The 72,089-nt window shown below is 41.9% G+C and overlaps 1 protein-coding gene and 1 pseudogene across 4 annotated transcripts; one reads left to right on the top strand and one right to left on the bottom strand.

Moving 5' to 3' along the window:
• Positions 1–12,805: 12,805 nt before the first annotated feature.
• Positions 12,806–44,739, top strand: ZNF131 (zinc finger protein 131). 3 transcript variants are annotated; one of them, XM_082835916.1, is made up of 8 exons: positions 12,806–12,902; positions 13,796–13,934; positions 14,918–15,019; positions 22,487–22,631; positions 33,631–33,991; positions 34,094–34,316; positions 43,022–43,152; positions 43,799–44,739. In XM_082835916.1, exons 2-8 carry the CDS (start codon positions 13,805–13,807, stop codon positions 44,483–44,485), a joined length of 1,779 nt encoding a protein of 592 aa, XP_082692042.1. In that variant the 5' UTR covers positions 12,806–12,902; positions 13,796–13,804; the 3' UTR covers positions 44,486–44,739. The 3 variants fall into 3 exon arrangements, with proteins under 3 accessions (XP_082692042.1, XP_082692041.1, XP_082692043.1); XM_082835915.1 differs by having other exon boundaries at positions 33,631–34,316; XM_082835917.1 differs by lacking the exons at positions 12,806–12,902; positions 13,796–13,934; positions 14,918–15,019; positions 22,487–22,631 and having other exon boundaries at positions 33,953–33,998.
• Positions 39,658–41,177, bottom strand: LOC309960613 (actin-related protein 2/3 complex subunit 1A-like; annotated as a pseudogene). The gene has a single exon. The product of its transcript is annotated as an actin-related protein 2/3 complex subunit 1A-like (transcript).
• Positions 44,740–72,089: the final 27,350 nt, after the last annotated feature.

Raw genomic sequence — 72,089 nt, 5'->3', positions numbered from 1 at the left:
TAATCCCAAATATATTAGAATTACAATAAAATTAATGAGGGGGCACATGAACATTGAGAAGTTAAGGAAAACAGGAATATCCAGAGAGACCAAGGAGAGTTCAGTGAGTTTCATGCTTGCAATAAAAATTTAACAATAAAAGCACAGTGCATGGATCCTAAAGGACCCTTTGACAATATCTGCATTCATGAGTTTCTCCAACTTCCAGGAGAATAGTAACCACTTCCACACCTGGGTGTTATTACATTTCATATTGTTGTTATGCCAAGATGGGACCAGAGCTGAACTTGAACACTCAAGATTTAGCAGCCACTTCGGGCAACAATGCTGCAAAGAAACTTCTAGGTCTGGTGTGTCATCCCCTGCTTAACTTGCTGTCTTCTGTGATTTTTGCTATCCGGCTGCTGTCCTGCCTTCCTCAGCTCCACAGTAATGATTGAGTACTCTCCTAATTTGGAGTTTCCAAGCCAACATTAAAGTTTGACTAGTATAAGAATAAAGGTCACCATCTACAAGTTGGGAAGCAATTAAGTAACTGTCCTCAAGCACATACTGACATCCTGGTTCCAGCATGTTGCCTGAAGGAAGAAAAGGAGGAAATAACCCTAATAATTTGATCAGTTTCTTATTTGTGGCATATGTAAAATATTATGTGCCACTCTGAAAAATCTGGACTTGTTATGATCCTTTTATCAGCTTGCTGTATCTGTGGGCTCACTGGGGACATCCTGGATTTTTAGTTCCTTTGGGCAACCACAAGAAGATATTTTTCTTTTTCTTTCCTTTTTTTTTTTTTTTTTCCCATGCCACACAGCTTGTGGGATCTTAGTTCCCCGATCAGGGATTGAACCCAGGCCCCAGCAGTGAAAGCACTGAGTCCTAACCACTGGACCACCAGGGAATTCCCAAAGATTTCGTTTTTTGACCCATAAATAACTTTTTAAAAATTTTAGCAGATAGCAAACAGAATATAAACCTTATACTGGGGCATAACAATGAAGACCATGTAATGAAAGCTTACTACGTACCAGGTACTAATGTAGGTGCTCCCCATGTATTATCTCATTTGCTTCCCCTAACAACACTATTTTAAAGATGATGAAATGGAAGGTAAATGAAATTAAACCATTTGCCCAAAGTCACCCCACTATTAAGTTGAACTAAGACTTCAGCCCAGGCTATCTTTCAAACCAAACTCTTAACCACAAGGCTATCTCCTTCCCAATGTTGCCTTAAAACATATACAGGATGGGGCTTCCCTGGTGGCGCAGTGGTTGAGAGTCCGCCTGCCGATGCAGGGGACACGGGTTCCTGCCCCGGTCCGGGAGGATCCTACATGCCGTGGAGCGGCTGGGCCCGTGAGCCATGGCCACTGAGCCTGCGCATCCGGAGCCTGTGCTCCGCAACGGGAGAGGCCACAACAGTGAGAGGCCCGCGTACCGCAAAAAAAACAAAAACAAAAACAAAACAAAACAACAACAACAAAAACATATACAGGAATATGGTAGCCAGAAGTACCCTTTGTTTGTCAACTCTCCTCAAGTTTGAAGAATCCATTTTAACTCCAGAGAACATCTATAAACCTGGTTATTATTAACTGACACAAAATCTGCACCACAGAGAACTGTGTTTTAACACTAACTTCATTCTTATGTCCTCATCCTTATTATTCTTCTAGGTGCCTGATTACTAAATGCTTCTGGAGGAAATCACGATGTCTGACAGACTGCTATCACAGAAATTCGAGGTCACCAACTTCTACCAGATCCTGTTGATGCTACTGTGATATTATTATGTTCAAGATCCATTTGAACCCTTTCCATTCTGTGGTAGGCAGCTTCTAAGATTTCTCCCAAAGATCATGCCAAAGATCATGCTAGGACAAGCATACTGCACTTTTTAAAAATTTATTTATTTATTTTTGGCTGCGTTGGGTCTTTGTGGCAGTGCGCAGGCTTCTCACTGTGGTGACTTCTCTTGTTGTGGAGCACAGGCTCTAGGCGTGCAGGCTTCAGTAGCTGTGGCATGCGGGCTCAGTAGTTGTGGCTCATGGGCTTAGTTGCTCCATGGCATGTGGGATCTTCCCAGACCAGGGCTCGAACTCATGTCCCCTGCATTGGCAGGCGGATTCTTAACCACTGTGCCACCGGGGAAGCCCTGCACTTTGTTTTACTGCACTTCGCAGATACTGTGTTTTTTAAATAACTTGAGGGTTTGTGGCAACCCTGTGTTGTCAGATGATGGTTAGTAGTTTTAAAGCAATAAAGTTATTTTAAAATTAAGGTATGTACATTGTTTTCTTAGACATAATGCTATTGCGCACTTAGTAGACTACAGTATACTGTAAACATAACTTTTGTTTGCATTGGGAAAGCAAAAAATTCATGTGACTCACTTTACTGTGATATTCACTTAATTGCGGTAGTCTAGAACTGAATCTGCAATATCTCCGAGGTGTGCCTGTAGTTCCACCACTGTATGATTACTTTCCTTTGACTGTGGGCTGCACCTGGTGACTTGCTTCTAACAAATAAGATACAGAAAAGTGATGGAATGTCACTTCTGAGATTAGGTTACAAAAAGACTTTGGCTTCAGGCTTCCCTGGTGGCACAGTGGTTAAGAATCCACCTGCCAATGCAGGGGACGTGGGTTCGAGCCTTGGTCCGGGAAGATCCCACATGCCACAGAGCAACTAAGCCTGTGCACCACAACTACTGAGCCTGCACTCTAGAGCCTGCAAGCCACAACTACTGAGCCCGCGTGCCACAACTACTGAAGCCTGCGTGCCTAGAGCCCGTGCTCCACAACAAGAAAAGCCACTGCAATGAGAAGCCCGCACAGCACCATGAAGAGTAGACCCTGCTCGGCGCTACTAGAGAAAGCCCGCCTGCAGCAATGAAGACCTAATGCAGCCAAAAATAAATAAATAAATATTTTTTTAATCTATTAAAAAAAAAAAGACTTTGGCTTCTGTCTTGCTTGTTCTCTCTTGCTCTGATGGAATCTAGCTGTCAGTCCCTATTGTGAGACCCAAATGCAGGGAGGTGGTATAAAGAAAATTGAAGTCCTCTGTCTAATAGCCCAGGGGAAACTGACCACTATCAACAACCACTTAAGAGAACTTGGAAGCAGATTCTGCCCTAGCCAAGCGTTGAGATGAGAGCAGCCCCAGCAAACATCTTGATTAGAAATTTGTGAGAGACCCTGAAAATCCAGCTAAGTGATATCCTCAGACCCACAGAAATTGTGAAATAACAATATTGTTTTAAGCCACTACATTTTGGGGCAATTTGTTACACAGCCTTAAATAACTAATACATCTCCCAATCTCAAACTTTTCCTCCCCAACACACACACACACACACACACACACACCCCTTTCTTCTCCTAATCTTGGCTTTTAGCAGATGACCTGGCCACCTATTTCATAGAGAAAATAGAGGTTTTCAGTTAGACGGGAATTTTCTCAACCTCCTGGAAGCAAATCTACACTCCTAAGAACACCAAATCTATTAATCCTTCCAGTGTTAACAGATGTTCTTCTTCTTATCTAAAGCTGATTCATTCACCTATCCTCTCAACTTCATCTTCTTCAGTCTCTTCCTCTCTTGCACAATTATCCCCTTTTCCTCCTGTATTTTTATCATCTTCCACTGCTGGATTCTTCTCTATCAGCATTTAAGTTGTTTAAGTCTCTCCCATACCAAAACACAAAAACTAAAACTGGCTTGACCTATCACCCTCTACAAGTACTCCTTTCTTTCCTCCCTTATTTTTTAATGAGAGTTCTGTCATTGTCAACTCAACTTATTTTCCTAATTATTCCTTAACCTACTTATTTATTCCTAGACTCCCCCACCCCCCATGGAACATTCCTAATCCTTATTTAACTTGAGCACTTTGGAGCATTTCGCACTGCTGATCATACCCTGTCTTTTGAAACATTGACCTCCGTGAAGTCATACTCCTCTGGTTTTCCTCCTTTCTCCAGCTGCCATACTGTCCTTTCAGGTTCTTTTTTTCCTACTAAACCCATAAACGTTGATACTTCTCAGGGATAAAGTTCTACACCTTCTTCCATTCTGACCCTGTAAGGCCAAGAGAGTCCAAATTCAAATGCTTTCAGAAAAAGGCAAGTAAAAATGTATGATATGTACTGGGTCTAAGACACTAAAAAGTGATGGTGGCTATGGTGAACTAGATAGTTCAAATCCCATTTAGAGACGGCAATCTCTATTTGGCTTAATCCAATTGTTATTTTATAGGCAAGTAGCTGTATAGACTGGAATTTCCAAAATGCCTATTTCTAGGTGCAATTTCTTAGTCTTAAAAACACTCTGTGAATAATAATGATAATATTAAACCACCAGCAGTCCAATTTAACCTACAAGCTGCTAGTCTCTCATCCCTGCAGATTCTCCTAAAACAATCTCATCTATTTCCATGGCTTCAATATCCACTTTATGCTAAATTTTTCCAAATCTCTAAGGTTGACTCTCTCCTCCATGCTCTATACGGATCCATATATAGTTGCCTTTTTTTTTTTTTTTTTTTGACTGCACCACACGGCTTGTAGGATCTTAATTCCCTGGACCAGGGACTGAACCCCTGCAGCGGAAGCGCAGAGTCCTAACCACTGGACCACCAGGCAATTCCCTCTATCAGTTTTCTAATCCCATTCGCCACCATGGTTTCATCTAGATTACTAACAGCCTCCCAACTGGTCTCTACTTCTATTTTGTCCCATTTAATCTATTATCCGTAGAATTCTCTTTAAAAAGTAAAATTTACTATGTCACTATCCTGTTCAACCTCCAAGACTTTCCTTTGTGATAAGAAAATCTAACATCTTTAACACTGTTTCCAAGGCCCCTGTGGGTCTGCCCAGCAACATTCCTTCAGTTCTCGGAATGCTATAATCTTGGTGTCTCTGCAGGTTCTTGGCTAAGAACACTCAGACTTCATATTGCTTCTTATAGGTCACTAGTTTTCCTTGACCTCCAGATTGTCCTGTTCTTCACATCTCATAACACTCAGCAGTCAGCACCGAGTCAATTCACTGTTCAGAATGTCTATTTACTCCATCATACTAAGATTGGGAAGGCAGAAACCACATAGGCCTTGTTCACCATCGGAATTCCCAGTCCCTTAAACAGCGCCTAGCACAACGCTGGCTCTCAATAAATGTCGGTTGAAATAATGATTACATTTACTCTTGCAGACAGCTATTTAAATCCTTCCCTAATCCCTAATCCTGGGATTCCGGGAAGATGGCGGAAGAGTAAGACGCGGAGATGACCTTCCTTCCCACAGATAGACCAGAAATACATCTACACGTGGAACAACTCCTACAGAACACCTACTGAACGCTGGCAGAAAACCTCAGACCTCCCAAAAGGCAAGAACCACCCCCCCCCCCAACGTACCTGGGTAGGGCAAAAGAAAAAAGAATAAACAGAGACAAAAGGATAGGGACGGGACCTGCACCAGTGGGAGGGAGCTGTGAAGGAGGAAAGGTTTCCACACACTAGGAAGCCCCTTCGCGGGCGGAGACTGCGGGTGGCGGAGGGGGGAGATTCGAAGCCGCGGAGGAGAGCACAGCAACAGGGTGCGGAGGGCAAAGCGGAAAGATTCCCGCACAGAGGATCGGTGCCGACCAGCACTCACCAGCCCGAGAGGCTTGTCTGCTCACCCGCCGGGGTGGGCGGGGCTGGGCGCTGAGGCTCGGGCTTCGGTCAGAGCGCAGGGAGAGGACTGGGGTTGGTGGAGTGAACACAGCCTGCAGGGTGTTAGTGCGCCACGGCTAGCCAGGATGGAGTCCGGGGAAAAGTCTGGACCTGCTGAAGAGGCAGGAGACTTCTTCCCTCTTTGTTTCCTGGCGCGCGAGGAGAGGGGATTAAGAGCGCTGCTTAAAGGAGCTCCAGAGACGGGCGCGAGCCACGGCTAACAGCGCAGACCCCAGAAACGGACATGAGACGCTAAGGCTGCTGCTGCCGCCACCAAGAAGCCTGTGTGCGAGCACAGGTCACTATCCACACCCCGCTTCCGGGGAGCCTGTGCAGCCCGCCACTGCCAGGGTCCCTGGATCCAGGGACAACTCCCCCGGGAGAACGCACGGCGTGCCTCAGGCTGGTGCAATGTCATGCTGGCCTCTGCTGCCGCAGGCTCGTCCTGCGTGAGCCAGAGTCCCCGAATCAGCGGCTCCTTTAACCCCTTCCTGTCTGAGGGAAGAACAGACGCCCTCCGGGGACCTACACGCAGAGGCGGGGCCAAATCCAAAGCTGAGCGCCTGGGAGCTGTGCGAACAAAGAAGAGAAAGGGAAATCTCTCCCAGCAGCCTCAGAAGCAGTGGATTAAAGCTCCACAATCAACTTGATGTACCCTGCATCTGTGGAACACCTGAATAGACAACGAATCATCCCAAATTAAGGAGGTGGACTTTGAGAGCAAAATTTGTGATTTTTTTCCCCTTTTCCTCTTTTTGTGAGTGTGTATGTGTATGCTTCTGTGTGAGATTTTGTCTGTATAGCTTTGCTTCCACCATTGGTCCTAGGGTTCTATCCGTCCGTTTTTGTTTTTTTTAAAATTTTTTTCTTAATAATTATTTTTTATTTTAATAACTTTATTATATTTTATCTTACTTTATTTTATTTTACTTTATTTTCTTTTTTCCTTCCTTCTTTCCTTCCTCCCTCCCTTATTTCTTTCTTTCTTCTTCTACTGATTCTTTCTTTCTACTTTTTCTCCCTTTTATTCTGAGCCATGTGGATGAAAGGCTCTTGGTGCTGCAGCCAGGAGTCACTGCTGTGCCTCTGAGGTGGGAGAGCCAACTTCAGGACACTGGTCCACAAGAGACCTCCCAGCTCCACATAATATCAAACGGCGAAAATCTCTCAGAGATCTCCATCTCAACACCAGCACCCAGATTCACTCAACGACAAGCAAGCTACAGTGCTGGACATCCTATGCCAAACAACTAGCAAGACAGGAACACAACATCACCCATTAGCAGAGAGGCTGCCTAAAATCATAATAAGTCCACATACACCCCAAAACACACCAGCAGACATGGACCTGCCCACCAGAAAGACAAGATCCAGCCTCATCCACCAGAACACAGGCACTAGTCCCCTCCACCAGGAAGCCTACACAACCCACTGAACCAAACTTAGCCACTGGGGACAGACACCAAAAACAACGGGAAGTACGAACCTGCAGCCTGCAAAAAGGAGACCCCAAACACAGTAAGATAAGAAAAATGAGAAGACAGAAAAACACACAGCAGATGAAGGAGCAAGATAAAAACCCACCAGACCTAACAAATGAAGAGGAAATAGGCAGTCTAACTGAAAGAGAATTCATAACAATGATAGTAAATATGATCCAAAATCTTGGAAATAGAGAAAATGCAAGAAACATTTAACAAGGACCTAGAAGAACTAAAGATGAAACAAACAATGATGAACAACACAATAAATGAAATTAAAAATACTCTAGATGGGATCAATAGCAGAATAACTGAGGCAGAAGAACGGATAAGTGACCTGGAAGATAAAATAGTGGAAATAACTACTGCAGAGCAGAATAAAGAAAAAAGAATGAAAAGAACTGAGGACAGTCTCAGGGACCTCTGGGACAACATCAAACACATCAACATTCAAATTATAGAGGTTCCAGAAGAAGAAGAGAAAAAGAAAGGGACTGAGAAAATATTTGAAGAGATTATAGTTGAAAACTTCCCTAATATGGAAAAGGAAATAGTTAATCAAGTCCAGGAAGCACAGAGAGTCCCATACAGGATAAATCCAAGGAGAAATACGCCAAGACACATATTAATCAAACTGTCAAAAATTAAATACAAAGAAAACATTAAAAGCAGCAAGGGAAAAACAACAAATAACACACAAGGGAATCCCCATAAGGTTAACCGCTGATCTTTCAGCAGAAACTCTGCAAGCCAGAAGGGACTGGCAGGACATATTTAAAGTGATGAAGGAGAAAAACCTGCAACCAAGATTACTCCACCCAGCAAGGATCTCATTCAGATTTGATGGAGAAATTAAAACCTTTACAGACAAGTAAAAGCTGAGAGAGTTCAGCACCACCAAACCAGCTCTACAACAACTGCTAAAGGAACTTCTCTAGGCAAGAAACACAAAAGAAGGAAAAGACCTACAATAACAAACCCAAAACAATTAAGAAAATGGGAATAGGAATATACATATCGATAATTACCTTAAATGTAAATGGACTAAATGCTCCCACCAAAAGACACAGATTGGCTGAATGGATACAAAAACAAGACCCATATATTTGCTGTCTACAAGAGACCCACTTCAGACCTACAGACACATACAGACTGAAAGTAAGGGGATGGAAAAAGATATTTCATGCAAATGGAAACCAAAAGAAAGCTGGAGTAGCAATTCTCATATCAGACAAAATAGACTTTAAAATAAAGACTATTACAAGAGACAAAGAAGGACACTACAAAATGATCAAGGGACCGATCCAAGAAGAAGATATAACAATTGTAAATATTTATGCACCCAACATAGGAGCACCTCAATACAGAAGGCAAATACTAACAGCCATAAAAGGGAAAATCGACAGTAACACATTCATAGTAGGGGACTTTAACACACCACTTTCACCAATGGACAGATCATCCAAAATGAAACTAAATAAGGAAACACAAGCTTTAAATGATACATTAAACAAGATAGACTTAATTGATATTTATAGGACATTCCATCCAAAAACAGCAGAATACACATTTTTCTCAAGTGCTCATGGAACATTCTCCAGGATAGATCATATCTTGGGTCACAAATCAAGCCTTGGTAAATTTAAGAAAATTGAAATTGTATCAAGTATATTTTCTGAGCACAACGCTATTAGACTAGATATCAATTACAGGAAAAGATCTGTAAAAAATATAAACACATGGAGGCTAAACAATACACTACTTAATAACGAAGTGATCACTGAAGAAATCAAAGAGGAAATCAAAACATACCTAGAAATAAATGACAATGGAGAAATGATGACCCAAAATCTATGGGATGCAGCAAAAGCAGTTCTAAGAGGGAAGTTTATAGCAATACAATCCTACCTTAAGAAACATGGAACATCTCAAATAAACAACCTAACCTTGCACCTAAAGCAATTAGAGAAAGAAGAACAAAAAAACCCTAAAGTTAGCAGAAGGAAAGAAATCATAAACATCAGATCAGAAATAAATGAAAAAGAAATGAAGCAAACGATAGCAAAGATCAATAAAACTAAAAGCTGGTTCTTTGAGAAGAGAAACAAAATTGATAAACCATTAGCCAGACTCATCAAGAAAAAAAGGGAGAAGACTCAAATCAACAGAATTAAAAACGAAAAAGGAGAAGTAACAGCTGACACTGCAGAAATACAAAAGATTATGAGAGATTACTACAAGCAACTCTATGCCAATAAAATGGACAACCTGGAAGAAATGGACAAATTCTTAGAAATGCACAACCTGCCAAGACTGAATCAGGAAGAAATAGAAAATATGAACAGACCAATCACAAGCACTGAAATTGAAACCGTGATTAAAAATCTTCCAACAAACAAAAGCCCAGGACCAGATGGCTTCACAGGCGAATTCTATCAAACATTTAGAGAAGAGCTAACACCTATCCTTCTCAAACTCTTCCAAAATATAGCAGAGGGAGGAACACACCCAAACTCATTCTACGAGGCCACCCTCACCCTGATACCAAAACCAGACAAGGATGTCACAAAGAAAGAAAACTACAGGCCAATATCACTGATGAACATAGATGCAAAAATCCTCAACAAAATACTACGAAACAGAAGCCAACAGCACATTAAACGGATCATATACCATGATCAAGTGGGGTTTATTCCAGGAATGCAAGGATTTGTCAATATACGCAAATCAGTCAACGTGATACACCATATTAACAAATTGAAGGAGAAAAACCAAATGATCATCTCAATATGCAGAGGAAGCTTTTGACAAAATTCAACACCCATTTATGATAAAAACCCTGCAGAAAGTAGGCATAGAGGGAACTTTCCTCAACATGATAAAGGCCATATATGACAAACCCACAGCCAATATCCTCCTCAATGGTGAAAAACTGAAAGCATTTCCACTAAGATCAGGAACAAGACAAGGTTGCCCACTCTCACCACTATTATTCAACATAGTTTTGGAAGTTTTAGCCACAGCAATCAGAGAAGAAAAGGAAATAAAAGGAATCCAAATCGGAAAAGAAGAAGTAAAGCTGTCACTGTTTGCAGATGACATGATACTATACATAGAGAATCCTAAAGATGCTACCAGAAAACTACTAGAGATAATCAATGAATTTGGTAAAGTAGCAGGATACAAAATTAATGCACAGAAATCTCTGGCATTCCTATACACTAATGATGAAAAATCTGAAAGTGAAATCAAGAAAACACTCCCATTTACCATTGCAACAAAAAGAATAAAATATCTAGGAATAAATCTACCTAAGGAGACAAAAGACCTGTATGCAGAAAATTATAAGACACTGATGAAAGAAATTAAAGATGATACAAATAGATGGAGAGATATACCATGTTCTTGGATTGGAAGAATCAACATTGTGAAAATGACTCTACTACCCAAAGCAATCTACAGATTCAATGCAATCCCTATCAAACTACCACTGGCATTTTTCACAGAACTAGAACAAAAAATTTCACAATTTGTATGGAAACACAAAAGACCCCGAATAGCCAAAGCAATCTTGAGAAAGAAAAACGGAGCTGGAGGAATCAGGCCTCCAACTTCAGACTATACTACAAAGCTACAGTAATCAAGACAGTATGGTACTGGCACAAAAACAGAAATATAGATCAATGGAACAGGATAGAAAGCCCAGAGATAAACCCACGCACATATGGTCACCTTATCTTTGATAAAGGAGGCAGGAATGTACAGTGGGAAAGGACAGCCTCTTCAATAAGTGGTGCTGGGAAAACTGGACAGGTACATGTAAAAGTATGAGATTAGATCACTCCCTAACACCATACACAAAAATAAGCTCAAAATGGATTAAAGACCTAAATGTAAGGCCAGAAACTATCAAACTCTTAGAGGAAAACATAGGCAGAACACTCTATGACATAAATCACAGCAAGATCCTTTTTGACCCACCTCCTACAGAAATGGAAATAAAAACAAAAATAAACAAATGGGACCTAATGAAACTTCAAAGCTTTTGTGCAGCAAAGGAAACCATAAACAAGACCAAAAGACAACCCTCAGAATGGGAGAAAATATTTGTAAATGAAGCAACTGACAAAGGATTAATCTCCAAAATTTATAAGCAGCTCATGCAGCTCAATAACAAACAACCCAGTCCAAAAATGGGCAGAAGGCCTAAATAGACATTTCTCCAAAGAAGGTATGCAGACTGCCAACAAACACATGGAAGAATGCTCAACATCATTAATCATTAGAGAAATGCAAATCAAAACTACAATGAGATGTCATCTCACACCAGTCAGAATGGCCATCATCCAAAAATGTAGCAACAATAAATGCTGGAGAGGGTGTGGAGAAAAGGGAACACTCTTGCACTGCTGGTGGGAATGTGAATTGGTTCAGCCACTATGGAGAACAGTATGGAGGTTCCTTTAAAAACTACAAATAGAACTACCATATGACCCAGCAATCCCACTACTGGGCATATACCCTGAGAAAAACAAAATTCAAAAAGAGTCATGTACCAAAATGTTCATTGCAGCTCTATTTACAATAGCCTGGAGATGGAAACAACCTAAGTGCCCATCATCGGATGAATGGATAAAGAAGATGTGGCACATATATACAATGGAATATTACTCAGCCATAAAAAGAAACGAAATTGAGCTATTTGTAATGAGGTGGATAGACCTAGAGTCTGTCATACAGAGTGAAGTAAGTCATAAAGAGAAAGACAAATACCGTATGCTAACACATGTATATGGAATTTAAGGAAAAAAAATGTCATGAAGAACCTAGGGGTAAGACAGGAATAAAGACGCAGTCCTACTGGAGAACGGACTTGAGGATATGGGGAGGGGGAAGGGTGAGCTGTGACAGGGCGAGAGAGAGTCATGGACATATACACACTAACAAACGTAAGGTAGATAGCTAGTAGGAAGCAGCCGCATGGCACAGGGATATTGGCTCGGTGCTTTGTGACTGCCTGGAGGGGTGGGATAGGGAGGGTGGGAGGGAGGAAGACGCAAGAGGGAAGAGATATGGGAACATATGTATACATATAGCTGATTCACTTTGCTATACAGCAGAAACTAACACACCATTGTAAAGCAATTATACTCCAATAAAGATGTAAAAAAAAATTCCCTAATCCTAATGTTTCTTTTGAGAGAATAGAATAAGTAAGTCTTGACTATCTCATTCTCACAAAGCCAATTTCAGAGGAATGAATGAATGACCCAGTCACGTGAGGCTGATTATGGGTCACTGGCCATTCTAAGCGCGGGGGTTGGGGAATGGAGAGCTGCGGTAATAGCACCATGCGTAAATAATCTTGCAGCTACAGGTCCTAAGCCCAGAAAACACGTGCTGCCCGCCGAGCACGGAGAGGGCGGGCACCCGGGAGGAAGATCCTAGGCAGCCGGAACGTGCTCGCGCCCGTGGCCGCCGCCGCCCGCGCCGCGGCCGTTTGGGTCTCGGAGCGAGCCCACGTGCGCCAGCCGGACCCAAGCAGAGGGAGCGCCCGGGCACTCGCGAGGAAATGGCGGGCGAGGCGCTGTTCAGGGTTAGGGAAAAGTGTGGGGCGAGTTACGCCCCGAGAGGGGAGAGTAGAGAAGGTAAGGCTTTCGGGACGGAAAGGAGAGAGGAAGGATCGTGAGCTAGGTAAGGCGTCCCGACCTAGGCTTTGGGAGGAAAGGGGGCGGGGGGGGCAGCGGTATAAAGGTACACCTGAAACTGGCTGCGAGTTTATTCTAAGGTCCAGGTCGGAAGTGCTCACACCTGGAGTCTGGCGCGGGTGGGTGGAAGGTGGAGCCCCACCCAGACAAAGGCAGGCCCGCAACCGGCCCAACCCCACCACAGCTCGACTTCCTCCTCCCAGCGCGGGCGGCCTGCTCTTCTCGAGCGCCAAATCCCCTCAGCTAGCTCCGCCCCGCCACTAGAGGAGGGCGGGTGGGGGCGTGTCCCGCCCTCTCCCTCGTCTGCGTTCAGTCGGCGTCCGCGTCAGCCGGACCCCGACGCGTTGACGCGGCACGTCGACGTAAGTGACGCGCAGGCCCGGGCCGCTCCTCCTTCCTTGAGTGAGTGCCGGCCCGGTCTGGGCGGGGGAGAAGAGGGCGGGCGGGGGAGGGAGAGGCGACCCGGGAGTCGTAGTGGGCCGCGGGCCGGACCGGGTCCCGGGGCGGCGGGAGCCAGGGCCGGGCCGAAGGGCTTGGCGGGCCGTTAGAGGGCCGCGGCGGCTGTCGGGTCTCCTCCCTTGCCGGACTTACGCGCCCCGGAGCCCGGAGCCTCCGGCGCTGTGCCCACTCCGCTCCAGCTCGCGTCTCCCGACTCCAATTAGGTCAGGCTCGGAGTCCCGCGGCCGCGGCTCCGGCCCCCAAGGCGCGGCGGCCGCCCGGCTCGCCTTTCTTTCTTCCCTCGCCTTCCTCTCCTCTTGTCTCACCCTCCCCCCTTCTTTTCGCGTTGCTGGGGTTTTGTTTTTTGTTGTTTTATGCTTTAGGGGTTTTGTTCCTCAGCCCGAGCTCATGGGTGTACATTATCATGCTCCTCTTTTGTAGAAAAACCCGATGGCCATGGAGGCCGAAGAGACGATGGAATGCCTTCAGGAGTTCCCTGAACATCATAAAATGATCCTGGACCGATTGAATGAACAGCGAGAGCAGGACCGGTTTACTGACATCACCCTGATTGTCGACGGTGGGTAGCGTGGTGGGCCGAGGAGCGAATTTGTGGCTGCAGATCTTCTCTCCCCTTCCCCCATCCGCCTTTTTTATCCATCTTCTGTGGACTCCCTATCGAAAGTCTGCGGACGGTGTGCTCTGGAACCCGAGGACACTTATCAGTGTCCCTTCACGTAGACCATGCTGCAGAAGGATAGTCACGCTTTCAACATAATCATGGCATTTTAACTTCTTGCAGCCTTTTCAAGTGTTCGCATTGTACACTTGAGTGCAAGGTGGCGGGGATAGGGAGGATGTCTCTAAATGTTTGGTTAGTAGACTTCTGCTGCTAAGCTGCTTTGAGCAGTCTTTCACAGGAGTCATTTAGGAAGTGTTCTTTCTAGTTTCCCAAATGGTCTTGGAGGGAAAATGTGAGAGATTCCTTTGCAGCACTGGTACCCCCTTTGGTAACCCCCAAAATATAATGCGGTCTTTACCAGTCTTAGGAGTAGTCATTATAATGGATGCAAACCCAGCTTGGGTATCTTTTCTGTTTAGTGAAAATAGACTTCTTGAGGCAAGCTATACTTTATTATAGCCTACAGCTGGTCTGCTGTAGGTTGAGTTTCCAAATATTAGGCATACTAAAATGTTTTCCATAGCAAACACATCCAGCTTGGTGCTTATTCTGTGGCTTTTTCTTCTCTTTTCAAATGATGTATAACCTTTTGGGTTGTGTTTATATTTAGCAGTTTCAACTGAATAGGATATGCCTTTGACTTAAGTGGTACCTCCTGAAATATTGTAAGGTGGCCTTTATAAAGCTGACTTAATAAGGCCCTTGAGGTAAAGATCCTGCTTCATGTCAAATTGAGATTTAAATTTGTCAAGATAGCTGTCCAGAATATAGTTTTATAATTATATTACGAAAGACCTATTTTACTTTAATTTCTTAACTTGTTTTATAGTTTTATATTTGATTTTTGTGAATATGATGATTTTATTTTGTTTTTTCTCTAGGACACCATTTTAAGGCCCACAAGGCTGTTTTGGCTGCTTGCAGCAAGTTCTTTTACAAATTCTTTCAGGAGTTTACTCAGGAACCTTTGGTGGAGATAGAAGGTAAATGCTTGTTTTAAATACAATATTTAGCAAGCATTATAATTTGATGAAGAAGTTTTAGGCAGTTAATTTAGCAAGATACCATGGGAAACAGGCATCAATGGTTTCTATTCGGTGACTGGATAAATTGTTCTTTTGACACCTGAGAATTCTTACTTTTAGTAACATGCTTCGTAAAATGATCTTCCAGGAAAAACTCTTACGTTAAATGGTTGGTCTCTTAAAGGAGTCTTTTTCATTGCTAATACCAGTGATCACTGTCTTTTGAAAACATGTATTAAAAGTGAATTTCCATCTTATTTAGTGGGCTTATGTTTCAGACTGGTCCAGATGCTGCAGGCCTCTGTATTAGCAGCATGACACGCACAGTGTGAAATGGGCTGTCATAATATGGAAAAGGCTAGGAAAGATTAACTGAAGTAGCATTCAGAAGAAGTTCTAGTGGCTATAGAAAGTCTAGGATGGAAGGGGGTCATCTACTAGATACTGTCTTAAAATAGAAATTTTTATACTTGTTTGACTTTTTGTAATAATAGCCCACCAAGTGCCAGGTATTATGCTGTGTAGTTTGTGTGCATTTTCTGAGGTTCACAGCAGTGCTTTGAAGTAAGTGGTTTTACTTCCAATTTACGTATCAGGGAGTAGGCTCTAAAAGGTTACTTGTCTGAGGTTGCCCAGCTAGCAGGGGATTCAGTTTGTTCTATTAATTCTGCTGCTACAATACCTAACCCTCTACCCCTCAATCCAAAACTGTGGGAAATAAGTCAGTTTACCTACATGAATACAGGGTTTTTGAGTTTGGGTTTTGTATCTCTCTCAGTGTGTATATATTCTCTGTTATGAATGGGTTGCCTAGAAACAGTATTCCCTTGGAAAAATTTGGTGTCTAGGGGAGTAAAGAAAACGTAGAGTTAAGAGTATTCTCTTATTTTGATAGTTCCAGCTTACGTAGCATTCTGGCTGATATCCATAGATAGATTATCTTTGATTATCTGTGATGGACAGAGCACAGGCATGATGGAAATCCTCAAAGCTTACTAAAGTGAGAATCCATCAGCCTAGATGGTGTTTCGGTTACAGGCCAAAGTTTTGTGCATTTATTCACCTGAGGTACTGAGACCCCAGGCAGGTTACTTTATCTCAATTGCATATTTGCCTCTTCATCTGAAAAGTGGGTTAATAGGCTTGTGCTGTTGTGCTAATGATTAATTGAAATGGCATCTGCAGAGTGCCTGGCGTAGTGTTTGGTGCACTGTCAAAGCTTAATAGATTGGGGCTGTTTATCAGATTTAATACCTATTATAATATACCATGCCAGACCCAGGAAATGAGAAATTGATTAATAAGACAGCCCTTAGAGAATTTGCAAATTTAATCATGGATAAGCAACAGTTATGGAGTGCAAAAAATGTTGCAGAGAATTTTGTTGCAGCATGGTGTCACTAAGGAGGGAGGATGAGTGGTTTAGTTTACTTTAGAGAGAAGGAGGATTTCAAAGATGAGTCAACTTCTGGGCAGAATCTTAAGTCAAAAAATAAGTGGCCCAGGCTAGAATATGCATTGCTGGTGGAGTGTGGAGTACTGACCTACCTGGAGAAGTAGGGTCTTTTCTTCTAAAGACTAATCACCTTGGGATTATCTCTTGTACTTCTGATGTGCTCTGTCCATTATAGTACAGGACACACAACTTTCAGTATTTAAACTGTAGAAAGTAAGAAAGAAAAATGTAAAAACATTCTTTCTGTTTTTGTTATTTGCCAGATTCAGGTTTAAAGAATCAATTTGGCTCAATGTCTCCTTAAGCCCTTAACTTTGGAATTGCTGTACTATCTGGCTAGGTCACCTGGCTGTAGAGAAAGCCCTGGGCATGCATTTAGAAAACCTGACTTGTAGTCCCAGCTTTACTGTTTGTCAGTTGTGTAACGTTGGACATCTTAGCTTCCTTTTTTCTCTTTTAATCTGCAGAAAATGTCAAGTAATTTTGGATTATGTCATGGGCATTATTTTTTTCCTTTTTTTTTTTTGGTCTGTGTCAGGTTGTTGAGGCATGCGGGATCTTTCGTTACGGTGCAAGGTTTCTTTGTTGCGTGTTTGGGCTTCTCTCTAGTTGTGGCGTGTGGGTTTTTCTCTGTCTAGTTGTGGCACATGGGCTCTGTAGCTTGCGGCACGTGGGCTTAGTTGCCCCGCAGCATGTGGGATCTTAGTTCCCCAACCAGGGATCGAACAGGCATCCCCTGCATTGGAAGGTGGGTTCTTTACCACTGGACCACCAGGGAAGTCCCTGTCATGGGCATTTTGAATATTATGTTTTGACCCTCTGTGTGCTGTTAGAATCATCTGGAGAATGCTTTTGGTTTTTGTTGTTGTTTTGATTTTGTTTTGTTTTAGCAGACAATCAACCTGATTAGGTTCAGACTGCCTTGTGTAGACTGTGGATCCAATTCCAATTTAGTTTTCAAAACCTTTGTTGTTCTGTTCAGGTCCCAGGTGTGCCGACCTGGGTGGTAGTCCGCACCACAGTGTAATTCTCAAAGCCTTTGCTGTGCTGCCTCACGTCATTTTTGCACACGTGCAGCTGGGTGGTGAGCTCAAGACTGCATACACAGATTTAAAGGACCTCTCTCCAGCTCCCTCCTGATGGCCTCTGTACTTAGCTCCCCTGAGCTCCCTTTCCTGGTCCTCTGGCTGGAAGACTAGGAGGTTAGCCTCCCTGTGCTGTCGTACATTTTCTGCAGTGGAATCCATTTCCTGGATAATAACATGGTGAGAGAAGAAAATAACAAGAATTCTCTCCATGCTCTTCAGATGATAATCTCTTTCCTAGTTCTCAGCCAGAGAGAACTTTTTCTTAGGGTTGAGTTGCCTGCTTGGTGGCAACTAGCCATAGATGTGCAGCGTCAGACTGGGGCTTGTCTTGAGGGAGGGCTGAGAGAGAAATAAAAACCAGCTATTTTTCCCCACCCCCACACACTCTCCATCCCCTTTGCTGGTTCTCTAGCCGGAAAGAGTTTCTGCTGGAGCTTTTTCTGTCTGCACCTGCTACCCAGTTACGGGAGTTGGGCTGTCCTCAAGCTGGGTTATGTGGGAGGAAAAATATAAAACCAGGAAACTTACTGCTGTTCTTTGAGTTTTGATTTCTCTCCCCAGTCTCTTTGCTTCTGTTTTTTCTTCGGAGTCCTTGTATATTTGCTTTATGTATTCTTTTCAGAATTTTTAGTTATAATCAATGGGCAAGATAGGATGGCATACGCATTCTTCATCTTAGCTAGAACTAGAACTCCCATCTGTAAAATAGGGATGGTTCTTGTCTTTTAGCCGCTCACTAGAAACACCAGGGGAGCTTTTGCAAGTACTAATACCCAGGCTTTTTCTCCAGATCAATTAAATCGGTCTTTGAGGGGTGAGATCCAAGCATCTGTATTTAAAAGTTCTCTAGGTCCTTGTTATTCAAGGTGTGGTCTGAGGATCAGTAATGCGTGGGCATCACCTGTGAGCTTGTTAGAACTGTAGACTCTCAGGCTCCACCCTAGACCTACTGAATCAGAACAGAATCCTCAGATGATTCCTTTGTACAGCAAAGTTAGGGCAGCACTGCCCTAAGACAAGTCCAGTATGCAGCCAGTGTTGAGAACCACTGCCTTATAGGGTTTTCTAAAAGCAAATGTATGTAAAGAGAATTTAAATTGAAATATGCTCTATGAGTATAAACTGTCATTAGATGCAAGCTGAGCCAGCTCTCTCCCTGTTTTCTGGGTCCCTGGTGAAGTAAGTTATCTTTGATTAGGACTGCAGGTTCACCTTTGATTTAAGTCAAAATTGTTGTCCTTGAAGCCAGTTGCATCCCACCTCAGCTTTGTGACTTGGATTCACACCATATAAAATCTTCAGCAGACATTCACTCCCTTGTTCAGAACACAACAGCCTTCTCCTAACCCGAGCCTCCAATTTTCCAAATCCATTCTTTACTTCTCCTGAAACCACAGATCCATAAGCACCTAGTTTCTCTCAAACAGCAACTCTACCATTGCGTCCAAAATCTTAGCCCCTAATATCAAAGACAAAGCATCCAAGCACATATTCATACATCCTATTTGAGTAGGAGTTTTCCACCAGTTGAGGAATTCTGTAAGACTAGAGAAATTACAGAATGCCCACCCCCCACTTTTGCCTCTTCCTAAGGGGAAAAATGACTCAGGTCAAGGTGTTTATATTAACATTTTTCTTAGATACTTCCTTAGAAAAATTGTATATTATGAAAGGAGTAAGGAATTGAGAAAATGGGCTGAAATTTGAAAGTTACTAAACTAGTCCTAATAGAGTATAAAATATTTTTGCAGCTGTACATCATCTACCAACCCTTCACTTACCTGGGCAGGTGTTATAAGTTTGGTTCCTGTTAGCTAATTAAGTCAGTGGCTTATTCCTAGGACCAGTGTTGGACTGGCCACATAAGAAGCGCTTAGGGTGGGCTTCCCTGGTAGCTCAGCGGTTAAGAATCCGCCTGCCAATGCAGGGGACAAGGGATTGATCCCTGATCTGGGAAGATCCCCAATGCCGCGGAGCAACTAAGCCTGTGCGCTACAACTACTGAGCATGCGCTCTAGAGCCTGCGAGCCACAACTACTGAGCCCGTGCGCCTAGAGCTTGTGCTCTGCAACGAGAAGCCACCGCAATGAGAAGCCCGTGCACTGCCACGGAGAGTAGCCCCCGTCCGCCGCAATTAGAGAAAGCCTGTGCGCAGCAATGAAGACCCAGCGCAGCCAAAAATAAAACAAACAAATAAATAAATTTATTTAAAAAAAGAAGCACTCAGGGTGCTTATAAAAAGGAGTTCCCTATCCCAGTTTTGATTCTGGAGATCAGGGACCCATGCTAAGTCTACAGGTGATTCTGATTAACCAAGATTGGGAACAGTCCACAAATTCTTGGAGGCCAGCTGCTTCTTGAAATTACTAATTTTTAGAATTTTCTATGGTAATCCACTGTGTGTATTATATAATACTCCCATTGGGGTCTGGGGCAATATCCTATAAGCAAATAATAATCCAGTGTATTATTAATAAGCAGCATAGCTTAGTAATATTTACTCTAAGTGGGATAAAGATTATAAATAGCCTCATGTCAGTTCAGATCAAATTTTGCTGCCAAATTTATGGGAAAACTTCTGGTTTTAAGAGATTTGGGGGACTTTGGAAATATGAGTAAAAGATTGCAGTCTTGTAGTGAATGAGACATGGGTATTCAGACGCTTCCAAGCAGGAATGTTTCCTACCATCATCCTATTTAAAAATCTTTATCATGGACTTTGGAGTCAGGCCATCTGGGTTTGCTTCTAGTATTATCACTTAATAACTATGTGACTTTCGCAAGTTACTTCTCTGTGCCTCAATTTCCTCATCTGTAAAATGGGGATTATAATAGTACTTCATAGGGTTGTCAGGAGGATTAAGTCAGTTGATGATTTGTAAAGTGTTTAGAGTCCTGCCTGATATGTATAGTAGGCATACATATGTGTGTTTGATTAAAAATCAAAATCTCATTCTGCTTCAGGAAAAATTTACACATTGTTTTTAGGAAAGATTTCTGTTGCACTTTTAAATATTTGGTCAAAACACCTTAAAAAAAAAAACACAGCAAAATCTAGTTGTCTTTTTCTCAGGCTACTCTCATATAATAAAGAACATGGTTAAAAGACAACCAGGAGGGGCTTCCCTGGTGGCGCAGTGGTTGAGAGTCCGCCTGCCGATTCAGGGGACATGGGTTCGTGCCCCGGTCCGGGAAGATCCCACATGCCGCGGAGCGGCTGGGCCCGTGAGCCATGGCCGCTGAACCTGCGCATCCAGAACCTGTGCTCCGCAACGGGAGAGGCCACAGCAGTGAGAGGCCCGCGTACCGCAAAAAACTAAATAAATAAATAAAAAAGACAACCAGGAGAAAAAAGATTAGGGGACCCAATAAATTAGCCATTAATGAATCCAGTCATTTTTAGTTTGCTTATTTGGTAGCATGTAACTTGGTCATATTACATTATATTTTATGGTGCTTCTCAATATTCAGATTGTTTTCAGGCATTTTGAAGATGAGTTTTCTGAGGCTCAGAGGTTCTGACTTGCCCCAGATTGCACAAGTCATGGAGAGACTGAACTGAAACTTGAAAGTTGGCTTCCTGAACGATATTTTTTCCTAACACATATAGAAGATGGTGGATATTCCACCAGTATTCTTACTGTTGTCCTGAAGGCCACATTCAAGTGTATAAAGTACATGGGAAGAACATAAAAATATTTTTTCTTTTCCTATTTTTTTTTCTTTTTTGGCCACCCAGGGCGGCTTGTGGAATCTTAGTTCCCCAACCAGGGATTGAGCCAGCGCCCTTGGCAGTGAAAGCGTGGGGTCCTAACCACTGGACTGCCAGGAAATTCCTGTTTTGTATTTGTAATTGTGCATATTGTGTGCAGCTTGGTCTTGGGCATTTTTTTAGCATAAAAAAAATCTATAAAAACGAGTTTTCTCTTTGTTCCTGTCAATAGCTTTCCATAGCCTTGCATTAGCACACTGCAACAATATTATATAGCATTGAAGAGCACAAAGAAGTAGAGTATCATTTTGGGCCAAAATTTAAACAAACTTTCAAAGAAAGCTTGGAATTGTGGAAGCTTAATTCTGAAAGTGACTTTGGCCTTTATCCATTTATACCTACTTTGTGTGCCTGCATTTTAGGAAGCATTTGTGTTAGGTACTGTGAGGTGGGTGTAGAGGCAAATTTCCGTAAAGTAGCTTACAGTCAAGAGTTGTCCATGAATTTTAACTATAAGACCAGGTACAGAGTTCAGCCTGAGGGAACTATTAAAGAGGTTCATTAAAGATGTGGCATTAAAATTGGTCCTTCAAGGGTGGTAGGATTTGTCGAGGTAAGGTGATAAAGCATTCAGCATGGAGGGTGTTAAGGAAGGCAAGGAAATTCTTAGAAAGTGAAGGGTTTGTTTGAGGATCAGTATATAGTGTAGGTTTGATATAGTTTAAAATTTGGAAGGAAAAATAGTGGTAAGTAGAAAGATAATGTGAAGGACCTTGAAATAAAGGCAGAATGGTACTGAACTTTATTTGCTAAGCTTTTGAAAGCTATTGATGATTTTGGAGCTGAGTTGACACAGAGCTCCCTGGCAGGCAACATAGCATGTCTGATGTAATAGCCCATTCGTGTATTTGAGTGATAGATTTTACTGTTCTGTAAGAGCCTTAGGAAGTCTTTGGGAAAGATCTTAAAGTAGTTTGCTAGTTAGTGCTGAACTTGGCTACAAAATTATTATACTGTAAATGAGAATTCTGCCAGGAAATTATCTTCCAAAGTGACAAATACTAATCATTTTCCAAACACTGGGCTTCTATTTTTTTCTTTACTAAATGTTACAAGATTTGAATCAATGTGAATACATGTTAATGCATGTCTTTTTTTTTTTTTTACAGGTGTTAGTAAAATGGCCTTTCGTCATTTGATTGAGTTCACATATACAGCAAAATTAATGATACAAGGAGAAGAAGAAGCCAACGATGTATGGAAAGCAGCAGAGTTTCTACAAATGCTAGAAGCTATCAAAGCCCTTGAAGTCAGGTAATTACTTATTTCCTTAATAGGGAACGAATAGTTATATTCAGTCACGTTCACCCTGTTAGTCAAGAATGTATTGTATGTATCATGCTGTAAAGAACTGATGTTTTGAAATTAAGAATATGTATTTAAGGATCTATAAAGTTCTGCTGGTTATGATTGTTCTTTCCTTCACGCTTGATTTCTTGTCCTTATGTAAAAACTGTGCTAATATTAACTCAAGTAGCATCTTTTGTTTCTAATAAAATAAGGAGGACTAGGCATCTTTTTAGGAGTTCTCTGGGTTCCTGTAAACTATTCTGTGGATTCAGGTTGTTAATTGTACCAAGACTTACTCTAAAAGTGGTTTGGCTTACAAAGATTAATATGGTACTGTTTAAAAATAAGTGAGGAGGGGCTTCCCTGGTGGCGCCGTGGTTGGGGGTCCGCTTGCCGATGCAGGGGACACGGGTTCGTGCCCCGGTCCGGGAAGATCCCACATGCCACGGAGCGGCTGGGCCCGTGAGCCATGGCCGCTGAGCCTGCGCGTCCGGAGCTTGTGCTCCGCAACGGGAGAGGCCACAACAGTGAGAGGCCCGTGTACCGCAAAAAAAAAAAAAAAAAAAGTGAGGAAATCGGTGAAGATATAAGAAATAGGCCAGGTGGAAGTGATAATCAGTGAAGTTAGAAATGTGATGGCAAAAATGCATGCTGTTTAAGTCTGTACACTTGCTAGATGGGCTGAGTCTAGCTCTGAGTTCTGAAGTACCTAGTGAAAAGAAAAAGGGGAAAAAAACACCTCCGTTACATTATTTATAATAAGATGAGAACAAATCAATTGCTTAGGAGCCATTCTTGGTATTAAAACACACAATTTCTCATAGGAAGTTATTAGGAAAACATTAAGTGATATAATGAATAAAGACCTCAGCATCTTACATAATGAATAGTGGCATGGTAGTGTCTAAGAACAAGAGCTCTGGAGTCAGACTGCCTCGGTCTGCTATCAGCTACTCAGTTTCCTTATCTGGCAAATGGGGATAAAAATGGTACTTTCTACATAGGATTATTTGTGAGGGTTGAATGAATGAATGTAAAGTGGTTAGCATGGAGTCTGGCATGGGGGTTGTTATTATCTCCTGGCTTTGTTTCTTGTGACCCTCAATATAGGTCATTGGTGTAACACTAATGTGCAGTTTGGTAAAAATCAGTTTCACATGGGACAGAATGATCTAGTCTGACTCACTGATGTGGTTCAGTCAAAAGATATAACTTAGAATAACTAAGAAATAATTGAATTGTAGTCATCCAAAAATACTGTTTCTCCTAATGAGCTTTTAATTAGTTTGGTGACAGAGTTCAAGATTAGACTTTTCTGACAAGAGCGTGGTGTGTATATTTTCTCTGATGGCTAGTGCTTGGCACATAGTAGGTGTCCAGTAAACATTTATGAATGGATGGATGGGTGCATGCCCATTAAAACCAAGCCAGTATTCTCCTGCAGAGAGAGCTAAGACACGGATAGCAAAACAGAGGTGTGTTGAGGATATATAACTGATTAGGTCATACCTTCTCAATGTGGAGGTAGACTAGGGGAATATATATGCATGGGGCAACATCAGATTTGTGGTTAAATCCTGTATGAGAACTTTTTGGAAACATGTTCTGTGTGGTCCCTTTGCTGCTCATGGTAGCGAGTAGCATCTTACTACAGGGAAAGTCCTGAGTAACAGAACATTGGAATATATTCTGTGACAACGGCCCAGGTTGGATTTGGTAGGCATTTAATTGAGTTCATGTGTCTTGTCATTGGGTAAGAACAGCTGGATACAGCGGTTTTACCATGCCTATTTAGAACCTTTTAGAAAGTTTATTATTATAAGACTGGGATCCTTGTAATAAATATAACCGTCAGCGCTTTACAATATAAATATAGTAGCATGTTGAATTGTTTCATGAACCAGTTAGGCATGCAGTATACTCTGAAGAATTCTTCAGAAAGATAGCAGTATTACATATTGGCTGTTTATAATTGGCTGTGTATAATGTTATACAATTTAGGAAAAAAAATTACATAATGTAGTTGTGTTTAAATCAACCGGTGAAGGCAACTCTATACTGAGTAGACTATTGTATAACTGTTTTGCAGGTATGGAAGGTGAATAAGGCTCTTCTCACATTTGCAATATGCAAGTATTTTTGGAATATAGTGTACACTTTTTGAATGGCACTGAAAAAAAATACTAGGACCTTATTTTGCTGAAATTGCATCATTGTTTATTTAAAACTGTAGGAGAAGGTTCCTGTTATTTGTTAGGAAGAAGCATTTACCTTACAGATTTTTTCCTCCCCAGCCTTTTAAGATGTAATTTACATATAATACAATTCACCCATCTTAATGTAGAGTTTGAATTTTGTTAATTGTACACAGTAGTTTAACCACCACCACAATCAAGACATAAAAACATTCCCATCACCCTAAGTTTTCTTATGACCCTGCAGTCGACCCTGATCCCAGCCCCAGGCAACCAGTGATCTGATTTTTATCACTGTGGCTTTATCTTATTTAGGATGTCATATAAATGGATTCCTAAGGCGTGTAGTCTTTCGTCTTTGACTTTCTTCACTTAGCGTCATATTTCAGAGGTTTGTCCATGTTGTTGTGGGTTCCTTTTTATTGCCGATTATTATTCCATTGTATGGATATACCATCTGTTACGGACATTTAGGTTGTTTCCAGTTTTTGACTATTACAAATAAAGTGGCTACGAATGTTTGTGTGTAGGTCTTTGGACATATGGTTTTATTTCTCTCAGTAAATACCTAGTATTGGAATAGCTGGGTTGTATGGTAGATGTATTTAATTTTTTTTTAAGAAACTGCCAAACTGTTTTCCAAAGTGATACATTCCAACTTTCAGTGTATGAAAGTTGCAACTGCTCCACAGCCTTGCTAATACTTGGTATGATCATGCTTTTTCATTTTAGCCAAGTTGGTAGATACATAGTGGTTTTAATTTGCATTTCCCTAATGACTAATGATGTTGAGCATTTTTTCATGTGCTTTTTTGCCATCTGTTTATCTTTTTTGGTGAAGTATCTTTTGCCCGTTTTTAAAATTGGGATATTGTCAAGAACTGACAGGTGGAAGACTTTATCCTATTTGCAAGCTAATAAGTTGGCCTGCCACATTTTTATGGATGCTGGCAGAAAACATGAAACTCATGAGTCAGAAAGGACTTTATTTCTCTCACAGCATATGGAGCAGCATGAGTTTCATGTTCATATCAACATGAAGCTCATGCTGCCCCCCCCCTCCGCCCCGCCCTGAGTCCAGTGGGGAATGATGCAGTGGCCTCGGAGTGTACCGTGCTCACAGTGGTTTACATCACAGTTGAGGAACTCTGGGCTTTAGGAAACCCAAATCTTTTATAATGAGCTGTAAGCAAACCTGCCCAGCTTCTGCCCCAGAGGGGCTGTTATCTTTATTATTCTGTATAATAAATGAACCTGCCCTCCACTCTGGTGGAAGACAGGCTCTGTTTTCTAAGGCAATTTGCTGTACAGACAACCTTGAAAGATAGAACAAAAGACTGCCAGTGTGTTTGTGTATAAGATATGCAGAAACATGAGGGATCCATGGAGCGTTTTCTTCTACACTGTTTTAGCTTCTGGTGAATTTTCCCATGAGCATACTACTCCGTGACCACTCTGATTAATGTGACAAATAGGGGACTGGGACCTAATCCATTCAGTTTTTCTTACACTGGATTTAATTAAGACAACTATCAGCAGCACTCCAAGTAGCAGGATGTGGCCACCCTGCAGTGCTAAGCTTAAGCGTGCACCTACCCCCGCTAAGGTCCTGCACTCAACCAACTGAACAAATCCCTAGAAAGCCAGGTGGCTTTCTCCTTTAGTTTGTGTATTGACTTTTCCACTTAGCCCTAAACATTAATCTAAGTATAGCAAGATGTTTTAGCAATTGCACAGTCTGAGCATTGGTCCACAGGGGGGAAGTCTAGGGCAAGTCTAGCCTCCGTAATAACCCTGGCCAGTGATTTGAGGCTGACATGAATACCTTCCAGAGCCCAAGTAGTGTCATTGATCACATTGTCTTGAGTCAGGCACAAATTTTGTACCACCTTTTTTTTTTTTTTTTTTTTTTTTTTTTTTTTTTGGCGCGGTATGTGGGCCTCTCACTGTTGTGGCCTCTCCTGTTGCGGAGCACAGGCTCCGGATACGCAGGCTCAGCGGCCATGGCTCACGGGCCTAGCTGCTCCGCAGCATGTGGGATCTTCTGGGACCGGGGCACAAACCCGTGTCCCCTGCATTGGCAGGCGGACTCTCAAGTCCCCACCTTTTTATTTGGATGACTCCCGTTGTAGAGAAAACTGCCCGTAGGGCTTGCATAAATAAGTCAGTTATTCCTCCAGGACACTCCCCCAAGTAACCAAGGGTAGCCTCACTTTTGGCCACCCAGGCGGCATGTGGGATCTTAGCTCCCCGACCAGGGATTGAACCCGCGCCCCCTGCATTGGAAGTGCGGAGTGTTAACCACTGGACTGCCAGGGAAGTCCCAAGGGTAGGCTCATTTTGGAGAGACCTCCATGGTCATCTGAGAACTAAAGTGATCTACCAGTGGTGTTTCCCTAAACACTGGATGGTCCCTTCTTCCCACCTCAGAGTTGCAAGGCATATTTTTGGGAGGGAAGGAAGTTAGTACCTGGCTTCCATACAGGAAGTATAGTTGTTTGTGCCCCCAAAGGGGGACCTTCATCAGTCAGGGGCACAGGTTGACATTGTCACCAACGTTGTCTCCCTCTTTGCCAGCTCAGAATGATTGGGTCTAGGCCTTGTTTTTGGACTGAATGTCTGAGGGCAGCCAGTTCGGTCTGTTCTGTTTATCCTGAGCACCTGGATGCCAGCTGAATGGCAGTCAGCCACCTCGCGAACTGAGCCTCAGCTTTGGGAATGGTAGTGGGCCAACATCTCTTGTTTTGCATGGAGCATGCAGGACGCTTGGCCATCCCCTGCTGTTTGCAAAATACTTCTCGGTAAAGTTAAGAGAGATGGTGATCCAGTTGTCAGAGCCCTCTGGCGTGGGATGGCAGATCCAGCACGTTGCAACAGTTGGGGAGAGCTGCATGAGAGCCTCTTCCTACCTGAGGAAGGCTCTAAGAGCGGTTCTGAAGAACAAAGATTTTTAATGTCCCTTCTTCCCCCATACCTCCTGGAGTCTAAGAGGTTTCTCTCCAGGTTCCAGGGTGGTGGTTCTCCCTCCACCTCCACAAAATCAGTGTATCCTATTCTAGTAGCTGTAACTCAATCCCTTTTCCAGTCATCTCCTCCCCTTACCCAGACCTTTCATCTGGAATGGTCAGGGACAAGAATATTTTATAAAACTTAAGAGACCTGTTATGTCTCCCACTTTGGCTCACAAGGGCCAATCTGATTGTACTTGGCAAGCGGTATATTCAACCAAGTGGTCATTATTCTTAGGATCTAAGATGATGTCCATTCAGTAAGAGAATCCAGATGGCTGAACTTGAACTAGGTTTGAATCTGCTAGGCCCACTTTTGACCAGGCTGTCACCTGGAAGTGGTACCAACCAGGCTGTCCCAGGGTTGCCATTAGGCAGAAGGAAAAAGATCGTGTCAGAGAATGGTCGGGACAGACAGATCCTGAACTTCCATTTAGGTTTATGTAACTTCACACCCCATTAGTCTTGATCATTACCCAGGAGGCAGCTAAAAACAGATGATCCTTTTCCGGGTAGAGCTCAGTTTGATGACCAAACTGCCTTACTAGGACTTTTGGACAAGGAGGAAGTGAGGGAAGTAGAGTCTGAAATCTTTTTGAGTCAATAATTGAGGAAACTATTGTAATTCTCTACAATATCAATATCTGTGGATGGCAGGGAGCTTGGAAGTTTTAACAATACCTTGACTAACAGCCAATTGAATAGCTTTTGGTGCATCATTATCAGACTGCAGATGGTCCGGAAAGCTAAACATATGACACAGCTTCGTTTCAAGAGCCATCTGGTGTGGCCAGAACCAACTGCTCAGACTGGAACAGCAACAGTGTAACCTGAAAAAGTGTCAGTAGTTGTGAGGCATCAGGGATAGCCCTGAGATGGGGTGAAAGGTCTAGTGTAGTTAGTCTGCCAGGTACAGTTGGACACAATGCCCTGTATGATTTGGCCTCATTCACCATGAAACAAACAGGCCAGCTTTGGCAGGTGTCACAAGTCTGACATGCGGTAGCAACTTCTCCATCAGAAGCATAGGGTCTTTGACTTTCTGCTCAGTCTCTGATGGTGGATGTGTCACCATGTTCAGAATAATGTTGGGCCTAGGTGGCAGTGATGGAAGTCTGGGCAGTGTAGGTTGATAAGCAACTTGATTCCAGTTGGTATCAGAGAACAGGCTTTTACCATGAGCGTCTAATCAGTTATCCAGAGAGTTGAATCAATAGCTGCTCTTCGTTTCCACAGTTATGGAAAGATGGGTGTCTAATCTGCCAAGACTTGCAGGTCTCCCAGACAGCTTGGCCATTGCAACAGCCCAAGAGTCAGTAAAAATACAAGGCTCATAGTGGAGAGTGTCATCCAGAGCGACAAAGACAGCCTTGAGTTCTGCCTTCTGAGCAGAGCAGCCATGTCCACTTTTGGTTTTGCAAAGTTGGTGCTAAGGCTGAGCATCTGCAGCAGCCCAGTGAATACCATCAGCCTTCAGCTTAGCCAGACCGTCAGTGAATCAAAGACCCCATCGATCTAGTGGCTTTCTTTGGGCAGCAGCGTGGGGGAGCTACCACTTTCTCATGTAAAGCCGAGAGACCAGCTGCTTTCTTGACTGTCACTGTTTCTTTATGACCAGTGAGACTTGTTGGGCACATCTTACCTTGCTAGTCATGAGGTCTTAGTTAACACAGTCCCAAACGGCAGTATCAGGCTAGAGAGCCTCAAAGTTTCCATGGATCAGGCTTCACTTTTAACAAGAGTCCAATAGCAAACTAATCCTTTCTTGTCAAAGGGAGTGTACCTTGTAGCCATGTCAGGGAATTGGCAAGTCCAAACTCCAGGGAATACCTTGGGGTGGAGACCACCTCCCTTTGCCAGAAGCTCTAATCTGCAAAAAGCGTCAGTCTCAGAGACTTACAGCTCAAAGAGGTCGTTAGGGTTTTGGGGCCCGAAGGTAGAGACTGTGCCACAGCTTGATGGAAACTTCCAATTCAGCCTGTTGGTTGGAGCCCCACTTAAAAGATGCTGTTTTGCATATTGACTGATATAACGAAGAAAGTAGAATGCGCAGGTGAGGCACATATTGTCTCTAGTACCTAAAAAGTCCAGTAAGATGCTGGGTTTCATTTTTGGTGGGAAGAGGGAGGAGGTGAAAAAACAGGTTTTCTTTTACTGCTGCAGGGGATTGAGTGTTGTGAATCTGCCTGTCTAGTCCCAAGAAACTTTACCTGGTGAGCAGTCCTCTGAATTTTGTTGGGATTTATCAGCAACCTCTGCTGGTAGAGGTGTCATAACACTACGGTCAGGGCCTTTGAGACTGAGACTTCTGGCTTGCCAGTCAGTAGGATATCAACAGTATAGTACAAATTTTAGATATCAAAAGATAAGACACTTGTGCTAAATCCTGACCCAGCTACTGGTGGCTAACGTTAGGGGAGTTTGTTCCAGTAGCTCTTCTCTACATCTGGCTCTTCTCAATTGGGATGTTCCATATCTGGTACTTACGGGATGAGAAGTGGTAAATGCACATGCCATACCAATCCCTGCTGTGCATTCAGATGTCAAAGCAACAACGGTATGTAGAATCAGGCCCACCCACAGGGTCAGGACAGCCTCCCTTTCCTGCTGTGAACCTTGCCCAAGCCCCATCAGTTGAATGTAAGCGCCTCCTCTCTGTGGAACCAGGTGGGATGGTGAGTTGGACACCTGCTGGATAAAACAGAGCCATGGAAGTTTGAGCCTCTCCCATTCTTGAGTTTTCCTCAGCATACTTGGATGCATACATGGTGTCTTCACTGTTCACCCTTGGGAACAAGGAGACCTTGGCTCCAACCCTAATTATCTTTTCCAAGCTGGTGAGGTCAAGTTAGAGGCAACGGGAAGGTAGAAGCGGGGGAAGTGGTATGGAGGGAGAAAGTGATTCTCTGCCAGTGAGCAAGGTACATTTTGGTTTCAAGCAGCACTGGAGCTGCATGTGGCTCAGCCAAACAAACCTCCAGTGTTTTCAGCCCACTCAAAGCCCTCTATCCGGCAGCAAAGTCATCACTACTGACACTATCAGTGTCAGTTTGGGGGACCCCTTGATTCAGTAGCCCCATCCACATTGATTTCTAGTTGGGGCCATGTCATTTATGCCTTTTAGCTGACTCAGACTTGACTTCCGCAGTGGTGGCTTTTTTTCAAGAGTGTAGCTTAATCTTGGACATTTGCTGCCCCACTGTCATGATAACATCTCTTACACTTTTTCCTGGTCTAACATAAAAGGGGGCTTTTCAGCAGGCCTGACCAAAGAATTTTATATTACTTTGGATCCTTTTTTCATTCCCCAGTGACTCATCTTCATCAGCATTATAAACCCAGTTGGGCAGGAAGACTCTTGCTAGTCAATGCCTCATCGTAGGAATTTGCTTCAGAGAAGTCTCTCCAAGAGCATCCACAGCACCCTATGGCAGCCAGGACCCACTGCAAAAAAAACTCAAGCCTTTTACAATCATCTCCAAATAGATCTCAGGTGGACATGACAAACCGCAGGAGGAGCTGAGCCCTGAGATGGCCCAGGTGTTGCAATTCTTCCTTGCTCTACAAGCATTATGTTGCCCCCTCATCTCCCATGTGGACCAGCCAAAGTTCTAATGACTCAACTGGTTTCTGCTTGTAGCAGTTGTGAATTTCCCTCCTGGCACACTTGGTTTAGGTACATGTGGCAGTAACTTGTCTATAAAGGGGCAGAACCTTCTGTCTCCACCCTCCTACTCCCTTTGAATCTTAGTGTTAATTGTTACTGTGGGCAGACTTCAGGCTAACCACCCAATTGGCAGGGAAGTCCTCCGCTGCCTCCCCCACCCCTAGCAAGTTTGCAGCAACTGGGACACAATTCCAGCAGCTGTCCTTAAACTTACTGCCCAGTACTCATCCTGTAACCACCTTCTCAGTTTTTCCTCATTAATAGGTGTCTTCGTTTCCTGGGGCTACCATAACAAAGTACCATGAACTGCATGTCTTAAAACAACACGAATGTATTCTCTCACAGTTTTCGAGGCTAGAAGTCCTAAATCCAAGTGTTGGTAGGGCCATGTTCCCTCAAAAGCCTCTAGGGGAGAATCCTTCCTTGCCCTTTCTAGTTTCTGGTAGCCCCAGGTGTTCCTTGGCTTGTGGCAGCATATCTCCAATCTCTTCCTGTATCTTCACCTTGCCGTCTTCCTTCAGTGTTTTCATATGGCCTTCTCTTCTTTGGGTCCACATGTCCCTCTTCTTATCAAGACTTAGTTAGAGTAGGGCCTGCTCTAATGACCTCATCTTAACTTGATTGCGTCTGCGAAGACAATTCTAAATAAGGTTGCATTCACAGGTATCAGGGGTCAGGACTTCATCATATCTTTTGGGGGCACACAGTTGAACTCAGAGCAATAGGCAAATAAGTAGAGGACCATTTATTGCCCAGTTGACCATACAATTTGGTAAACAGGTTTACTGCCAGCTCTAGTAGGCTTCCTCAAATTCCATTTGCTCTGTGAGGTCTCATCCTTCCTGTTCCAGAAAGCCTTGTCTTTTTCAGCATCCTGTTCTTGGTTGCCAAACTTAGGCAAGATCTGTGAGAGATCTGAGTGTTTATCCTACTTGCAAGCCAAGAAATTATCCTGCCATGGTTTCATGGATGCTGATAGAAGATAACGGGTCTCGTAGGTCAGAAAGAAGGACTTTATTATTCTCTGCACAGCAGGCAGCATGAGTTTTCTATTTGTGCCACTTTTCCCTTCCTTAAGTCCCACAGGGGTAACATAGAGTGGCCCAGGTGAATGCTCTGCATGTGGTCGTTTTCATCACAGCTGAAGGATCTCCAGCTTAGGAAACCAAAATCTTTTAGAATGGGCTGCAAACAAACCTGCCTGACCTTTATCCCACAGTGGGGAACATTATTATATTGGACAGTAAGTAAAGGTGTCCTCTTCTCCAGTAGCAGCCACTCTGTCTTCCCAGGCTGTTGGCTCTTTAGCAAACATCCTTGAAAACTAGTCCAGAACCAAAGCTGTCAATTCACAAGATACGCAGAAACACAAGGGACTCACGGGGAATTGTCTCCCAACAGTTGTCTTAAGTCGTTGAGTTTATTGAATTGTACGAATTCTTTTTGTATTCTCTATATAAGACCTTTGACAGATACATGTTTACAAATATTTTCTCCTGGTCTATGGTGTGCCTTTCTGTTAACTGTGTATTTCAAAGGACCAAGTTTTTAATTTTGATGAAATCCATTTTATCAATGTTTGCTGAAAGTCTCTGCTTTCTGTGTGCTATTTAAGAAATCTTTCAATGTTGCAAAGATTTTTATCCTGTTTTCTTCTAGAAGTGTAATAGTTTCAGTTCTTACATTTAAGTCTATGATTCATTTTTAATTTTTTTGTGTATAATATGAGAGTAAGGGTCAAGGTTTATTTTTCCCATATAGATACCAGTTGTTCCAACACCACTGTTTTATATTTTCTCCATTAAATTACTTTGGAACCTTTTTTCAGAAGTCAGCTGACTATATATATGTAGATCTATTTCTGGACTTTATTCTCTTCCATTAATCTCCATGTGTATTCTTTCACCAATTTCACATTGTCTTAATTTTGTAGCTTTATAGTAAGTCTTGAAATCGGGTAGTATAAGTCTTACAGTCTTGTTTTCTGCCTTTCCATACAAATTTTATTATCAGCTTATCAATTCTTCCAAAAAGCCTGGTAGGATTTTGATTGATCTTATAGATTTTTTTAATCCATACATTGTGTATTTCAGGAACAAAGAAAACTCCGCTCCACTAGAGGAAACTACCACAGGAAAAAGTGAAGCAAAAAAAAGAAAGATTGCAGAAACTTCAAATGTTATCACTGAGTCATTGCCGTCTGCAGAATCTGAACCTGTTGAAATCGAGGTGGAGATTGCTGAAGGCACAATCGAAGTGGAAGATGAAGGCATTGAAACGTTAGAGGATGTGGCTACTGCCAGGCAGTCCATAAAGTATATTCAGAGCACAGGTTCCTCTGATGATTCCGCTCTGGCATTATTGGCAGATATCACCAGCAAGTACCGTCAAGGTGATAGAAAAGGGCAGATTAAAGATGAAGATGGCTGTGCCTCTGACCCCACAAGCAAACAGGTAGAAGGTATTGAAATTGTGGAACTTCAGCTGTCACATGTGAAGGACTTGTTCCATTGTGAGAAATGTAACCGTTCATTTAAATTGTTTTACCATTTTAAGGAACACATGAAATCACACTCCACTGAGAGTTTCAAGTGTGAAATATGCAATAAAAGGTATCTTCGGGAGAGCGCATGGAAACAGCACCTCAATTGTTACCACCTTGAAGAAGGTGGAGTCAGTAAGAAGCAAAGAACTGGGAAAAAAATTCACATATGTCAGTACTGTGAGAAACAGTTTGACCACTTTGGACATTTTAAAGAGCATCTTCGAAAGCATACAGGTAATTAGCAAATACTTTATGTTAAAAGTATAGATTTTCCACATTCACTTGAAGCTAAGTGTCTAAATCCTTTTTTCTTATTTTAATTAGCACCACAGGAACCACTTCCTGTGTTCCCTAATGTGCCGGCTGAGCACACAGTGTTTTTATAATATTCGTTGAAATATTTACGCTTTCAAAGCAAAATCAGTACTAACTTTGAAAGTAATTTTCATTCTTACATCTTGGCAATTTTTATAATTTAAAAAAAAATACATAAAACGGTTGTGATTCTTTATTAACGGTTATAGATTATGAGATTTTAATTACAGTGAAACTTCACTGTTAACTGTTTTTACTTTCCCTGCCTTATGTTAACAGATTACATAGATGGGTACATTTGCAAACAATCCCAAATATGTTTATACCTTTGCATACATTTGGTTATCTGTTTTGACCTGGCAGATAGGAAGGCAGTATTTGTCCATCTCCTTCATCTCTCCAAGGGCAAACATGTCAGGACTGGTGCACAGCCAGGGAGATGAAAAGTGTAAGGTCTCTGTACTCTCCTAAGAGCCATCCCAGATGTGAGGGAGATGTCCAGGGAGTCTGCCTTAGAACCTCTGGCCCTTCTAGTTCTGCATCCATCCCTGAGCCTATTTTTCTCCCTGTCAGAGTCCCTGTCCTTGGTCCCACACCCCAAGCTTTCTCTGCTAGGTCTTCTGTGCCATACACAGGAGTTACCACCACGAATGACTTGGAATCTTGGGGAGTCCCTAAACCCACTGTGACAAAGGTGTGGGGAAAGCACTTGCTGCAGAGTGCTAAGTGTCAGACTTCTGGACATTTGTTCCCAAGTTCTTACTCTGTGAGATGGTTAAGGCTGTTGAGACTATTAATACAGTGAATACAATATAGTTATCCCACACTATTCAGAATCTTTCTCTTTGATGCTAGAGTTTGGAGAACTTTGGATGAAATTTTTTCGTAGATCCCTTGCTGTCCAGAGTTGCTTGCTACATACTGCTTGAAACTGAGAAAACATAGATTCAAATAGTGTGGGATCCCTCACTATTCAAACCCTTGTTAGTAATACTCAAGAACTGGATAAATAAGTGAACAGCAAGGGAATCTCCTAATTTACTTAAAGGCTCACTATGAATTTAGAAGGCTTTAAGGTAACTAATTTGGGGTAACTAATAGGCATTCATGAAATCTTTGGGGAAAATGCTTTCTGGTTTTACAAACATTATATGTAAAGACCTGTTGTATATTTGGAAACTGCCTAAAGGTATAGTTTTTAGTCATTAAAAAACAAATAAGCACCTATGTTAATGGTCTTCTGATGAACATGTTTGTGGTAACTGTGGATTAGTTTTGCAAAAGCATTGGTGTACCTGCAGCACAACTTAGTAAATAAATGTTACTTGGTGACTAGCACACTTTGATAGGAGTTTCCAGTACCCCAACAGATAATCACTTCTATATTATTTCCTATCAGTGTGAAAGTAGAAACAATTGTCTCTTTTACCCAAAACACTACCTAGTGACTTACCTGTTTGAAAATAGGACAACGCAAACCATTTTGGAAGTTTTTAAATATGCTTTCCAAGCCCTGCACATTGTATTTTGGATTGAGCAGAAAAGTATAGAGCTAAATCACATTATGGGTTTTTTAAAAAATTTATTTATTTTATCCATTTTTGGCTGCGTTGGGTCTTCGTTGCTGCACACGGGCTTTCTCTAGTTGTGGCGAGCGGGGGCTACTCTTCGTTGTGGTGCGCAGGCTTCTCATTGCGGTGGCTTCTCTTGTTGCAGAGCAGGGACTCTATGCGCACGGGCTTCAGTAGTTGCAGCACACAGGCTCAGTAGTTGTGACTTACAGAGCGCAGGCTCAGTAGTTGTGGTGCACGGGCTTAGTTGCTCCACGGCATGTGGCATCTTCCTGGACCAGGACTTGAACCCGTGTCCCCTGCATTGGCAGGCGGATTTTTAACCACTGTGCCACCAGGGAAGCCCCACATTATGTTTTATGTCTGTGTTTCCCTTCAAAATGATGTGAGATAACTTAAGTAACTTAGTTAAGTAGTTGTTACAAATTACAGAACCAGATGCCCTTTGAAGGAACAGTTTAGTATGTAAAGCAAACTGAACTTTTATTGTCTTTTTTAACCTTGATCAATTATTGTACTAGTAATTAGTCACAAGACAGCATATGTGATCAGTGATTTAGTAAATTCAAGAGGAACATAAGTAAACAGGTTTTTTTTTTTATAAATTTATTTATTTTTGGCTGTGTTGGGTCTTCGTTTCTGTGCGAGGGCTTTCTCTAGTTGGCGAGCGGGGGCCACTCTTCATCACGGTGCGCAGGCCTCTCACTATCACGGCCTCTCTTGTTGCGGAGCACAGCCTCCAGACACGCAGGCTCAGTAGTTATGGCTCACGGGCCCAGTTGCTCTGTGGCATGTGGGATCTTCCCAGACCAGGGCTCGAACCCGTGTCCCCTGCATTGGCAGGCAGATTCTCAACCACTGCGCCACCAGGGAAGCCCCCAGTAAACAGTTTTTAATTGTGTTTGTGTTAATAAAGGGTGGATCATTTTTCACTTATAACAAACTAAGTGTAAAGATAAATGGTCCCGTTCCTGTTTCCTACTCTCAACATATACATAATATACCCCCCTCAATTTCATATTTTGTATACTTTCATTAGTTTAGTGCTTTGGTTTCTTGTATGTTCTTAAAGCATGCACAGTAATCCACGCTTGATTTGCAAAATTTTGGCTGTTACTTGTCCTGAATTACTTTGTTTCCATTTGGAAAATAGTGATGATAATGCCAGCCTGCTAGGTCATGGAGATAAATTTTAGAGTCCCTGCCTTCAAGGAGTTCAAAGTTACGTTAGGGGAGACAAGCAGGCACAATCAGCTAAGTGCTGATAGAGGTAAGCACAGAGTCTTATGGGAATGCCTGCTTGTGCTGTTCATGATGAAAGAGACAAGGATGGCTTCCTAGAGGGTTTACCCTATGACTCCCAAAGGAAAAGGAGTTAGCCAGGAGATAAACGTTCCAGACAAAAGAAATTAAGTGTACACAGACATAGAGGAGAGATAAGTCACTCATTTGGAGTACTTGCTAGCAGGTTGTTATGACTGGAGGATTGGGTCCGAATGCCAGGAGATGCAGCTAAAGAGTTTGGAGGGCTGACCATGTGGCGTGCACTTAGGCATCATGGATGATCTCCCAGTGGTTCAAGGACGAGAGAGAAAGTGATGGGAGATGAGGCTAAGATCATGTAGTTATTTTCATTTAAGTGCTGTAAATGAGTTTGGATTTTTATCTTGAAAGACTCTGGGTCACTTTAAAGAAATTTAAGCCAGGGAGTTTTCTGATTAAATTTATGCTTTAGAGAGAGAGAACTGGCAGGATAGATTGGAGTGGGTGAAGCCTACTGCGTCTAATTCGAAGGCTGTTGGAGTAATCTAAACAAGGATGGGGGATTGAATAAAGGCGGTAATAGTGAAAAAGGGTTGGAGATACAACATTAAGTAGGCAGAATCAACAGGGTTTGGTGATTGGTGAGATGTAGGGGTAAAAGAGAAGGTGACTCCCAGCTTTCTGATTTGGGTGGCTACATGATTGGAAGTTTATTAATTTAGAAAGAAAAATATAGAAGGGTAAGATTTGTGGGTGGGGGGAGAGACCCAGATATATTGACAGATATGCCTGTGGAACATCGCATGTGAAAGAATCCAAAGATGACCTGTAACCATGTTTTCAAGTAATTGTTCCCTAGTTGCCCAGAGAGGTGGTGTGGAATTGTAGGAAAAAATCTGGGTCCGGAAACCATAATTAGATTGAGGCTCCAGGTTTTTTTTATTTTTTGTTTTTTTTTTTTGGCCACACTGCGCAGCTCGCGGGATCTTAGTTCCCTGACCAGGGATTGAACCCTGGCCCTGGCAGTGAAATTGCCAAGTCCTAACCACTGGACCTCCAGGGAATTCCCAGGCTCCAGTTCTGACATTTGTCAGCTTGATGAACTTTATCTTTGGGCCTCTTTCCTTGTCTGTGTAAATAAGAATAATGATGCCTACTTTACAGGGTTGTGACAAATAAGAGAAAATGATAAAAGCACTTGGAAGACTGTACTTTCTACACATCTAAAGTATAATCAATCTCTTACAATTCCTAGATTTTATTGGGCTTATTAAACTAAATTTTTAAATAGCAGAAGCTCAAAAGATGTGCACTGAAAAGTGAATCTCTTTCTTACTTAAATAGATATCCCCAGAAGCAGTTACTGACATCATTTCCTTATTTGTCCTTCCAGATATATTCTTTGCATTTTCAAGTAACCATAAACAGACACACACAGAAGTTTTGAAACAAACAAACAGGAGCATGCAATACAGTGTTACGCCATTTAATTTATCTTGAACTCTTTTTAATGTGTGAAACATTCATGAATCTACTTAATTTTTTTCACTGTGGCTGCATGGTATTTCAGTGTTTGGGTATGCCATAATTTACTTACTCCTGTGGATACACTTTTAGGTTGTTGCTAGTCTTTTACTATTACACACTGTGCTGAAATAAACACACCTGTACATAATCTTTGTGTACATGTTCAAATAACTTAATTTTTGACAGCAGAATTGCCAAGTCACAGAATATGTGCATTGTAAATCTTGGCAAATATTATCAAATTGCCCTTTAAAGAGGTTATGACAGTTTTCATCTGTAGGCTTCATTTATAGTAAAAAATTATACACTATTAAAACTATTCTAGTTAGCAGTATCTCCCAACATTTGGGGAGTTGTAAAGGAGTTTCTATACCAACAATAATTCTAGGTGATTAGGTCTTCTCTCTCAAATTAATTTTTCCATCTCATGAAAATTATATAAAAAATAAGCTATAATTGTTTTGTCAGGGATAAAACACAGCTCAGAGTTACTTGACTGTGTCTGTTCCACGTGAGTATGAGGGTCATGTCTAGGACCAGATCATCACTGAGGTTCCACCTCTGAAATCTTAGTCCTGTTCTCTACAAGCATCATCCTGTCTCTTGAATTCTCACTGCTTTCCTTACTTTGACTGTGGGAGTCTACCTCATTTAGCCTTCCTGTCTTTCCATACCCCTTTCCACCTAGTTTATTGCCCCGTTTCTGACGTTATCTTGTCCTCATTGTATATATCTTGAGTCACTTTTTCTTGTACTCTAAGCATATTCCCTTTGGCTTCCCCCCCCCCCCCACATTCAGTATTTTTATTTAATTTTTTAGCAGACAATTTACATACCTCCCTCCCCTTCCTTTAAGTTAGTGTGACAATTTTCCATAATAAACTACTTAAAGAGAAGCTTTGGTCAAGAATGGAATGAGGGCTTCCCTGGTGGCGCAGTGGTTGAGAGTCCGCCTGCTGATGCAGGGGACATGGGTTCGTGCCCCGGTCCGGGAAAATCCCACATGCCGCGGAGCGGCTGGGCCCGTGAGCCATGGCTGCTGAGCCTGCGCGTCCGGAGCCTGTGCTCCGCAACGGGAGAGGCCACAACAGTGAGAGGCCCGCGTACCGCAAAAAAAAAAAAAAAGAAAAAAGAATGGAATGAAATAGCAAAACAAAACCCAAATCACTGCTGCTTTTAAAAAACCAACGCTTTCACCAATTATCCTCAAACAAAACACACAACAAGGTTTGCGCCATATGTGTCTTCAGTGTTTCCTGGCGGCCGGCTCTCCTACCCATGATGCAAATGGCGCAGCTGCCCGGCGCAGCCTGTCCGTCCTCGTGCTGGATCTGGGAGGCTCGCTCAGCTTCACATTACCCGAAGGCCCTGGATAGAAGACTCTAAGGTCTTGAAATCCCAAATGGTCATGGCTCCATCGATGCCAGTAGTGCAAAATTTGCGACAATCTTGCTTGTCCACCTCATAAATAGACACTTGAGTGATGCTGTTCTGGTGCAGCGTCTCCAGGGCCGTGTTGCGGTCCTCGGTCGTGGCCCGCCTGCCCATGTTGCGGAAGCGCTCCATGGCCGACATGTTGCGTTGGATGCTCTGTTTCGGGATGTCTAGCTTGGAGACGAAGGTCAAGCAGCCGCGGTCGGCGCAGCTAAAGAGCATGGGGCAGCAGTCACGGCCGGCGGCCACGACGCTGTTTTCCGAGACGAAGCGCACACTCAGGAGGGGCAGGAACTCTGTCTTCAGAGTTGAGACTTGCACACTTTTTGAGGCATCGGCAACGGACACGGTGCTGTCGTGGCTGACCCAGGCCAGGCGGCTCCCGCTGGCGGAGAAGCTGACCCCGTGCACCCAGCCGCCAGTGCCACTGCCACCAAACTCTGACATCAGCTGACCAAAAGGCATCTTGCTGCCCCAGGGCGTACTGGCTGGCTTCTCATCCACTTCTTTAATGTAGGCAAAAAACACTCTGCCTTTGAAATCACAGGATCCTGCTGCCAGCAAGACGTTGTTGGGATGCCAATCCAAGCTGAGGACCGTGGAGCGAATGGGTTTTTAAATGTGCTTGCTTACCCACCGGTCATTTTCGGACTCAAAGTAACAGAAATGAGTCGTGCTCCGTTGCCCACAGCAAATTTGTTCTGTAGCGGGGACCACTTGACAAAAGTGGCTGCACGGTTAATTCTCAGGATCACCAGGGTCGGCTTCCAGACACCATCTTTCTGACTCCACACGTAGGCATTGCGGTCAGCCCCACAAGTGACGACGCCGTCACTCTTGGGAGCCCAGTCTGTACCTGTGATGTGTCTGCTGTGCTCCTTGAGTTCATGAGCTTTCACCCACTGGCTCCCGTTCTTCTCATAGATGTGGACTTCGTGGTTTTTGGGGCTAAGGGCAATCTGGGTACGATCCCTGTTCCAGGCATGACAGGTGATTGGCTCTAGTAAAAAACTGACGCAGGGACATTATTCTTAGTGCCTTCAAAGGACAGAAAGCTGGGGGTCGGGGCCGTCCGAACGGGCTCGGAGCGTTGAATTCGCCGACTCTGGTCAGTCAACGCGAACAGGCTCCAGCAGGTGCGGGCGGAGGACCGAGGCCCAGCTCCCTTTGCCTTTTGAACCCTACATCCTGGAACTAATTATTGCAGTCATTTACTTCTGCTCCCTGCTGAGCACTGCTGGAAAAAATTCTTATCAGACCTTAAGTTAGGCCTTTTGGTGTCTGATTTATATCTTTCCTTTCCTAATTGGCATTCTAGACCTTCAGTGCAGCACTCAAGACCTCTGCCCACACCCCACCCCAGCAGGTGACATGTTTGTCTGACTTCCTACCCCCAACCTAGCTGTGTTGTAAACTATGTGGTTCCTCGTTGTCTCCTTCTGTTTTATTACCGAGAAAGATATTTCCCTTTTCTCCAAGGCCAGTCCTGAATCCCACACCTTGATGTCTCCTCCAAGACCATGTTTCATCTTTCATTCCTACTACTTTCTCCTTCTCCTTCAGCAAATAAGTAATGACTCTCTTCTGGCTTAGAGAACCTCTTATTGACATGTCCCCCTCTAGCCATGTGTCCTCTTTACTTCCAAGCCTTCTTGAAAGAATTTCTGTACTGACAGTTCCCATTAACTTGCCTCACTCATGCTCCCTTATCCCACTGTAGTGTGGCTTCTGATTCTACCATACTACTCACAGTGTTCTTGCTAGAGTTATTCCAATCCCCTGTTGTTATCCTACCTGATCTTTCTGTTCACTTAGGTGCTGTTTATTACCTCATCTTCCTGAAATTTCTTTCTTAATTTTCCTCAGTGTTCTTTCCTTCTACTTTTGGCTATTCTTTTTGTTTTCTTTGCTTGCTTCATCTACCTGCTGTTTTAACTGGATGTTTTATTGGATTCTGTATCTGTATGTCAGTCCACCCTCTGTTTAGCTCCAGATTTGTCTATGTAACTGTCTACCAGATTTTCCACTTTGCTTTGAGTACCTCAGACTCACTGACTCAAAAATGAATTTATAATCTTCCCTAGCACATCCCACTCCAAACCTACTGGGACTTCTCTGTTCTTTATTCTGGTTGGTATTCTAAGCCAGAGATCTGGGAGTCAGTATGACACCTCCCTCCTTACCCCTCACCTGCCATGCTGTTTTACACTTCTGTGCCTCTGCCTAGAATAACCTACTTCTTTCCTGTCCTTTGCTCATTCCATTCCAGGCAGAATTCATCACTCTCCTCCTCTGTACTGCTGCAGTCCCATTTCCCATTGCCCTCTTCTCTGTAACAGGCCTTCTGTGGTGCATTGCATTTGTTTATGTTCATGTATTTCACCTTCCTGAAATACTCTGGCCTATGATATGAAGTTTTTAAAAACAAGGACAGTTTATCTTCATTACCTGGCATGTGGCCTGGCAACACAATAATTGCTCAAAAAATGCTTGTGGAATGGAGAGGGGTGCATGTCCCCAAAAAGGAAATTGACCTTGATTTTTATCTAAGGGAAAATATACAATTTTTTAAGAAATGCAAAAACATGGAACAATATTCAGATCCAAATTTTATTTCTTTGCCAGAGCACAGATATAATCACAAGAATCATTAAAAACTTACTATTTCCACCTCTTAGAATAGTCTTTCGGATGTGGTGGAAACATCTGAGTTATAAGTTCTGATCCTTCTTTCAAGAAGGTGCTATTAGAATTAACCAAAAAGAAAAAACTTTTTGCATTTTCTGTTTTTCTTAATTTGTCAATATGATTTTTTTTCTATTCTAACAGGTGAAAAACCTTTTGAATGTCCAAATTGTCATGAACGATTTGCTAGAAATAGCACCCTCAAATGTCACCTGACTGCATGCCAAACTGGAGTGGGGGCAAAAAAGGGAAGAAAGAAGCTTTATGAATGTCAGGTATGTGTGGGTGTATTCCGTCCTTAGCAAAGGAGTCTGCGTTTGAAATCATTAGAGGTGAAGGGTGACAGACCTAGAGCAAAGGTATAGAGCTGACAACTTTAGAAAGAAATGAGAGTAAAGAACATCATTGTCCTGCTTTCATAAGGGGGAATAGTAATAGTAGTAGTTGTTGTTTTTATCCAACCCTAGATGATACCAATGTCAATAAAACTATGTCCTAAGTAACATAGTCTGAAACTATGGTTATTCTTAACCATAGAACAATCATTAGAATTCAGGAGTGGGGTGGAGGAGGCAGACCAGCTATAATTGGCGGCTCTTCCATGATTAGTGTGTATTTATCCCACATGGTGAAATTGTTCTTAATGTTGATATCACGGAAGAAATTATAATAGTGTTACTTTATAGTCCTTTAATATAGGCAATATTAAAATGTTTCCCCAAAAGGATTTAAGTTGTTAGCTAATCAGGTAAAAGATCAAATAAACAAAAGAATTATGAAATTCCCTTAGACTATGTTACACATGTCATATTTATAACATTTTCAGAAAAATCTTCAACTTTTTTCTTATAGAGAATAAATGCATCCATATTTCCTTCAGTTTGAATATAAATGTTAACACCAAATGTTTGGTTATTTCAGGTCTGTAATAGTGTGTTTAACAGCTGGGACCAGTTCAAAGATCACTTGGTAATACACACTGGAGATAAACCCAACCATTGTACTTTGTGTGACTTGTGGTTTATGCAAGGAAATGAATTAAGGAGGCATCTCAGTGATGCTCATAATATTTCAGAGCGTCTAGTAACTGAAGAAGTTCTTTCAGTAGAAACACGTGTGCAAACTGAACCTGTGACATCAATGACTATTATAGAACAAGTTGGGAAGGTGCACGTGTTACCATTGCTTCAGGTTCAAGTGGATTCGGCACAAGTGACTGTGGAACAGGTCCACCCAGATCTGCTCCAGGACAGCCAAGTGCACGATTCACATATGAACGAGCTTCCAGAACAGGTCCAGGTAAGTTATCTAGAAGTGGGTCGAATTCAGACTGAAGAAGGTACCGAAGTACATGTAGAGGAGCTGCACGTTGAACGGGTAAATCAGATGCCAATGGAAGTACAAACTGAGCTTCTAGAAGCAGACTTGGATCAAGTGACCCCTGAAATCATGAACCAAGAGGAGAGAGAGCCTACCCAAGCAGATGCTGCTGAGGCGGCCAGAGAAGATCACGAAGATGCTGAGGGTTTAGAGACCAAATCAACAGTGGATTCCCAAGCTGAAAAGTCAGAAAATGAGAACAGAACACCTATGCCAGTTTTAGAATGAAATAACAAATGAATATATTTTTAAATTTATGTGTTGAGTTTTTGAACTGATGATGGGCAGTGTGACTGTCCTTAAGCTAACAGACATGTGGACCAAAGTTAAGCTCTTTCCTGTTGTGTTGAACTGTTTCTATTGAAACAAACTGATTTTCCCCCACTTGATGCCACAGAGGAGGGATCTTTCCCATAAGTGAATGGGAAGCTTTGAGAAGTATATTTCTGGAAAACTGAAATGGATTATATTCTTATTATATAGTTGGGTACGAATGTATCTGTTTTCATTGTGGTAAGGGTTCTCCCTTCTCTCTTTGCCCAGTCATGTCCTTCCTCAAGTTTTTTTTCCCCCATATTGTAAAATCAAACATAAAATCATTAGAATACAAGTTTATGTATTCTAATGCATGTTAGAATATTTGAATATATAGGAAACACAAGGCTGCATGAAGAAAAGTGCATTGTTACTGTGCAGTTAAATTTTGGCTTCTGGCTTTCTTTAGCTTGAACAACACTCTTGTCTACCCTGACAGTCACAGATGTCATCTCTGCAACAGAAACGGTGGTGGTGGCGGCAAATTTCTAGAATGTTTAAAAACCAACCACACCCATGTGCCTTTTCAAATTCAACTAAACTTCTGTAAAGCGCCTCTGGGTCTTTCAGAGTTTGTGTTGCAAGGAGCAATGTAGGTCATGCTATAGCACTCGGTATTTTCCTTACAGTGACAGCTACCGGTTCTTTTTCACTTCAGTTAGATTGAGAAATTTCATTCAGTGGCGGCTGAAGGGCCATTTTCAATTGGGAAAATTCACTTATATCTGTGGTAAACTTTATTTTGATGAAAAGTTGCACTAGTATTTTACCACCAGATGAAAAAAAAGATGAGCATCACTTAAAAATTAATGTATTTAAAAGTACAGAGAAAAAACATGTATATAATATATTAGGCTTTGTTTTGAATGAATCTTTTTCCCCAATCCTTAATGTAAAGATCTTGTGCTATAACTTTTAAAGCCATACAAATAAGAGTGCTAAACTGTGGACTTAAAAGTAGGTGTGTAAATATTTTTAATCAGTATTACTTGGAAAATAAAATATAACAACCACATACACCAATATGCTATTTTCTTTACCTGTTAAATATTGGGAGATATTTACATTTTTAAAGTAAACTTTAAAATTATGTGTTCATGACTCTTTTTTCACCTTACCAGTGTGGAAGTTGGTTCATGGTCAGAGATGTCTTCTCATCTGTATTAACATGACTGATAACACGAATTGAGATATAAAATTCTCAGTACACATCTCCAGTCCCCAAAAATCAGTTCAAAAGAAAGGAAGGAGGAAGAGGTTGATATTTGCTCTTCTGTATGGTGGAGCACAATAGCCAATGGGATTTTAGTACAGCCTATTTTAAAAATACTTTCTCCACTTACTAGTGTGTTAAATTTAAAAGATCAATTCAACATGACTTTTAGTAATGCTGATGTTAAATGGTATCACATTTATGAAATTACTGAAGAGGATGGCTTCACACAACTGGAGAAGTCATGGATTTAAAGATAATAGGAATTAGAAGGTGGTTTTTATTTTAGGATCAAAGTGTATGAACATTTCCAAGTCTGTTCTCTTTGGCAGTTGGGTATCTGCTACAAAGCTTATATTTTTATTTATATATATATATATTTTTTTCTTTTTTTGAAGTCAGAAAATACTAATGATAGAATTATATCATATTGAAATTTTCAGTTTGCCTTAAGATGTCCACGTTCCTGAGTTAGTTGTAGTTTAAAGAAATGTTTACATTCCTGACATAACAGTGGTCTCAAGTATATAAATTATTAGTTAGTATCTAGTGAATTTTCAATGCTGAAAATAGCTCATGCTGTGCCCTTAAGCCAAGGTATGAAACAAGGTTTATTTTTAAACATAATCTTTCTAGAGCCCTGACCACAAGGTAGAGATCAGGGACAAAGGCACAGCAAAGCATTAAAATTATCATTTGAGTTTTTAGGTTTGGCAAGGCCTTTCAGAACAGGTTTGAGGGACAGGTATAGTTCATTTTACTTTTCCCAAAAGTGAAGGCTGTATCAGCGTGCTCCAAATGCCAGTAAATTTGATTGCAGAAGAGAGAAAGCTACCCACTGGTGGTAAACCTTAGGTTGACTAGGACTTGGCAGTTCATAAAGCATTTTACAGTAACAGCTATTAAAAACCATGATGTATATTGAAGTACTGAACTGGGTATTTTGTTCCTCTCACTTTACTCCTACTGGAGTTTTTAGCCAGGTCTACAGTGTGACACCTGGGCAGTAGTGCCAGACATTGGTCATCATAGGAATCCCAAGAGCACTGGAGAATGATAGGAGAGCCTCTTCTATCTCCCCTACTCCACTGTTCAAAAGCAGTTCTTTGATTATCTGACACCAACTGGGTTTCCTTCAATTCTGACAGTACCAAGAGTCAACATAGATTCCAGAAGTTAGAAGTACCACAAGATTGCCCCCACTTCAGACACCAGCCGACAATAGAGTCCCCAGGGTACCTACACTTCTGCCTGGCCAACTACAAATTAGGTGTTCCCACCCCTTCCCAGGTTCAATAATGTGCTAGAATGACCCAGAATTCAGGAAAGCACTGTACTTAGGAGTGTGGTTTTGTTATAAAGGATACAAACCAGGAACAGATGGGAGGAAGGACATGCTTAGGGCAAAGTGGGGGGAGAAGTGTACAGCACTTCCCTGTCCTGTCCTGGTGCTGCACCCTCCCAGCACATGGGTGTGTTTACCCAGATGCTCCTTTAACATTGTTTACTTAAGTTTCATTACCTAGACATGATTAAGTTATTGGCCATTGATTATTGAACTCTCTCCAGCCCCTCCTACTTCCCTGGAGATCTTGGGGGTGAGGCTGATAGTTCTAGCCCTCTGATTCATATGGTTGATTCCTCTGGTGACCAGAGCCTAAAGTCACCTCATTACATAAACTCAGGTATGGGCTTGTTAGGAATAACAAAAGACGTAACTCAGGAAATTGCCAGGGTTCTAGGAGCTTAGTGCCAGGAACCAGGGACAAAGACTGAATACATACTTTTTTATTATACCGTATGTATCATCTGAGATTCAAAGGAAAACTAACTGAACCCTCATGTCAATACATTTAAAACCTAGAAATCTTTTGGATATGTACAAAAACAGAAGGATCTTACAGTCTTACCATTTAAAAAGGCTGCCATCCTCATCCTACTATTGAAAGTAGAAATATTTTCATGGAAAGGTAAGTGCTTCTCCAACTACATTCAGTTTTGAAGTAATATTTCAAGATTAAAGAAGTCCATGAGAGTCTTCTAATTACCCACTTTATACTTTGAATAAGCAAACAGTATTGACTGAGGCCTAGAAAGTGTCAACCAGTAAATCAAGTGGATTTTAATGCACATCTTCAACATGGGTTGATTGTTCTAAACGAACAAATGAACAATTAAAGACCAAACAAATGGTCTTTAAAGTGTTCACATGGAAACAGTTTTATAACTGTCATGTAAAATTACAAGTAAATGACCTCTTAAAAGTTTAGCCTGATTTTGTTGGAGGTAACATAATAGCTTTGAATTTATTAACACTAACCACTGTGTTTGTTATATCAGGAGAGAGAAACCTAAGCTGAATGTTTTTCATGTGTAATGTGCTGAGCTGTGCCATGGCTCTTAAAGAATTTGTCATAGGGCTTCCCTGGTGGCGCAGTGGTTGAGAGTCTGCCTGCCGATGCAGGGGACACGGGTTCGTGCCCCGGTCCGGGAGGATCCCGCATGCCGTGGAGCGGCTGGGCCCGTGAGCCGTGGCCGCTGAGCCTGCGCGTCCGGAGCCTGTGCTCCGCAACGGGAGAGGCCGCAGCAGTGAGAGGCCCGCGTAACGCAAAAAAAAAAAAAAAAGAATTTGTCATAAAGGATTCAAGTGAGAAGCAGAAGGAATTAAAACTATCACCACCAATTACTGAGATCCATTATATTTGGAGGCCTAGAAGTGTATTGCTTTAAAACCATAAATGTAGAGGCTGTCATTATCATAAATGTATGCTGAATTTACAGAATATCTTAAAACTACTACATGTTCTATAAATGTTACTTCATTAATTCTGTTGACATGGTACGTAGGAAGGCAGCATGTGAATTCATAATTTTTTTCTCCTCAACTTTCCCATAACCTAATACGACACTAAATATGACACATACAACTGAAGTGATGCCCACCTTGATATTTGTACCAAAATACAGCCTAGGAGAGAAAAATCTTGTAACAATAGCGTCATTTATGAATCACTTATTATATGCCAAGCACTTTACATTTAATCATCTCAATGACCTCAGGAGGTAATTAACATTATTAGCTATCATTTTACAAATAGAGGAAACTAAGAGGAGGAGATGAGAAATAGCTGGTAGAAAGTGGAGCCGATATTTGAAACCAGGGAGTTAGACTCCACAGACTACACCCTTGATCACTAAAATACAGTCACCTCTGTATGAGATCTGTTTGTGGCTGACAATATTGGATTGCACAGAGCATAAGTCAAACACCCATTTTCCTTTTGTAATTTACATCAGCCCTTGATGGGGCTGGGGTGGGGGAACAGGAGATCAGAAAAGGTGGCAAAACACATGGAGCAAATTGCCTTTTGGTAGCTCCTTGCCAGTCTCCTTGCCTTGAGACCACACCATCTAGGCAATGGTTCTGCAACAACAGCGTGCATCAGCATTTTGTTAAAACGCACAATTCGATTGGTCTGGGTAAGGACCCAAGAATTTGCATTCCTAACCTTCCCAGGTAATACACTGGGTTTAGTCCTGGAACCACACCTGGAGAATGGCTGACACAGAGTACTTAAAGGAAGCACAAATGACTAGCCAGTGGCACTAACTTGTTTTGAGGGTCTCTTCTTTTTTTGTAGCGTAGTCAGGTGCTACTCAAAATATCTTGTTACTTGTTGTTCATGTTTACTATTCATGTAATGGACTGGACTAAGACAACAGTCTTGGATTTTTTTGTTTCAAGAGCGTTCTACGTATTCTCAGTAATGAATTGCCTTTATAATGTTTCTGAAATGAAAATGCCACAAAGACATGAAATGTTAGAGAATAAGAAATTAGAAACTGGAAAATCACAATAATTGAATAGTTTTGCTTCCACTGGGTAACTCAAATATACTTTAGAGACAAAACAATAGCTAATTATCTGCTGAGGAGCAAATGTCAATGTATGAATTCACCTAAGAAGAGCTAGATCATTAACTGGTTGGGAGTTTGGTAGACCACCCATATTAGAGCAGTAACTGTGTCCTCTGAAATAATAGTTATCGATTAGATACAGCTATGAAACACTATGGAGGGAATAATAGGGGTTCAGAACCCTAGTCCAGTTGAAATGGTGCTTATGAAAAACTAAAGACAAAAATCAAACAAAAGTAACTATTTGATTCTGACAACTTTTCATGAGATAATTTCACTACAGGATCAATGGGCCCAAAGCCTTCATCTGTTCACTGTCCAACTGTAAATAATACCCAAGTGCTGATTATAAGAAAATATCACACTTATTGCTATACTTGGCTACATAGTCAAAATTTTGGAGTATAGTTGCTACTATAGGGAATCTCGGCAACTCAAATTTTTTAATGAAAATTACTTTTATAATGAAAACTTTTTATATGAAAATATCTCAAGATCACAATTTGGGGTTTTTTCTCTCCCCCCCTGCCTCCCACCTCTCTCTCTTTTCTCTGTTGTACTTTACCTTTAGAAAGAAAGCTCAGTATTGAACATTAATGACTAAATGATGAGGCAGGGAAGTCTAAAGTGAATTAAAGTATGCAGTATATCAGTAGAATTTAAGCTGACCGGCAGAAGGAGTAGTGGCACCTCACTCAGCTGCTGAAATTTACCACCTTTTTTTCTACTTTGTTGTTGTTGTTAACTTATATTTGCTCAAGTAGAAGATTCACCTATATTAGAAAAATAAGTTAAAAACTACTCCAAGACCCATTAATCAGAAATAACTATTGTTAACATTACATGAATATCTGTCCATATACATGTGCACAAGAGAGAGAGAGAACTTTTAAAAACAGAATTGCCCTGCTAGCCTTAATTCTTTTGGTTTAATTTTGCTTGAATTTAACAGAAATAAGAAGGGAAGCAGGATACATGGATAAACCTCAGATAAATGTTTCTTTACTACTAGTCCTTTAAAGGTTCCTATAAAATTAAGGAAAAAGGGATTTTAATAAATACTAATTGTCAGTGATTCAATTTGATTTGCTAATTATATTTGCATTGTCAAGGCTTATAAAGTCAGTGTGCAGATTAAACAGCTGATTAATTACAGCACAGAGAGAATTTGTGAAATAGAAGACAGAGCTGAAGAAATTACCCAGAATCTGAAAGAAGGTAAAAATCTGGAAAATATGAAAAAAGGCATGAGCTAGAATGAGGGGGTCTGACACACATAATGTTCAACTGGAAAACCTGAAAGGAAGATAAACATGGGACAGGGATCATATTCAAAGAGATATTGTCTGAGAATGTTTCTGAAGTGTCTGTAAGACATGAAGTCTCAGACTCGGGTAGCACACAGAACCTTAACAGCATAAATAAAACAAATTTTCCTGGAACAGGATATACCTTTTGAGTTACAGGTTCAACTCTACAGCAATATGCAGTCTTAGAAAACTTTTGCTCTGTGTCGGCTCCCAAGATATGTCAAATATCCCTACCAGGAGAGAGGAAGGAGAGTGGAGGTAGGAAAACCCCATGAATAGCCCAGGTTCACATTCAACAGGGATGCTATGTATCAGGTAACTTAATGACCAGAAAATAAGAGTAGAATGTCCCTATATGCCCTAGAACAGCACTAAAGGTGGAAAGGTCCCTCAAAACCTGAAATAAAAATAATAGCTACCATTTATTAGGCATTTATTAGACATTTGGGCCCCAGCTACTTAGAAACTGTGATGAAAGGAGTAGACAGATACATTGTCAGTGGGGGGTCCTCCTAAATACCACCTGAGCCCATGGACTCCAGATTAAGAAAACCTAGTTTACTGTTTTCCAGAAACATTGTCTCAATTCTCACAACTCCCAGATTACAGGTGAGGAAACAGACTAGAAGGTGCTTGAAACCAGAGTGTCATATAAGTAGTAAGTAACAGAGCTACAAGTCAAGGTGTAGCTTTATGACTCAAGAATCTAAACTTTTAGCCACTGTCAATGTTACTCAAAGTAGAGAACAAGGACCTCCTGCATTAGAGTCAGTTGTTCCTAAGAATGTTTTTGACTTCTTTTCCGCTAACACAAGGGAGCAGGGTTTAGCAAACTAAATTTTAATGAGCTCTGCAATAACATGAAACTGTCTATACTGTCTTTATAGGTCTTACAGTTTCATCAATTCTTTTGGAAAATAATATTTTTCTGACATTAAAATTTTTCTCTGACATATACACCCATTGTAGAAAATGCAAACAACACTGGAAAGTATTAAGATCGTTTAAATCACCTGAGATTCTGCCACATAACCAAAAACATTTCCAATGTCTGGTGTAGTTCCTTCTAGTTATATATATCACAGATTTCTGTCATTCTGTTTTGTAACTTTTGCTTTCACTTAACATGTTGAAAATATTTCCCCATACTATTCAAAACAAGACATTTTAACCTCTATATATTACTGTTACATTGTAATCAACCTATTGTTGAATGGCCCTTTCTAGGAGAAAAACAACACTTTTTTCAAAGAAGGGAATTGAACCATGAGGTCAGCCCTGTATGGCTGGGTATCCCGGGACTCCCAAGGGAAGGGAAGGCATGAAGGAAGGGTTTATGATTTGAAAGGGAGCAGGCCCCAGCAGCATGTCTGCAAGAGAAATTGGGGTATAGGGGGCTCCTGGAATGGAGTCTGGCCAATGGACTTTAAGAGAAGTGGTTTCTGATGCTGAGTTTTAAGTTTTCCTTTTCTATGATAGCCTAAAGTTTTCAGTAACCTCTTAATTCTCTAGAAGCGAGCATCGGCTTTGCCCTCTGGTACTGTACGGGTCCGTACACGGTGGGAGGGCCTATGAGAGAGTACATGTCAGGTTGGGAGTTTGAGGCTCTTGGTATCTAGGCAGTTTCTTTATGAAATCCTGCTCTGTGTATTGTCATGTTGTAGGATTCAAGGAGTATTTTATATTTTAAAAATATGCAATGATTTATCCTGTATTTTATTGTTTTAGAGAGACTGACGGCATGTATTAAGATTACTCCTTTTAAAAAAAAGTCCTTTTGTCTTTTGAGGAGAAGTCCTCCCTTTAAAGTCACACTTTTCTCACAGAGAACCTTTATCCTACACAGGTAGATGACCACTCTTACAAAACAAGGAAGCAATTATTCTAGGTTCTCTTGGTTTTCCTGCCAATCTCAATGGTCAGTCTGTGGAGCTGTCCAAGGTTTTATTTCTTGTCTTTCCTGTTCTGGCCCCTTTAATCATCATACAAAGAGGCAGCAGAGGGTAGTAAGGGAAGAGCTGCAGACTCGTGTGACCTTGAGCAAGTCAAATAACGTTTCTGGGCCTCAGTTTCCTCATCTATCAAAACAGGGACGGTAATAAGAGCACTTAACTAAAAAGGTTATTGTGAGGATTTAATCGGTTACTCTTTGTGAAAGTGTCACAGTTCCTGGCAAGTAGTGAAGAAAGGAATCTTTGGATACCCTAATTTCTACCATAAAAGGGTTTTAAACTTAGGTTATTTTTCTCCTCAGCTCTTTCGATTTTGTAAATACACCCTGGTAATCATGAATTGAGGATGCCGCAACAGGAGGAGGAAAGAGTGTTCACTGAGCTGTGACTTAGGGCTCCTAATCATGGCTCTGCCATTAACTAGCTGTGTGGCCCTTGTTAAGTTAATTGACCTCTCCGGCTTCGATCTCCTCTGTAAAATGAAGGACTTGAACTTCAATAAATCAACTCTATGCTTCAGTATTCGGTGAATCGCATTCCCTCCTTGTTTGTAGACTGGAAAAATATTTGGCACCTAGCATCAGCCAGAGAGTCATAGCTGCGGAGTACCCAGGAAGTTAGGGGTCCACTGCCTAAGTGGCACCAAAGGAACAGGGCCTAATATATGCAAGGACTCCACGCTGAGGGTGGCATTAGCGCTTATTTCTGCAGAGCCTAAACCCTGCCAGACTCACCTGAAGGAGCCGTCACTCTGGTTTGCTAGAAAACCCCGTTCTGTTAGGAAGATTACTGGGTCGCTGTCTCCCAAGGACACGGAAACCTTTTTTATCCAGAGGCTGGAGCGGCTCAGTACGAAGCGTGAGTTGGGAGCTGTGTCAACCCTCTTTCGGCTGTGTGGCCACTTCGCATCCGTGCTCTAGGAGGCGTCCTCTCTGCGGCAGGGCCAAACCCCCTCCTCGAGTGTCTGCGACGGGTGTCCCCGCGCCGGGCGCCCCACTCCCTCCAGCCCCTCCCGCCTGGCTGCCATAGAAACCGACCTACGAAGTCCAGGCCCGCGTCCCGGTACCCCGCGGGCCTCCCCTTCCCCCCCTCCGCCGGGCCAGCCCCCCGCTCCGGATTGGTCCTTCGGGAAACGCTGCGGGGCGACTGGGTCCCCTCGGAGGAGCCCGGGCCGGGCCGGTGGGCGGGGTTTGCCGCGGCCGCCGTCCGTCAGGTCGGCCACCCCTGACAGCTCCGGGAGCCTACAGCGCGGCCGCGGCGCCCCGACACACACGCACCGCCCGCGCCCGCGCCAACCACCGGGAGCGCCTGGCCGGGCGCCGCGCAGCCGACTCCGCGAGAGGAGCTCGCCACCAAGGTAAGCGAGGGCTGCGGGGCTCGCAGCCAGCACCCCACCCGGCAGCCCCTTCCTTCGCCAGGCTGCCGACCTGGGTGCTGAGGAGGGACGCCTCTCCTCCCCGTGACCCGAGGGGAAAGAAAGACACAACTGCTGGCGGGGGTGGGCGACTTGGGGTTAGGAGAAGGTTAGGTGCTTTTTAGGGGCTCCCCCTCCCAGGCCCAGCGCTCCTGGGAGGAGAGCGCGTTGGAAGCGGAGACCGGGGTGTGCCGGCGCATGGGGCCCGTGCCCGGGGGCGTGCGCCCGGGGTGCGTGTGCGCCTGTGTCCCGGAGTCCCGGCTTGGTGCGGGCACCCGTGTCTGGGGGCGCGCCCTGAGCCTCGCCCCGCGCACACCAACTGCGCGCCACCAGCGCTCCCGGGCGCAAGCCCAGAGCTCGAGAGTTTGTATCGAGGGCCGGGGACCTGCGTGACCCCGGCTGGCAGTGGGCAGTGGAGGGAACTGACAGTGAACGGCTGTGGCCCAGAGGAAGGAACCCTCCACCACCACCCACGCCACGACGCGCCCTAAAGAAAAACGCTCCTTTTGAAAGACTGTACAAGTAAGGAAGAACCTGTCTCCTCTTCCCTGAGGTCCCTTCAGGAATATTAGGAGCTCGAGGACTGGGCGATGCGACCCGGAGAGGATCGCAACAGGGTCTTTAAAATGCCGTCTCCGATCAGCTTTGTGTGCCTCACACAATATCGGAGCGGATGGAGGGGTCCAGGCAACAGATAAAGGTGCTCCTAGCCCTAATAAGGGTAGCGGAGGATCAGCCCTCTGCACTTTTTTCTTCCTTTCTCTCTCTCCCTCCTCCGCCGTCCCTCCCGGCCTGTCTCCTCAATCCCTCCCCGTTTTCGTCCTCCCGACTTTATTAGACAAGAGGGCTCTCTGTTAGACCCACCCTCCCCCACCCCATTCCTCACCCCGTTTCAAACCGAGAGCGAAGGAACCACATTCTAAGCTCTCACCCGTGCAATTTCAGACAAGTTTGGAAGTTAAACAAATCGCCTTTGCACTCGAGGCCGCGGGAATCCAAAAGGGAAACAAACAAAACCAGACCGAAAAATCGATTCCAAGTTAAGTCAAGATTGCAAAGGGGAATCTAAAACGAGTATTTGTTCATGGCGATAGGATTTTTTAATGTTTGAAAAACATGTATCACTCAAGTTTGCATCATCAGTATTCAATTTGATTCACAGAAGAGCTTCAAAAGATGGTTTCTGTTAGTGTTGCAAAAGCACTTCTAATTTTGGTTGCCATGGTAACTGAAGAAGTCGCCCGGCACTGTTGAGAGGCTGCCTGGCTGGATCCAGGAACTGTTCTTGAGGAGATCTCCCCACGTCGCCTCATGTTACCATGGTAATAATAATCGAGCCTGTAAGATACTTGTTTCTTTAAAGTACTAAAAGCCCAAGGCATGTCGTTGTTGTTTAATTTTACCTTTTCAGAGTGTGCAATTTGTGAAACAGATCTTCCCTCTTAGACAACTGAGAGTAAACACTGCCCTCCAGCCAATCAGTCCCGCTGGCCTAGCTCCCTTCCCACAGCTCTCTGCACTAAGGACGGAGGCCGAGGAGAGTGTTTGATGCTAAAGGAATCCTGGCCTGTGACCAGATCTCTCTCCCCATTAAGCGTTAAATTTGGAATCCTAATTAGCTTTCTAATTAGAAGAGGGGGGAATGTGAGTGGGAGGCCCAGAAAGAGGCTAATAGGGAAAAAGCTAAGTCCAGCTCTCCACGGACTGGTGTTTTATGTGCTGTTGAATTGCCTAGTAAAGTCCTGGTAGGTTTATTTTTGGCTTGACCACTGTTAAGTGGTAAGCCTGTAAAAACCTTCAGAGAGGCCTCATTCTGTGCTAGGAAAAAAATGTGGATTGATATTTAGTTTGAGGTGTGTGCTTTTTTTCTAATAACACTGCATTTAAAATAAAGACAGTTTTGTGTGAAATCTCAGTTTCCCAGTAATAACTACAGATAGGCCATAGAGCCCTTTATGCTCTTGGTTTGGCCTTAGGTTTTCAGTTAAAAAGGCTTAATTTGGGCGGAGCAAAGGTCCCATTCAAATACTTTTATTAGTAAGTGTTGATGTCTTTAAAGGACCATAATATTTTACACATTCACAATTCCTGAGCATTGAGTCCTATAAATTAAATTTACATATTGATAGCATATGACTGGGAAATTTGAAAGGCCCTAGACTTACAGTTAAAAAAAAAAAAAGAATTTGTCCTAGTAGGTTAATGTTTTCAGCCAAGTATCTAGTTCCATTTTAAGAAACTTAAAAATTAAAATATAATGTAAAATCCAACTGCATTCTTTGAATCTCATTACAGTATTTCTCTAGGGACTAAAGAGCCTTAATTCATTGGCTGATTTTCTTTCAGTTGTTGAAAGGACAAACTGTTTATAAAATTAGTCTCGTTCTATGGTTGTCACTTCCTATGGTCATTCTAGAAAAAGTTCTCTAGAATTGAAGTTATAAATTTCAAGAAAAGAAGAAAATATTCAGATTTCTTATGAAGACAATAGTCTACAATTTGAATTAATCAGATCACAGTTCTTAAATTACTTTTTTCTCAAGAACTTCAAAGATAGCTCAACCATTATCATACAATATACTGGGGAATATTAACCAGTTTTATGGTTAATATTTTAACCATATTTTATGGTTAATATTTATGGGCAAGTTGTGTTCTAAAGACTCAAGTCATCTCAGCTAACTACTTGGAAAATTAAGAGATGAAAACTAAAATCACCTGGCATGTCTATGAACATGAGTATCAGGTAGGACTTAGAGAAAATCTAGGTGAGAAGAGAGACAAGGTAGAGTGGCAGGAAGAATTTAAGATTATGAGAAAAATAAAACAGTAGGGAAAAAGTCTTAAGTGAGAAGAAAACTCACAGATTAAAGGAAAGGGAGTAAAAAGAAAAAATTGAGTGTAAAGAGAGTTGCACAGAAAAACAAAAACAAAAGAAAAACAAGTTGGAGAATAGGAAGCTAAAAAGAACTCTACTCTTCATCTTCCATGGAGAACAGAGAATCTGATGCTTTTCCAGAAAGCCCCCACTATCCTATTTAGCAAAATCCTCCAACTTAGAGGATCTCTGGGAGGCCTGAGTGGTGGACCAAAAATCTCTCTGGGTCACTGCTTCCTCAGTAGTATGGGCTGAGGCAGCCTTCCCATCTGCTCGCTAGACCTCCTTCTTCCCAATCCTTAAGCCACTAAGAAAGCTTTCTACATTTACACTTGTTGGGATCATTTAGTTGGGATAATTTGTAGACACACATGATTATGTAACTGCAATTTTTAAACTTTAAATTGCAGGTTTCACTTTTAAAAATCGCTTAAATTGTTATCAAAGTAAGGCATTCATCTAATTTTGTGAATTAGAGCATGTGAAAAGATTCTAACAAAACAACAGTCCCCCTCCTTGGGAGACTCTGCTCTTAGCTGTTTGATCACATACCTCCCCATTTCTAAATAATTCACTTATGTGGCCGGTCCTTGAGTTACCAGTTTTAGACAGAATCTATGTACTTTCTCTTATTATAGGGGAAGATATAGCTCTCTTACTCCACCCGTCCAACTTCCCCTTCCTCCATTTCTGCAACATAGTTGGTGGAAGAAAATCAGCCAGAGCACCATTAGTATAACCCTTTATTTACAAATACCAGGCAGGGGAGAGCTCCATAGAGCATCAGGCTTAGGAAAGGAGGACTAAATGTTTCCTAGGACTTTAGCCAGAGCAGCCAAAGTTCTGCTAACTTCAGAAATAGTTGGTCAAGGATAGAAAAGGGAGAAATGGCTCTTTTGGATTAGTAGCCATTGTTTGAGTAATTTGGATTTTATACAGGGGAATGGGGAGGAAGATTCAGGGGCTAATGTCTTGTGCTAGGACAGTGAGGAGGAAGAGTACAGGAGACAAGGACTTGCACACCTCTCCGTGGAAAATCCTGCCCTATCGTGCTTCTCACAAGTGACATCGCAATGTTAATTAAATCAACATTGTGTTTGCATTGCTATGACTGTGTGATTATTGTTCACTGCGGGGCCAAATCGTGAACTATGGTTGTATTTCTTTTACTCTACAACTATTTTGAGGAAAATAGTTTTTCATTTGTTTACTTTTTAGAACCTATCGCCAGTTCTTCTAGTGGCTCTTTAAAATGCCTCTCCTGGGTATTTTCCACACAATGAAATGCATCGGCCAATTGTCTTCTTTCTGGGACCCACTCCAGCCCTCCAAAATGGACCCCTCAGTTCTCCAGTCTGAACCAGTTTTCTGATGGCCCTGACACCCACTGGCATTCCAAGATTTCTCTTTACCTTCCTTCTGTGCTGATTCCCTGTTCCCCCTGTTCTCTTGTTTTCTTCTTTCTTGGTTTATGCTTTCATTTTATGGGGCATCCATTTTGCTAGCTTCTTAAGAAAGGAAGTAAATTTGGGGGACCTTGCATGTCTGGAAAAGTCTATTTCACTCTCACACTTAATTGATGGTTTGCCTAGGTCTAGGATTCTAGACTGGCTATTCATTCCTGCAAATTTCCAAAGATTGGTTTATTGTTTTCCAGCTTCCAATGTTTCTGAAAGTTCATTGCCATTCTGATGCTTGATTCTTGGCGTGAAATCTGTTTTTCCTCTTTGGAACCTTGTAGGACTCTCTCATTGTTTTATGAAATTTCAGTAAGTATGGATTCACTTTCTATGGATTATGTTCAGATACTTGGTAGAGCCGGGAAACTCATGTCCTGCAATTATGGGGAATTAATAATGTAGGCATACTTGGGAAATTATTCCATTTTATTGGTTTCTTTTCTTTGTCATGTACTGATTATTGTTAATTGTATCAACTCAGGATTTTTAGCTTTGAATAAATTGGTTGCTGCCCTTTGGAATCATGCATGCTGCCAGACCAGTTTCTCTTTTCTTACCACTTTTGGTCTTTTAAAAACCGATCTCTACTCTCATTCATATAGTATCATATCCTTAGCTCTACTAATTGTTTTGGTACTCTTTGGGCATCTGCGTTACGGTACATATTGGTTGGAAGATGTTAATCTAAGCACAAAGACAGCAAATTTGCTACAGACTAATCAATGACGTGAAGGCCAAGCCTAAAATGATGGTGCAGGTTTCATGACCTTTCATGTCAGCTATTGGTAACCTGCAGAGTAAAATATCTCTCTAGAATATAGACTTGTTCACCTTCACATTTTACAGTGGAGGAAACCAATCCTGAGATGTTAAGTGTGGAGTCATTTCTCCTGACTCCTTTCTAAACCATTATTCTTTCACCTTGTCTCCTTTCTCTGCTTGGCTACCTTGTCTTACATTTCTTTTTCTTTTCATTTCTTAATCTTCTTTTCTTTAGTATAAAGAAATATTATAGTTCTTTACTGTAAGACATATTATATTCATACATAAAGTATATATTCTAAAACAGTACATATTCCAGAGGCAGCAAGAAGTAAGGGTTGGGCTTCCCTGGTGGCGCAGTGGTTGAGGGTCTGCCTGCCGATGCAGGGGACACCGGTTCGTGCCCCGGCCTGGGAGGATCCCACATGCCGCGGAGCGGCTAGGCCCGTGAGCCATGGCTGCTGGACCTGCGCGTCCGGAGCCTGTGCTCCATGTCAGGGGATGCCACAGCAGTGAGAGGCCCGCGTACCGCCAAAAAAAAAAAAAAAAAAAAAGAAGTAGGGGTTAAGTCTAATTCTGGAATAGCTTGCTGAGTTTGAATCCTGGCTCTGTGAGTCACCTACAGGGTGACCTCGGGCACATTATTTTACCTCTTTGTACCTCAATTTTGGGGGCCTATAATAATGGTACCTACCTTCTAGGATAGTTGCGAGAATTAAATGAGTTGATTCATGTAAAGCTCTTAGAACGGTGCCTGGCATACAATAAATATCAATGGCGCTAGTATTCCTGTCAGAAGTACAGAAACAAATGTTAAATGAAAGAAATAATTATCTTTAATTCTGTCTCTACTACCATCTATAATCCCAACTAGAGAGATGGCCATGGTTAACATTTCCAAGGGTTGTTTCTTGGTAGTTAAAAAAAAAAAAAAAAAAAAAAGGCATATTGTACATACAGTTTTAATGTTGCTTTTTCCACTTGTCTTTAGAGTTTAAGCTTGACTGTTCAATATTCTTCTGTGTGGTGTATTTGCTTCCTGTATTGGCCCTAACACAGAGCCTTGCAAATTAGGTTCTTCATAAGTACTAACTGACTGGGAAGCCAGCTCTTCCTCCTGGACCCTTTGGGTTTGGAACAGGTGTAAAGAGGTCTTCCTGTCATGAATTCGAGAAGACTTATCTTATCTTTCGCTAGACATTGAAAGCATTCTGGCATCTGAAGAATCTGGAGATGGCATCTGAAAAGTGTGGATCAGAACAAAATGAAGGGATACTCACATGAAAAGATGATGGAGGAGGAGAGGGAGGGCTGGGTGACAACCAGAATGGAAGTGGTGGGGTGGGACTCAGTGGGACCATTAAGCATGGAGGTGTGGGTCTCCCCGCCCGCGCGGCAGAGACCACATGGAATGTGGATCTGATATTTTGATTTTTTCCTTGGAACCTCAGCAATTAAGTGAGGCTGGGAAGCCAGTGAAAAGGCTTCTGTGTGCAGACACATCCTGAAAGCTGAGGCTGCTTTGATCTCCTGGGAGATCCGACGTGATCTTCCCCAGTGCATGACAGTCACCAGTCTGCTTCACTCACACAGGACCTATGTAGCCAGAAGCAGTCGACTTAGCAATGTTTCCAGAGTTCTGGAATTAAGCCTTGAGCAGCCCCAGTGAAGATTCATGCCTCTTGAGAGCACTCCATGTAACACTGAGACAAATTGATGTTAGCGGGTTTGTGTTCTGTCATGTTGCACGTGCTAGAGAATTACTGTCTTCTCGGGAAGCAGAGAAGTTCTTCAGAGGCTTGTGGTCTGGGTGGTGGGTTTTGGATGGAGATATATAGAAGGTGATGTAGAAGGTGAGGAGGAACGCTTCTGTCTTGCCTAAACTCAGGCTTCCTTAAGAGTCACCCTCTCTGTATAGCACATCACATCCATGTGAGAAGTAGTCTGTAGTTTGGTGACTACTGTCTGCCGAGAAAAGTAAAAAAGATTTAAAACAATAAAACAGGTGACATAGTTAATAGCTATAGGAAACAGGATGCAACATTTCTTTAAAGGTTAGTATATAGCAGTGCTAAGTTAGTATATAGCAGTGCTAAGTAAGTAGACTCTGGGTTTAAAGCTGTTTGTCTCATTGATGGAATGTTCAGTGATCGTTGAAATTTGGTGACTTAAACCTTTTTTGTTCAATGCTAGATTAATTGGTGAAAGTTGCCCATCAGAACAGAGACTAAGATGCAAATACAGACTATTACTCCCATTCTTGGCTAATAAAATACACTCTGATCATATTTAATTATGATTAAGTTTTTTTAAAAAAACCTTTTAAACCTTTCTGAACTTCTAGTTTAGACAAATACCCTTTGGACATAATCAACAGCACTAGTTCTTGTAGCAGACAGTGAGGTACAGATTTTCCTACCCTTTACATTGCCTCACATTCAATGGCCATTAAAAAAAACAACAACCCCCATTTCACTTTCTGTTTCCCTGACCTACATTTCCTTATCTTAGCACTTGGTTAATCACAGGGGCAAATTCTTTCAGGTTTCATCTCATTCAGGAAGTTTTCCCTGAACATTGACCATACCCCACGTGTTCTCTGGGTGCCCACCCTACCTGTACATATGTCTGGCCCAATGCTTTGAACGTTATATTTAAATTATCTGTTTTAGGTGTCTACCTTGCCCCACTAGCTGATGATTTAATCGTACCTATGTGGCTCTTGGGGAGGACCTCGTACCCACTGGCTTAAAGTAGGCAGGCACTTAAAAATAGCCTGCTGACCTGGATATTTCATCTTGTTATTGGAGGAGTATCCCACAGCCCTAGCTCTGAGGGAGGAAGAGAAACTGGGCTTTCCAGCCCCTACAGCAGAAGAAGGCAAGGAAGGGAGAGTTAATAAAGATGTTGAGTGAGCCAGCCTACGGTGACTGCCACAACATCACTGATTGATAGGGTGACCATGTGTCCCAGTTCATCAGGGAAGGCTCTGGATTACATCTGTTGTCCCAGTGTGATTATTAATAGCACCCCCTTCTACTCTCAAAAGTGTCTTGGTTTGAGTGACAAATTCTGTGTTCACCCTACTTACTGAGCACTCGCTATTTATTGTAGGCTCTCATTAAACAGTAGCTATTAATAAGGGAGATAGACCACAACCATAAGATAAATAACAAGCCAAGATTACATGTGGTGGTCTAACAGCACTTCATAGGTCTAACCGTTTTGACACCGTCTGTGGCTGGTTGATCATCAGCTCCACCCCTCCCACTCCCATGTTTCCTACTGAAACAGGAGGGAAGGGGACAGGGCACAACCTTTAAAAGAATGACATAGCCATAAGACATGACAAAAACTGGTTAGAACCAACTAGGTCCAAGATGGTGGAAGCTTCGACTTCCAGTGGACCTTGAGCCTCATTATACACTCATTGTAATACATTAGCGCTTAATGACACACCCACCAGTGCCATGACGGTTCTGAGGCTAACCATAACAGGCCAAAAAGTGGGTGGTGGCCCAATTCCTGGAAATCCCCGCCCCTTCCCTGAAAGAGTTGGAATAATCCTTCCACTTATTAGCCTATGAAATTACCTAGCCCATAAAAAATAACCACCCCATATTTCGGCACCTCTCGCCTTCTGAGGTGGCCCACACTCCATCTGTGGAGTATGTTTCTCTCTAAACAAATCCACTTCTTACCTATCACTTTGTCTCTCACTGAATTCTTTCTGCAACATCAAGAACCTGAGCTTCATTAAATCCTGAGACCAGATGTGTAATCTCAATTAAAAGACCATAGGTTCAGGGATTTCCCTGGTGGCACAGTGGTTAAGAATCCACCTACCAATACAGGGGACACAGGTTCGATCTCTGGTTCGGGAAGATCCCGCATGCCATGGAGCAACTAAGCCGTGTGCCACAACTACTGAGCCTGCTCTCTAGAGCCCGTGAGCCACAACTACTGAAGCCCGCACTCCTAGAGACCGTGCTCTGCAACAAGAGAAGCCACGGTGGTGAGAAGCCTGCACACCGCAACGAAGAGTAGACCCTGCTCGCCACAACTAGAGAAAGCCCGCGCGCAGCAACGAAGACCCAACACACCCAAAATAGAAAAAAAAAGACCATGGGTTCAAGTTCCAATCTGAGTTGCACAGTTTCACTATGACCTCCTTTCTAAAGGACATCTCTTAGGTTTTGCAACATGATTTTCCTATCACTTTTATTTTTGAAACAAAAGACTTAGAATCTAGAAAATTTGCATGTTCAATCATCCCGACTAGTTTTTGTTTAGATTTTCCCTTGGGAAATCATGTTATCAAATAGCTGAATATATTAGTATTACAATGTCACACTGACACTTTAAGGAGTAACCATGTTATAGATTTTGACATTTCAGTTGCCTATTGAAATGGTGATGCTGGACTAATGTCTTAAAGGTACCGAGAGCTCCTATTCCTGACCCATTCCAGGCTTCCACCTCTGACCACCCTTAATGTGGTTTATAATTATTTTGGAATATTTCTTCCTTGGAAGTTCTCACCTCTACCTTCTCTGCTAACCTCTCTTCCCCATTCTTAAAAACGCATTTATTTTTATGAAATCTTCCTCAGGTAAGATTTTCATTTTCTCAACTTTTCACTTGTCAGAAGATAGGATCATCTGCTGAGCACTTCCTGATTGAGCTAACTGACGGAAATGTTGAAAAAGATACCTCCCCTGTTTTTTGCCCAGGACAACTCATTGCCTTCTTGGAAAGTTGCTTAAAACCCTACACTTCTGTGGCTGTTCTAAATGACTCATGTTAACAGTTTTGCTCATACCTCTTTCAGAAGGCATGAAGATGTTTCCTGTTCTGAAATTTGGAGTTGAGAGCAGGTGTACTAATCTAAAGCACGAAATTGGAACAAGCCTGTTCCATGTGTTATGGAATACATGACGAAATATGCCGTTTTAAGCATACTCATACACAAAAACAAAAAACAATTGAGATTTCCATTGAAATTCACTAAGTTTGTATATTCATTTAGGGAAGAGTTTACATCTTTATGATATTGAGTATTCTTTTATTAAACATGGTATGTTTTTTCCATGTATTCTTTTTTGTTCTCCAGTAAGCTTTCATAATTTTCATGATTTATGTCTCTCTCATCTCCTTTGTTGCATTTATTCTTAGGTATCTCATGAATTTTTATTGCTACTCATATGAATGGAATATGTTTTATTATTGTTATATTTTCTTATTATTGCCAGATTATTATTGGTGAATACAAATGTTATTGAATTTGCACTGATTTTGTCTTCAGCAACATTGTTAAACTTATTTATTAGTTTTAATCGTTTGTGAGTAAAGTCTCTAGGATTTTCAATGTTTAAAATTCTTTGTCGGGCTTCCCTGGTGGCGCAGTGGTTGAGAGTCTGCCTGTCAATGCAGGGGACGCGGGTTCGTGCCCTGATCCGGAAAGATCCCACATGCCACGCAGCGGCTGGGTCCATGAGCCACGGCTGCTGAGCCTGCGCGTCCGGAGCCTGTGCTCCGCAACGGGAGTGGCCACAACAGTGAGAGGCCCGAGTACCACAAAAAAAAAAAAAAAAAAATCTTTGTCAGCAAATCAGAACAGTTTTGTTTCTTTTCACTATTTAGTTCTTGTCTTCTTTCATTGGCCAGAGGCTACAATAAATATTGAATAGAAGCAGTCTTAGCAGGCAGCCTTGTCTTCTTCCTGATTTTGTAGAGAATGCTTCTAATATTTCACCATTTAAAAAGATGTCTGCTGTAGGTTTTGGCAGATAGACTTAACTTGTTTGAGCAAGTTCCCCTCTATACCTAGTTTGCTAACATTTTTATTAATAATGAGTGTACAGTATTTTGGTTTTTAAATTTAATTTTATTATTGATTTTTTATACAGCAGTTCTTATTAGTTACCTATTTTATACATATAAATGTATATATGTCAATCCCAATCTCCCAGTTTATCCCACCACCACCACCCTTCTTCCCACATCTCCCTTAGTGTCCATACGTTTGTTCTCTACATCTGTGTCTCTATTTCTGCCTTGCAAACTCATCTGTACCATTTATCTAGATTCCACATATATGTGTTAATATACGATCTTTCTGACTTACTTCACTCTGTATGACAGTCTGTAGGTCCATCCACATCTCTACAAATGACCTGATTTTGTTCCTTTTTATGGCTGAGTAATATTCCATTGTATATAGGTAGTACATCTTCTTTATCCATTTCTCTGTCGATGGGCATTTAGGTGGCTTCCATGACCTGGCTATTGTAAACAGTGCTGCAGTGAACATTGGGGTGCATGTGTCTTTTTTTTTTGGCTGTGTTAGGTCTCTGTTGCTGTGCACAGGCTTTCTCTAGTTGCAGTGAGCAGGGGCCTACTCTTCGTTGCAGTGTGTGGGCCTCTCATTGTGGTGGCTTCTCTTGTTGCAGAGCACAAGCTCTAGGTGTGAGGGTTTCAGTAGTTGTGGCACATGGGCTCAATAGTTGTGGTTTACAGGCTCTAGAGCACAGGCTCAGTAGTTGTGGCACATGGGCTTAGTTGCTCCGTGGCATGTGGGATCTTCCCAGACCACGGCTCGAACCCGTGTCCCCTGCATTGGCAGGCGGATTTTTAAACACTGCACCACCAGGGAAGTCTGCATGTGTCTTTTTGAATTACAGTTTTCGCTGGGTATATGCCCAGTAGTGGGATTGCTGGGTCATATGGTAATTCTATTTTTAGTTTTTTAAGGAACCTCCATACTGTTCTCATAATGGCTGTATCAATTTACATTCCCACCAACAGTGCAAGTGGGTTCCCATTTCTCCACAGCCTCTCCAGCATTTGTTGTTTGTAGATTTTCTGATGATGCCCATTCTAACTGACGTGAGGTGATACCTCACTGTAGTTTTGATTTGCATTTCTCTAATAATTAGTGATGTTGAGCAGCTTTTCACGTGCCTCTTGTCCATCTGTATGTCTTCTTAGGAGAAATGTCTATTTAGGTCTTCTGCCCATTTTTGATTGGGTTGTTTGTTTTTTTAATATTGAGCTGCATGAGCTGTTTATATATTTTGGAGATTAATCCTTTGTCCGTTGATTCGTTTACAAATATTTTCTCCCATTCTGAGGGTTGTCTTTTCATCTTGTTTACAGTTTCCTTTGTTGTGCAAAAGCTTTTAGTTTCACTAGGTCCCATTTGTTTATTTTTATTTCCATTACTTTAGGAGGTGCGTCAAAAAAGATCTTGCTGTGATTTATGTCAAAGAGTGTTCTCCCTATATTTTCCTCTAAGAGTTTTAGAGTGTCCAGTCTTACATTTAGGTCTTAATTCCACTTTGAATTAATTTTGTATATGGTGTTAGAGAATGTTCTAATTTCATTCTATTACATGTAGCTGTCCGGTTTTCCCAGCACCACTTATTGAAGAGACTGTCTTTTCTCCATTGTATATCCTTGCCTCCTTTGTAATAGATTAGTTGACCATAGGTGCATGGGTTTATCTCTAGGCTTTCTATCCTGTTCCACTGATCTATATTTCTGTTTTTGTGCAAGTACCATATTGTCTTGATTACTGTAGCTTTGTAATATGGTCTGAAATCAGGAAGTCTGATTCCTCCAGCTCTGTTTATTTCCCTCAAGATTGCTTTGGCTATTTGGGGTCTTTTGTGTCTCCATACAGATTTTAAGATTTTTTGTTCTAGTTCTGTAAAAAATGCCATTGGTAATTTGATAGGGATTGCATTGAATCTATAGATTGCTTTGGGTAGTAGAGTCATTTTCACAATATTGATTCTTCCAATCCACGAACATGTTATATCTCTCCATCTGTTTGTGTCATCTTTGATTTCTTTCATCAGTGTCTTATAGTTTTCTGAGTACAGGTCTTTTGTCTCCTTAGGTAGGTTTATTCCTAGGTATTTTATTCTTTTCGTTGCAATGGTGAATGGGATTGTTTCCTTAATTTATCTTTCTGATCTTTCATCGTTAGTGTATAGGAATGCAAGAGATTTCTGTGCATTAATTTTGTATCCTGCAACTTTACCAAATTCATTGATTAGCTCTAGTAGTTTTCTGGTGGCATCTTTAGGATTTTCTATGTATAGTGTCATGTCATCTGCAAACAGTGACAGTTTTACTTCTTCTTTTCCAATGTGTATTCCTTTTATTTCTTTTTCTTCTCTGATTGCTGTGGCTAGGTCTTCCAAAACTATGTTGAATAAGAGTGGCGAGAGTGGACATCCTTGTCTTTTCCTGATCTTAGAGGAAATGGTTTCAGTTTTTCACCATTGAGAATGATGTTTGCTGTGGGTTTGTCGTATATGGCCTTTATTATATTGTGGTAGTTTCCCTCTATGCCCACTCTCTGGAGAGTTTTTATCATAAATGGGTGTTGAATTTTGTCAAAAGCTTTCTCTGCATCTATTGAGATGATCATATGGTTTTTATTCTTCAATTTGTTAATATGGTGTATCACATTGATTGATTTGCGTATATTAAAGAATCCTTGCATCCCTGGGGTAAATCCCACTTGATCATGGTGTATGATCCTTTTAATGTGTTGTTGAATTCTGTTTGCTAGTATTTGTTGAGGATTTTTGCATCTGTATTCTTCAGTGATATTGGTCTGTAATTTTCTTTTTTTGTAGTATCTCTGTCTGGTTTTGCTATCAGGGTGATGGTAGCCTCATAGAATGAGGTTGGGAGTGTTCCTTCCTCTGCAATTTTTTGGAAGAATTTGAGAAGGATGGGTGTTAGCTCTTCTCCAAATGTTTGACAGAATTCACCTGTGAAGCCGTCTGGTCCTGGACTTTTGTTTGTTGGAAGATTTTTAATCACAATTTCAATTTTATTACTTGTGATTGGTCTGTTCATATTTTCTATTTCTTCCTGGTTCAGTCTTGGAAGGTTATACCCTTCTAAGAATTTGTCCATTTCTTCCAGGTTGTCCATTTTATTGGCATAGAATTGCTTGAAGTAGTCACTTATGATGCTTTGTATTTCTGCAGCGTCTGTTGTAACTTCTCCTTTTTCATTTCTCATTTTATTGATTTGAATCCTCTCCCTCTTTTTCTTGATGAGTCTGGCTAAAGGTTTATCAATTTTGTTTATCTTCTCAAAGAACCACCTTTTAGTTTTATTGATCTTTGCTATTGTTTTCTTTGTTTCTATTTCATTTATTTCTGCTCTGATCTTTATGATTTCTTTCCTCCTGTTAACTTTGGGTTTTGTTTGTTCTTCTTTCTCTAGTTCCTTTAGGTGTATGGTTAGATTGTTTATTTGAGATGTTTCTTGTTTCTTGAGGTAAGATTGTATTGCTGTAAACTTCCCTCTTAGAACTGCTTTTGCTGCATCCCATAGGTTTTGGATCGTGTTTTCACATCGTGTCATTTGTCTCTAGGTATTTTTTTATTTCTTCAGTGATCTCTTGGTTATTTAGTAATGTATTGTTTAGCCTCCATGTGTTTTTGTTTTTCACGTTGTTTTCCCTGTAATTTATATCTAATCTCATAGCGTTGTGGTCAGAAAAGATGCTTGATATGATTTCAATTTTCTTAAATTTACTGAAGCTTGATTTATGACCTGAGATCGGATCTATCCTGGATAATGTTCCTTGTGCACTTGAGAAGAAAGTGTAATCTGTTGTTTTTGGAAGGAATGTCCTATAAATATCAATTAAATCTACCTGGTCTATTGTGTCATTTAAAGCTTGTGTTTCCTTATTAATTTTCTGTCTGGATGATCTGTCCACTGGTGTAAGTGAGGTGTTAATCTCCCCCACTATTATTGTGTTACTGAAATTTCCTCTTTTATAGCTGTTAGCATTTGCCTTATGTATTGAGGTGCTCCTATGTTGGCTGCATATATATTTACAATTGTTCTATCTTCTTCTAGGATTGATCCCTTGATCATTATGTAGTGTCCTTCCTTGTCTCTTGTAATAGTCTTTATTTTAAAGTCTATTTTATCTGTTATGAGTATTGCTACTCCAGCTTTCTTTTGATTTCCATTTGCATGGAATATCTTTTTCCATCCCCTCACTTTCAGTTTGTATGTGTCCCTAGGTCTGAAGTGGGTCTCTTGTAGACAGCATATATATGGGCTTTGTTTTTGTTTCCATTCCGCAAGCCTGTATCTTTTGGTTGTAGCATTAAGTCCATTCACATTTAAGGTAATTATCAATATTATGCTCCTATTACCATTTTCTTAATTGTTTTGGGTTTGTTTTTGTAGGTCCTTTTCTTCTCTTGTGTTTCCCACTTAGAGAAGTTCCTTTAGCATTTGTTGTAGAGCTGGTTTGGTGGCCCTGAATTCTCTTAGCTTTTGCTCATCTGTAAAGCTTTTGATTTCTCTGTCAAATCTGAATGAGATCCTTGCCAGGGAGAGTAATCTTGGTTGTAAGTTCTTCCCTTTCATCACTTTAAGTATGTCATGCCACTCACTTCTGGCTTGTGGAGTTTTTGCTGAGAAATCAGCTGTTAACCTTATGGGAGTTCCCATGTACATTATTTGTCTTTTTTCCCTTGCTGCTTTTAATAATTTTTCTTTGTCTTTAATTTTTGTCAGTTTGATTACTATGTGTCTCGGTGTGTTTCTCCTTGGGTTCATCCTGCCTGGGACTCTCTGTGCTTCCTGGACTTGGGTGGCTATTTCCTTTTCCATGTTAGGGAAGTTTTTGACTATAATGTCTTCAAATATTTTTTTGGGTCCTTTCTCTCTGTCTTCTCCTTCTGAGACCCCTATAATGCGAATGTTGGTGCATTTAATGTTGTCCCAGAGGTCTCATAAGCTGTCTTCATTTCTTTTCGTTCTTTTTTCTTTATTCTGTTCCGCAGCAGTGAATTCCACCATTTTGTCTTCCAGGTCACTTATCTGTTCTTCTGCCTCAGTTATTCTGCTATCGATTCCTTCTAGTGTATTTTTCATTTCACTTATTGTATTGTTCATCTCTGTTTGTTCTTTAATTTTTCTAGGTCTTTGTGAAACATTTCTTGCATCTTCTCGATCTTTACCTCCATTCTTTTTCCGAGGTCCTGGATCATCCTCACCATCATTATTCTGAATTCTTTTTCTGGAAGGTTGCCTATCTCCACTTCATTTAGTTGTTTTTCTGTGGTTTTATCTTGTTCCTTCATGTGGTACATAGTCCTCTGCCTTTTCATTTTGTCTGTCTTTCTGTGAATGTGGTTTTCCTTCCACAGGCTGCAGGACTGTAGTTCTTCTTGCTTCTGCTGTCTGCCCTCCGGTGGATGAGGCTCTCTAAGAGTTTTGTGCAAGCTTCCTGATGGGAGGGACTGGTGGTGGGTAGAGCTGGGTGTTGCTCTGGTGGGCAGAGCTCAGTAAATCTTTAATCTGCTTGTCTGCTGATGGGTGGGGCTGAGTTCCCTGCCTGTTGGTTTTTTGGCCTGAGGCAACCCAGCACTGGAGCCTAGTGGTTCTTTGGTGGGGCTGATGGTGGGCAAAGGGAGGGCTTACGCCAAGGAGTACTTCCCAGAACTTCTGCTGCCAGTGTCCTTGTCCCCTCGTTGAGCCACAGCCACCCCCTGCCTCTGCAGGAGACCCTCCAACACTAGCAAATAGGTCTGGTTTAGTCTCCTATGGGGTCACTGCTCCTTCCCCTGGGTCCCGATACGCACAGTACTTTGTGTGTGCCCTGCAAGAGTGGAGTCTCTGTTTCTCCCAATCTTGTTGAAGTCCTGCAATCAAATCCCACTAGCCTTCAAAGTCTGATTCTCTGGGAATTCCTCCTCCCATTGCCGGACCCCCAGGTTGGAAGCCTGACGGGCTCAGAACCTTCACTCCAGTGGGTGGACTTTTGTGGTATAATTGTTCTCCAGTGTGTGAGTCACCTACCCAGCAGTTATAGGATTTGACTTTATTGTGATTGCGCCCCTCTTAACATCTCATTGCGGCTTCTCCTTTGTCTTTGGATGTGGGGTATCTTTTTTTGTGAGTTCCAGTGTCTGCCTGTCAATGATTTTTGGCGGTTAGTTGTGATTTTGGTGCTCTTGCAAGAGGGAGTGAGTGCATGTCCTTCTATTCCACCATCTTGAGCCAAATCCTCGCAAATAGCTCGAGTGTACAGTTTTATCGGATGCTTTTTCTGCACCTGCTGAGCTGTTCTTTTATTTTTCTCCTTTAATTGATTCACGTGTCAAATTAAATATACACATCTTCTATTGTTAAGCCATGCTTACCTTCTTGGGAGAAGTTTTAGCTGGTCATACTTCGATAAATATACTGCCAGATTTCATTTACTACTATATATTTTACATTTTTTATATTTATGTTAGGGAGCGAAATTGGCTTATAATTTCACTTTTTTGTGCAGTCTGCTAAATTTCAACAGGTATTCTATTCCAAGATGGCCTGAGCTGTGATCTAGCTTGTTTCTTCTCTGGTGTATACATATACAGCAAGTATTGCTGTGTATTCTTATTTATTTATAACTTCCATTGAGACATTTGAACTTGTTTAGCAATAATAATAATCATAGTGAACCATTTTGATCTTTCTCTGTGTAGGTTGTCATCCAATAGCATAGGGTTATCTAGAGTTTCATCAAGTCAGGTCGGGTACTTGCAATGGGGAAGGCAAGTCTATTACG

The sequence above is a fragment of the Leucopleurus acutus genome (assembly GCF_964270905.1).
Source record: "Leucopleurus acutus genome assembly, chromosome: 3".
Taxonomy (NCBI): Eukaryota; Metazoa; Chordata; class Mammalia; order Artiodactyla; family Delphinidae; genus Leucopleurus; species Leucopleurus acutus.
The sequence above is the reverse complement of the archived record's forward strand: the minus strand, read 5'-3'. Positions and strand labels throughout refer to the sequence as shown.

What these genes read in the sequence shown, in the direction of transcription:
- ZNF131 (XM_082835915.1), top strand. Translation starts at nt 13,805, where the DNA reads ATGGCCATGGAGGCCGAAGAGACGATGGAATGCCTTCAGGAGTTCCCT. An exon ending in CATCACCCTGATTGTCGACG is followed by an intron (nt 13,935 to 14,917) that starts GTGGGTAGCGTG and finishes TTTTTTCTCTAG; the next exon opens with GACACCATTTTAAGGCCCAC. An exon ending in GCATCTTCGAAAGCATACAG is followed by an intron (nt 34,317 to 43,021) that starts GTAATTAGCAAA and finishes CTATTCTAACAG; the next exon opens with GTGAAAAACCTTTTGAATGT.